The sequence below is a fragment of the Hermetia illucens genome, chromosome 1 (assembly GCF_905115235.1).
Source record: "Hermetia illucens chromosome 1, iHerIll2.2.curated.20191125, whole genome shotgun sequence".
NCBI classification, from domain to species: domain Eukaryota; kingdom Metazoa; phylum Arthropoda; class Insecta; order Diptera; family Stratiomyidae; genus Hermetia; species Hermetia illucens.
In genome coordinates, this window is record NC_051849.1 from 211,272,014 (window position 1) to 211,335,608 (window position 63,595).

The 63,595-nt window shown below is 42.8% G+C and overlaps 4 protein-coding genes across 7 annotated transcripts in view; 1 reads left to right on the plus strand and 3 right to left on the minus strand.

Moving 5' to 3' along the window:
- The window catches only part of LOC119652072 (bacchus), a 15,690-nt gene extending 14,377 nt beyond the window's left edge, over positions 1–1,313 (minus strand). Inside the window, exon 1 of the mRNA XM_038056012.1 lies at positions 874–1,313. Within this exon, the coding sequence (XP_037911940.1) occupies positions 874–987 (114 nt within the window). The 5' untranslated portion in view covers positions 988–1,313. The remainder of the gene's footprint in view (positions 1–873) is intronic.
- A 28,172-nt stretch (positions 1,314–29,485) lies between these two features.
- LOC119646379 lies at positions 29,486–37,280 on the minus strand. 4 transcript variants are annotated; one of them, XM_038046822.1, is made up of 6 exons: positions 36,938–37,280; positions 36,699–36,878; positions 36,460–36,636; positions 36,136–36,399; positions 30,652–30,727; positions 29,486–30,512 (listed from the first exon to the last, which is right to left on the minus strand). In XM_038046822.1, the coding sequence occupies exons 1-5, from the start codon at positions 37,151–37,153 to the stop codon at positions 30,653–30,655; spliced, it is 912 nt and encodes a 303-aa protein (XP_037902750.1). In that variant the 5' UTR covers positions 37,154–37,280; the 3' UTR covers positions 29,486–30,512; position 30,652. The 4 variants fall into 4 exon arrangements, with proteins under 4 accessions (XP_037902750.1, XP_037902747.1, XP_037902746.1 ...); XM_038046819.1 differs by having other exon boundaries at positions 29,486–30,552; XM_038046818.1 differs by having other exon boundaries at positions 29,486–30,570.
- A 5,532-nt stretch (positions 37,281–42,812) lies between these two features.
- Positions 42,813–44,008, plus strand: LOC119646282 (60S ribosomal protein L44). Its single transcript, XM_038046690.1, has 3 exons — positions 42,813–42,940; positions 43,101–43,274; positions 43,828–44,008. The coding sequence occupies exons 1-3, from the start codon at positions 42,938–42,940 to the stop codon at positions 43,963–43,965; spliced, it is 315 nt and encodes a 104-aa protein (XP_037902618.1). The 5' UTR covers positions 42,813–42,937; the 3' UTR covers positions 43,966–44,008.
- On the minus strand, positions 43,991–44,807 carry LOC119646281 (WASH complex subunit 3). The gene is made up of 2 exons (XM_038046689.1): positions 44,485–44,807; positions 43,991–44,429 (listed from the first exon to the last, which is right to left on the minus strand). Exons 1-2 carry the CDS (start codon positions 44,698–44,700, stop codon positions 44,079–44,081), a joined length of 567 nt encoding a protein of 188 aa, XP_037902617.1. The 5' UTR covers positions 44,701–44,807; the 3' UTR covers positions 43,991–44,078.
- Positions 44,808–63,595: the final 18,788 nt, after the last annotated feature.

Here is a 63,595-nt window from a genome sequence, read left to right on the forward strand (position 1 = left end):
GCGCGCCAATGCCTCCGCGATGGGCGAAAAGGAGAACAAAAACCACGAAAAAAATATTGTAGTAGGAAGACGGTGGTAAATAGCAAATTTGATACAAGCACAGCGTTCGGAAGAGAAGCATAATTGTGGAAGAGACTCGTCCGCACATAAGCCAGAGCCCGGAACCCATCCATCTGTCTATCGCACTAGCTTCCATGCAGCAGATAATGATCCAAAGCCAAACTCGCGGCATTTTCTTCACGTTGCCTCTCCCCACGTCCGTCTTTCACCTTAAGCGCAGATCGACCTCCAACAACAAAGTGCGGGAAACCGAAAACCGGCCGGCGTGCATTGTTGTTTGACCATCGAGCGTAGCGTCTTATCACCAGAGGACTCACCGAACCCCGGATCAAGCCCGTGTACGACTCCGAGGGCGGCAATGTGACCGTGTCACAATTCAAAACTGCCTTCAAGAAAAAGTGACAATCTCGCAACGAACGATAACAGAAAATCGTCGGTGCAAATTACGAATTTAGTCTCGTTAACGCCATAAACGAAAAATAGACACAAACCAAGTGGGTGGAGAAAGAGACGCTGCTGTGCGAGTGATTTGTGTACACATAATGCACCAACTGACGACGCACCCTAAACATAATCCAAACCGCGTACCCACCAGCCGCTCGGCGGAAAAGTCGTGTCCCGCCGTGGCGGCTACCGGCAGCCGGGCTTCATTCATTGCAAGCCAACTACGCGAGGGACTCTCCTTTCACACGATAAATACGCTCACTCGTCCCGATCAATGGCCTCCACAACAAACGGTAAGCGTTGCATGGACGCTCGCTTAGGGCATTTCGCGGAAAACAATGAAATCCTAACTAATTCTCGGATACTTACTTCGGCGGGCCTTTTTGTTCCTTTGACTGGCTCTTTTGCGTCCGCTGGTGTTGAATTCTCCTCGGCGGCAACCTTCTCCACCGCTACGTCGCTATTCTTCTCTGTCGAACTCATTTTTTGTTTTATATTTATGTAACTTATTACAAAGCGAATAAGTTTCCGGTTAAGTTACGCTCTGTACAATTAATAACTAAATTTTCTATTGGCGAGAACCCGCGTCGTCAATATCGCGCGCACACACTTCCCACAGCCTTTTAGATTTATCTTCGCAAAGGCTATTCGACAATCCCTCTCCTTCCTCTTAATAACTCCACCGACTCGGGGATCACTTTTATTTTTTTCTTCTCTTTAAAAAAATTGAAAGAATTCTGCACGGAACCTACTTCCAATTTAACCCGTCCGTCTTCCACGAGATCTAAAACACGACTGAACGCCGCTTTTCATCCCACTGCCAAAATCGAACATGGCGCGGTCTTTCAAATTTCCCATGCTCAAATGTACCAGATCTTTTCAAATTAATTTTCACCCTCAATTTTATCCCCCATCAACCAGTTTTAATCCAGTAAATCAAAACTGAATTTTCTCTATTTTCCAAAAATACATATTCCCCGATTCCGATAATTTCAAATTCAATTATGCTTGGATCGGAGGGCTTCATGAGTGTGTACACTGAAAATATGTTCGCTCGCCATGAGTATCGGAATTGCCTCAGAATGAAAATGGCGGTGGCGCGAAAATTTGAATCTTCCCTCAATTGTGTAGCGCTGACTTGAAAGCAACGCACAGCGAAAATTACTTAGGCAGCAAATATTTAAAAATTACAAAGTGTAACAATCGATCATTGCAATTAAAACATTTTTCGCCATTTTTCAAGCATTTCTCAGTCCACACGGAACTGTTTCATTCTAGACCGGAGGCTTCCTATTCTGCTATGAACACAACCTGTATTTAATGACAGTCAGGTGTTTCGCTTAACTAACATTGTCAGGAATAGTTTCATTTTCTTCCAAAACAAATTGCGCAGGTTAATTATTATAAATTTAGAAGCACATTTCTGTTGAACGACCGACTCTCGTATGTGATTCATCCATGACGATTCGCAAGATATTACAAGAAACCACTGAGTGGCTTGTGTAGCGCAGCAACAGGGAGTATTTACCTACGAGTGCTGACTTGTGGGAGCTATGCTTGGCTTTCAATGCGTTTGTCGAATACTATAGATGAGAACTAATAGTATCAACTTGGATTTGCTAAACATAATATGAGTAGGAATGGACAGTTTAACAATCTTAATGAGGCCAAAATATTAGACAAATTCTACTACAGAAACGAAGTTGTTTGTGGTTATAAACATGGACGCAGCGCTCATTCCAAAGCTTTACTTTATCAATATACTGAAATATGACTTGTTAGCACTGATGAAGGGAACAAGTGGTTCCCGAAATATCGGTATTTGCAGGAATAAATATCTACACCAATGAAAAAGAAGCAACCATTTTTAAGGTTTTGTGTAAAACAAAACCTTATTAAAATCGATTCAATGTCTGTCTGTCTGTCTGTCACATGCATTTTTCTCCAAAACGGCTAAACCGATCCGAAAGAAATTTGGTGGGCAGATGGGAACTATGAAATCCCACGCATACAGCGAGTGGCATAAATTTAGGTGGAGTTTAAAGGGGGGCTCCTCATATATGCAAAAGGGGGATTCAAAAATTTTTTTCACCGCATATAGTTGTGTAGGGTATCAAATGAAAGGCCTCGATTTGTACTTTCCGAAACTGATACACCCAGCGAAATAATTTTATGTGCAAACAATTATTTTGAAATTGATAACAAAAGTGGTTTTATTTGATTTTGTTTATATTTTTATTGAAACAGGTTTAATATAAGAATACAAAAAATAGATTGCCCTTTTTATTCTGTTGGCTCTTTTAGTCAATATAAAGTGAAAAAGTTAAGCTCCGATGGAAATATTTATATGTGCAAAAGTAAATTAGATTATAAAAAAAATAAGAAAGATAAGCTATAAAAACAAGAATTGATATTTTAGTATTTAGTATGGTCTCCATTATTATAAACCACTTGACTTAATCTAAATGGCATAGAATTAATTAAGGAATGGAGCGTAGAATCGTCGATTTTGGCCCATTCTTCCTTGATAGCTTCTTTGAGGTCCTTGAGGGTGTCAAATTGGCGGCCATTTTTATAGACTTGCTGAGAAAGAATACTCCACAAATTCTCCACTGGATTTAAGTCTGGACTGACAGCAGGCCACTCCAATAAAGGCACATTTTTGGAAGCAAAGAATTGCTTTGTAAACTTAGCAGAATGTATTGAAGCGTTGTCCTGCTGAAAAGTCCAGGACTCACCATAAATATCTTCAGCAAAGTCTAACAATACATCGTTAAGGAGTTCCACGTACATCTGCGCGTTGACTTTATGCGAAATAAAGCAAATTGGTGTCTTTCCATGGTACCCGAAACCTGCCCATACCATCAGAGATCCGCCGCTGAAATTGCGAGAGTAGCGCGTCTGTCGTGGTTGTCTGGAATCTCGCCAATACTTTTGGGAACCATCTGGTCCATCCAGATTAAACTTTTTCTCATCGCTGAAGATGACATTTCGCCACTCTTCGCGCCAAAATTTATATTTTTCAGCGAACTGGAGACGTGCCTTCTTATGGTGAGGGAAGAGTCTGGGTTTGGCACTGCGGTTTTCATATCGAATGTTACTGCTTTCATGTAAAATTTGTTGAATACGACGCCTAGTCACTTGCAGATCCAGTTCTGCTTTAATTTGTCCAGCACTCATGTTTTTGAACACAGCTAGGCGACCGATTTCCCGTTTGGTCCTATCACAAACCATGGGTTTTCTTCCACTTCGCTTGATTTTGGCATAATTTTCAGAGTCGTCCAGAAAGTTTCTAATCGTATTCCGATGGCGATTAACTCTTGCAACAATTTCCCCAATTTTCATACCAGATTCATGAAGACCAATTACGATCCCACGCTCATTTTCCGTCTGAGAGATATAAATTTACCTTCTTCTTGAATTTCCTTACTGATTAAAATACTCACAAAACGTAATTACTTTCACACTGCGCGCTTCAAAACACTATCGCTATTGAAATGCACATATAAATATTTCCTTCAACAGACAGACGCCGCCGCAGGTTTTTGTTAAATAACGGTACCGCAACAGAGCGAAAATGAAAAAAACCGATTGTGTTAAGAAACTACACACATACACGAAGTTATCTGCGTACTCAATGAATAATAACAATTATTATAAAAAGAAATCATACCAAATATATTTTTGCACATATAATTCTTTCGCTGGGTGTATTAGTTTTGGCATAAATTGCAAAGTGCGTGAGTAAGGAGTCAAAATGTACGCATTTGAAGTAAGACAGGACTCATTTTCGGGAACAACCCAACCTAAAAATCCGAAAAAAATCAGGATGGTGCGTCTAGATGAAATCTAGGCCTCAAAATATGTCCCATTCCGATATCTGCTCAAATAAACTTACTAATAGTATATTACTACTTTTTAGAAATTTACTGAAAAACCCCCCTTAAATTCATCCTAGGACTTCCGAATTTTGTACCAGCATAGGGGACAATATTTCGTATATATGTACTAAATTTCATGGAAATCAGGCAATTAACGCCAAAGTTGTAGCAGTTCAAACTTAGCAATTTCGAACGAGTTTACTGCTTCCAAAGCCATGCAAATCAGATGCTGACGTCATAATTACCCGGAATAATTGACATTCGCGTGGAAAATTAAAGTCACATTTATGAAGAATCTATTTATCTGCAGCCCTTTTTAAGGTTTTGTGTAAAACACTTATGTGAAATCTAATCTTCGAGAGATGTCCCATTCCGGTACCAGCTCAAAAAATTTACTAATAGTATATTATCAACTTTTAGAAATTGACTAAAAAACTCCCCTTAAGTTCATCCTAAGTGTACTAATTGCATCGACATAGAGGATAACCTCGTGCATACACATGCCAGGTTTCATGAAAATCCAACTATTAGCGGGAAAGTTATAGCAGTTCAAACTTATCAATTTCGTGCTAATTAACAGCATCCTAAGCCATACAAATAAGATGCTGACGTCATAATTAAGGAGAATAATTGAAATTCGAGTGAAATATTAAAATTCCATCCAAGAAGAATCTAATTCTCCCTAGCCTTTTTTTAAGGTTTTGTGTAAACACAAAACCTTATTAAAATCGGTTTACTGTCTGTCTGTCTGTCCGTCTGTCTGTCTGTCTGTCCGTCACACGCATTTTTCTCGGAGACGATTATAGCGATTGACACCAAATTTGGTAGAAAGGTGGGAACTGTGAACGCTCACGCATACAGTGAATTACATCCTTTTACGTCGAATTTAAGGGGGGTCCCCATACATGCAAAAGGGAGGTGTAAAATTTTTTTTCATCAAATATAGTCATGTGGGGTGTCAAATTAAAGGTCTCGATTGGTACTTTTCAAAGCCGATCTTAGCTTTGACATTCGTTGGAAGGGTGGGGAGCGCGGGGGGTTGAAAGTGATCACTTCTTTAAGGGAACCATTCTCAGAAATTACCAAACCGAAAAATCTGAAAAAAAATCAGGAAGCTGCCACTATATGGTGCCTGGGCTTCGAAATACCTTCCATGCCGATATCTGTTCAAATAAAGTTAATAATAGTATATTACTGTAATTTTTTGTAATTGGTTAGAAACCCCCCTTAAGTTCATCCTAGTACCATGAAATTTTGCAGTGATATAGGCTATAATATAGAGCATGATCTTGCCAAGTTTGGTGGAAATCGCACTATTACTAACAAAGTTATAATACCTCAAATTTGTTGCTTCTTTGAAAATTGAAGACTATGAATGTCAATATCACCCGAAAGTGGATACTCTCACATAATATATGGATATATTACGTTCTACGTACTAAGAAATACACAAAACCTTTCGTATCTGAAGCGTCCAGCTTCCGGTTTCCCGACTTGTTTATATTTGATGTTGGTTAAATTGTTTTCATTCGCTAATAACCCATCCAGCGTATCAAGCCACCATTGTTTTGGCCGGCTTTTTGGTTGCTTACCATTGCTTTCGATGTTCTGATCAATACTGGTTGTCGAATTCTCGTTAGGGTGAATTACGTGACCACACCATCGAAAATGCCTCTCTTGTAGTTTTCCCACGATCGATGCAAACCTATATCGATCGCGGGTATTCTCATTTCAGACGTAATCAAAACGTGTCACGCCACCAGTGCAATGCAACATCTTCGTCCCCATTACCGCAAGACGCCGTTCATTCTCCTTTATAGTCGGCCAACACTCAGAACTATAGAGAGTGGCAGACGGACGACATTGCAGTAAATTTTAGATTTGGGACGTGCGCTGATACGTCGATCACAAAGAACACCAGTTGGGGAATGCCACTTCATCCAGGTTGCATTATTGCGTGAAACAATTTCATTACGCAGTTCTCCATTGGCAGAAAGCATAGACTCGAGATATTTAAATCGCTGAGTTCTGGCAATGGCAGTAACCTGCCCCTCGAGATATTTAAATCGCTGAGTTTTGGCAATGTCGGTAACCTGCCCTTCGAAATATTTAAATTGCTCAGTTCTGGCAATGACAGTAACCTGCCCAGTACTGAACGATTTTAATATCTCGGGTCAATGCTAAAAGCCAATGGAGAACTACGTTATGCTCCTCACATAGGGAAACACAAACCTTTTATACCTGAAGCGTCAAGCTTCCGGTTTCCCGGCTTGTTTTTTATTATTTCAAACTGAAATATGAACTTCCACTTTGATTGCTGATAAATTTTGAATTTTTTTGAGGTTTTGTGTAAAAAATATTAAAATCGGTTTACTGTCTGTCTATCACGTTTTCTTTCAACAGTTACAGATGTTAACACATAGTTTGGTGGGTAGATGCATACAATGACCTACCCTACACGATCCAGAATTCCATTAGTCTACCATAAGTCAATTCATTAAAAGTTAATTGATGGAAAACTGACGGACGGACATGTTTAGTATGGCCTACCCTAGACGATCAGTTTGGCGTTAGTAAGAATGACAAACAGATATTTTATGGCAATGACTGATAGGATGATGAATATTAAAATGTTTAGGCTGACCCTTCATGATCAGTATTGCCAGTCTGGCATAAGTCAATCCACCAAAAATGGACTGATGAAAAACCGATGAACTGACATACATTATAGGCACTAAACCACATGTAGATGCTGCTAAATGTTGAGAGCACAGTATATCTAATAGATAGTACCCACCCTAAAATGCCCGCACTTGCAAATGTTTTGCGGAAGTCTATCCGTACACGTGATATGCGCTAAAGAAGGACAAAGCATAATCTTCGTCAAAACGTATTGGTAAGAGAGAGATGAAACGAACATGTCAGCCATATTTGATAGAATGAAAAATTATGTATCATGGCCATGTATATTTTTGTTAGATATTGCCTTCAGTTTGTAGTTAAGTCTAAAATTGATAGACCAGTAGCTTACTCCAAACTACAATTTTATTTTATTATGTACATGTCAGCCGAAGATCCACAAGGAGATGAGATGCGAAAAATTATTGCGGACTCGAACTCACCGACGTACAAAATAGCCAAGTGGTTGATTAATGAGTGCCAGAACCTGGGGACGACGAATAGTAAGTACTCAGTTGCTAACTCCCATGAATTAATAGAGAAGCTGCAACGCATTGAGAGGATGGGTGATGACGAGGTGATGGTGTCGTTTGATGTAAAGGCATTGTTTCCCAACACACCAGTGAAAGAGTCAATTTTCGAACTCGAGAGATGGCTGAACCAGTTTGGATCTGGCCCGGAATGGAGAAGAAAAGTTCGTATCTATGCTAACCTTGCCAGGCTCTGCATGAACGAAAACTATTTTACATTTCGGGACAGATTCTACAAAACTACTTCGGGAGTAGCGGTGGGGAACCCCCTCTCGCCATTACTTACTGAAAGGTTCATGTCATCAATCGAAGAAGAAATTAAATCGAGGGGAATAATGCCTAAAGTATGGTTTAGATATGTAGACGACGTATTTGCGATCGTTAGAAGGGACGACATAGACATGGTCATCTCCTCTATAAACAAGATTCGTAATAAAATCGAGTTTACACTAGAGGTAGAAAAGGATGGGGTTCTACCTTTCCTGGATCTAAATGTCGTCAACTCTAACGGAAAGCTTAAGTTCGAGATATACCGTAAGCCTACAGCAACGCAGAGAACGATACCGGTAACTTCACATCACACATTTTCCCAAAAAATGGCTGCCTATAATAGTATGATTCACCGACTGATCACATACCCTCTTTCAAAATACGGTTTCAATAAAGAACGACAGTACATTATTGACACCGCTATTAAGAATGGGTATAACTCTCAGACCATTGAGAAATTGATTGGAAGGAAGGTCAGGCAACACAATAGGCATGCCTATACAACGCTATTTTCGCAGCAGAAGGAGGCAACCACCAGACGAATAAGTATCCCATACTCCTACCTATTCAACAACATCAGGAATTGGGCAAAAAAGTACCAACTGGAAATCGTAGGTTCGAGTCGATCATCCACCTTGCGGAGTTTACTGGGAAGCGTTAAGGATCCTTTGGGAGCGAACGAAAAAAGTGGGATTTACCGAATAACGTGCAGTGTAATAAAATACACATAGGACAAACGAAACGCCTGATAACGACGAGATTTGATGAGCACATTAGGGAAGCGGTAAATTGTGTCGTCCATAAGGTCATCAGTGGCAGCGCACATAGTCGAAGAAGCCCATATCATTCAACGCGATAACCTTGAGCTCTTGAGGCATACAAACCGAACGACAACCTTGGACCCTTGGGAAAGTCTAGAAATTCTGAGAGAAGACGCGACGCGGTTATTAAATACAGATTCCGGTAATTGCCCCTCAAAATTAATAAGACTTGCCGCGGTAATTAATAGATAATTAAGTTAATAATTTAATGTTTTGTACTGATGAAGGGAGTAAGTTGCTCCCGAAATATATATATACATAATGAAATAAAATTGTAGTTGGGAGTAAGCTACTGGTCTATCAATTTTATATTTTTATATTTTGAATCGAAAAAAGAGAAATTTCTGAACGAAAAAAAACATTTGAATGGCATTTCTCTTGCGTAGTGTCAAGCAAACTCTATTTGGAAGCTGCGGATGCGATAGTTTCATTCATGAGATGCGTGCACCGCTAGAATTTCATTCCAAAATTTGAAAATTTAAAGTCTACGTTTCATTGTTTACTTCAGTGTAAATAAAAACTAAACAAAGGCAATACAACGAAACGTGAGTTTTTAGAAGCAATGGAAGTGGACATTTTTTTGAAAAGTTTATCTGAAATAATTGAACTTTTATTGAAAAATTAACCGAAATCGGATCAGTTTGTGTAGGAAAAGCGTTTCTTACGGCAAAGCTTACATGTAATGGCTGAAATTTTAGATGGAGATATACATCATTTATATGTGTTCGCTATTCAAAGTTTCCTCTTTACTTAAAAGTGGTGGCGATAGTAGGAAAAAGAACCCAACGATACAGTGAGAAAAAAAACTTCATAAGGACAATAAGGGCGAGAGTATAAAATCATTTTACTAACATACAACAAAACAAATTAAAACAAACAATAAGCACCAAGTTGTAATTTGTAATTGTTAATCTATTTTGCTAGTATCAGTGATCATGGTCAGTAAAATAAAAAAAACCTTCATATATAACGTCTCTATCCGTCAACTTCCCAATAAAGTGTTCATTGCCGGAAATGAGGTATAAACCCAATCGATGACCGAATGAAGATCAGTTATGCTTTTACTAAATTTATACCAAATATGCAGAATATAAATGGATGACAATTTAAGATAGATAGTTTGCAGTTTATAGAATTATTATACCATTAATTATTTAATTAATTTACGTTACGTTATTTTGTTGGCCTAGTGCTCCGAGCTCGAATTACAACACTACCTACAATCCCCTCTCACAATCAGGTGAGAGTGGATACTGAAGCCATTCACAACACAGCCCTCCGCAACACCTATAAGAGGGAAATGGATGGAGATGAAGCATCAACAAATGTTCTTCACAATCACCTGAAGAACGTTACGATACTTGGTCCCAGCCGCAAGAAAAGTCGGAACGGCTGGTTTGACGATGAATGTAAGCTAGCTACAAAACGGAAGAACGCCGCATACCGAGTAATGTTGCATTCTCAAAGAACGCGAGCACGCCCAGAGACTTATCATAAACTCTGGCGAGCGGATAAGCAACTTCACAGGCGGAAAAAGGAAGCATGGGAGAACCAATAAGTCTGTGAGCTAGAAAAGTACAGGGAGCAACCGTACCAGGCGGCCAAGTTTTACCAACAAGTCAGCAAGATGAAGGCTTATACACCTCGATGCTCATCCTGCCGAGACAAAGAGGGAAATCTGATTTCCGACAGAATTGACATATTAGAGCGATGAGTTGAGCACTTTGATGAGCTACTAAACAACCAAGACCAGACGACGGATAAATATTGCCACCACCAAGTATAGAAGAAACTCTCCGTACAATTCATCAGCTTAAAAATCATAAGTCGCCAGGAGTCGATGGAATTACAGCCAAATTGGTTAAATATGAAGGCGACCTTGTGCTCAAGGTATGGGACAGTGAATCAATGCCTAACGACTGGGAAAGAGGCATTATCTGTCTCATACATAAAAAGGGAGATATCACACAGTGCAGCAATTATAGAGGTATCACGTTGCTGAGCATCATCTATAAGATATTCTCCGCTATTTTGCTAGGTCGGATAGTCCCATACGCCCAGAATTTCATTGGCCCATACCAAAGAGGTTTCACTCCAGGCAAATCAATAACAGATCAGATTTTCTCTCTGCGGCAAACGATGGAAAAACTGTTGGAATATGGACACCAGTAGCACCATCTCTTCATCGACTTTAAAACCGCCTATGATAGTTTGCTGATCATCAGTGTGGCTTTGTTTTGTTCATTAATCGATATTCTGCTTTCGATACAAGATCTTTGATTAAAATCACAAAATGCGTTCACACGGCCCTCGCGATGTGTTACATGCCACGGCTGGAGACAGAAGAGACCGGCTTATTTGCATGCGGTCCTTTCTGTCCCAACCAACGGCACTTTCTCACCGCTAATCCTCCACTCTCGTGGCGAGTTCTAAAATGAGTGGAGAGTTCCGCGCCATCTACCCGTACCCGAGGTATCCACTCTCGGCAGAGGGCTTCGGCACAAGATTTCGCCGTAATGTCTTTCAGAGGAATTGCCCCAGGCCACCGCGTAAACCTGTCGATGATTGTGAGGCAATACTTGTAACCGTGCGAGTCGCGCAAAGGCCCTACTATGTCGAGGTGTATCGTGTGGAAACGCTTGGTAGTGCGGGGGAATGAGCCCACTTCTTTCCTTACATGCCTGGAGACCTTACACTTCTGGCATGCGATGCACTCTCTGGCCCAGGAATTGATATCCTTGTTCATGGAGGGCCAGAAGTATTTTCCGGTGACTAACCGGTTTGTTGTCCTGATGCCGGGATGCGCCAAGTCGTGAACTGCGTGGAACACTTCCTTGCGAAATGTGGCCGGAATGTATAGCCGAGGTCCCTTTTCCGAGTCTTCGCAGCAGAGCGAGAGGTTTGAGCCGAAGGTGGGCAACTCCCGAAATTTGTATTTGGGGTTGGATTTGAGGCTCTGAAGTGCTGCGTCATCCACCTGCGCCTTAGCAATAGCCGAGAAATCGAGTGAGGCGGGGATGTTAATCTCGGAGACACGAGACAAAGCGTCGGCAACTATGTTGTCCTTGCCGGACACGTGCGGGATGTTTGACGTAAACTGGCTTATGAAGCTCAGGTGTCGAAGCTGACGAGGGGACGCTTTGTCGGGCTTTTGTTTCAAAGCATACGTGAGAGGCTTATGGTCCGTGAACACTGTGCACCGCCTGCCTTCTAGGGAGAAACGGAAGTATTTGATGCTTAAGTACGCGGCGAGCAGTTCGCGATCGTAGGTACTGTAGTTCCGTTGAGCGGGATTCAACTGTTTCGAGAAGAAGCTCAACGGTTGCCAAACTTGATCCACCTTTTGGTGAAGGGCAGCACCTACTGCGATGTCCGAGGCATCAACAAAAACGGCTTGGGGTGCATCTTGCAGAGGAAATGCCAAAAGTGTAGCATCAGCCAGTTGCTGTCGGGATTTATCGAACGCGCGGACAGCCTCTTCAGACCACACAATCTCTCGTGTGTCTTTTATTTTGGGGCCAGACAAGTACGCATTCAAAACGGACTGGTGATGGGCGGCCTTGGGCAGTAAACGACGGTAGAAGTTTAGCATGCCCAAGAACCTCCTCAACTCCCTCACTGTCTTCGGACGCGGGAAGCTTGTAATTGCTTGCACCTTGTCTGGGTCGGGCTGTATTCCTTCAGGGGAAATGGAGTGGCCGACTAAACCGGCCTCAAGGAGACGTTGAAAAATGCACTCGAGATGGGCTAAGTGCTCAGACTCAGTGGAAGAAGCGACCAAAACATCATCCAAATATACGAAACAGAAATCGAGGTTTCGCAGGACTGAGTGAATGAACCTTTGAAAAGTTTGCGCCGCATTGCACAATCCGAAAGTCATTCGGGTGAACTCGAAGAGTCCAAAGGGTGTGCATATTGCCGTCTTTCGAATGTCTTCAGGAGCTATTGGGATTTGGTGGTAAGCCTTGGCTAAGTCCAAGGTCGAAAAGATTCGGCAATTCGCGAGGTGATGCGCAAAGTCGTGGATGAGTGGAATTGGATATCGGTCAGGAACAGTCTGTGCATTTAGCCTAGGTAGATGGCGCGCCACAATAACATAGCCAGGATAAAACTGTACACGGTCATGAGAGAATTCGGTATCCCAACGAAATTGATAAGACTGACTAGGCTGACCCTTACCAATGTGCGAGGCCAGATAAAAGTAGCAGGATCACTCTCAAGACCATTCAACATCAACAACGGTCTACGACAAGGGGATGCCCTATCATGCGTCCTCTTTCACCTGGCTCTGGAGAAAGTGATCTGTGATGTTGAGTTAAATGCGAGGGGCACCATCCTCTTTAAGTCCACCAAACTACTGGCTGACGATATGGACATCATGGGAAGAACGACCCGAGACGTACAAACTACCTTCATCCAGATCGAGCAGGCCGCAATCAACGCGAGATCTTCGGTGGCATATCAATGAAGGTAAGACAAATATGGTGGCAACGTCACCACCAAAAACCAACCAACCAACAACATCAAACCGCACTGGTCAAACGGGAAGAATAAAGACAGGAGACTACAACTGTGAGACCGTTGATAATATCTCCTATCTAGGGTCAAAAATCACAACCGATAACAGCTACGATGATGTGAAATCCGCGCACGGTTGTTGTCAGCCAACAGAGCCTATTTCAGCTTACAAAAACTGTTCCGCTCTCCGTAGGGTCAAAGCTATTACTGTACTACTATGATCTTGCCAGTTCGTATGTATTCGTCGGAGACTTGGGTTCTTAGCAAGAAAAACTCTTGGCCGCGTTAGAGAAAAGAGTGTTTGACCTCCTACATGAGGATGGATGATTCCGTAGCCTACATAACGATGAAATCTATGAGCGATACCATAACCGTGAAGTTGTGGATAAAATCCGGCTCAATAGGTTACGGTGGGCGGGTCACTTCAGGGGGTGATCCCGTGTGAAGGCAGTTTTTTTTTTGGCTTTTTTTAGAATTTTTTTATAAAGAACTGGATAAAGATACAAATACGAATACCACAGCTTTAATAATATCTTGAGCGTTCATAGTAATTTTTCCAGCCAGATCCCGATCCAGCCCATCTCCAAGAAAAAGTGTTTTTCTGCTGGCACGCTAGAGGGCGCTGTGATTGCCTTAAAGAAAAACGTAAACGGCATTTTAATGTACCGACTTAACTACAGTCCGCAAACTAGGATTATTAAAAAATATTAAAAACAAAATTTTTGGTGCCGTGTTGTGGCGCGGCAGGATCTGCAGCATTCGAAATTTATTTCGGATGTTGCGGATGCGGACGGGTAGATGGCGCTGAACGCGGAAACTCTCCACTCACTCGTTTTCAGAACGCACCGGGGGAGTGGAGAGCCAGCGGTAAAAAAATGCCGTTGGTTGGGACAGTAAGGACCGCATGGAAATAAGTCGGTCTCTTCTGTTTCCAACCGCGGCTACGAACACTTCGGCTCGATAATAAAAAAATAAGAAAACGGGTTATAATTTATTTTAAATTAATTTGAAAGAACCAAGACGCAGTGAAGATTAGTTAAAGTAACCAAGACACAGTGACGATTAGTTAAAGTGGTGACCCCGATAGGAAAAAGTAACAAATTATCTGCCATCGCCGCCATTGGTGAAGTTCTATTGACGACAAAATTCGTCCGAGCAACACGGCAGAAATAGAACTTCCAAACACCTTTCACACACCGGACCAGCCATCATCGCCACGACCTTCCGACAATCTTTGCAGGAAATACTATCCGCGCTTCAGAAGTGTTCCCAATGTGTGTGGGCGGATTAATGGCGTAAAAGTCTGACGACGTTCGTCAACAAAAAGAAAGTGTCGACGAGATCTCCATATTGCATTCCTGTAAACGCCAGAGTAGCGGACATTCTTGGTAATCGCTTTGAATTGTGGCTGTGTCGCTCGCAACTGTTCCGAGTCCGTGCCCAGCTCGCGCCGCTCTTTCTGCATTTTCTTTTCATCTTGGACAACGGCTCGTGGACAAAAGGAAAATCAGAATTGGGCAGAGTCCAGCCCGCGATCAGGTTCAGAGCAATTGGGCGCTGCAGCGTTCGGAAAGGATAAGTTGAACAACCGCCCGGTCTCCTCGCAGTCAGTGGCCGCGTCATTGCCGTCGTCATTTTGCAGCAAACGGACGTCCCCAGCACCGCCAACGCCGCAGCTACAGCCGACGAATTTGAACCAGCGCCGCCGTCGAGGAGGACCCCAGCTCGGCTGGAAATTATTAAATATATTTATCTCACCTCTGTAATAATTTTATATCCATTGTATTGTAGCATTAGTTGTGCAATATTTGCACGAATTATTCATTATATTAAAAAGTGATAATAAAATTAAAGCCGCTGCAAGAGACGGCGTTGAGGTGTTTCGAATCGCGAGTTCTCTGTTTTCCCGGTGTTTTTGGTCTGCGCTGGAGAGCGTCCGCTTCGGTCGTCGTTTTTCTCGGTTCGTGCGTGCATTTGTGGGTACGGCCTGCCGTGTCGGTGTAAATTTCACCGCGTTTCAGTATAAACTCACCGCGTCTGCATCACAATTTCGTACTTCTCGGTAGGAAAAATGTCGTTTGACAATAAAGACGCGGCAGGCCCATCGGACCCACAAGTGACCGCCCTCGCCGTACGCGTTCCTCCGTTTTGGCGTCGGAACCCCGAGCTGTGGTTCGTGCATTTGGAAGCGCAGTTCCAAATGTCCGGCATCACATCGGACGCGACCCGTTTCAACTACGCGGTGGTCGGCCTGGACGAAGAGTCCATACTTCTGGTGTCCGACGTAGTGAAGTCGGCATCGTACGCTCAGCTCAAGAGCGAGTTGATCAGGCGCCTGTCGGCAAGCGAGTCGGCAAAATTAGACCACTTGCTGGCGGGTTTAACGTTGGGTGATCGAACTCCCAGCCAATTGCTTCGTGAAATGAGGCAATTGGGTGGGAGCAAGATCGGCGACGACCTGATCAAGTCGCTCTGGCTGCGTCGGCTCCCGGAGGGCACCCAGGCGATCCTAGCCTGCGTCTCCGGTTCCTTAGAGGAACTGGCAGCAACGGCCGATCAGGTACAGGAGGTGTACGTTCGCCCAACCATAGCGGCCGTTCAACCACCGTCGGATGAGGTCAGCGACTTACGGCGCGAGATCGCGGCCTTAACTGCCAGCATGGCCGAGATGCGGGCGACGTTGGACGCTCAGCGTTCGAGTGCCAGGCCGCGAGCTCGCTCACGGTCTGCCACACGAAAAGGGCGTTCGGGTAGCAGGTCGTCAAGACAGCCTGCGGACCAGGGTATTTGCTGGTATCATCGTAACTTCGGAGATAAAGCGACAAGATGTACGCTACCTTGCAAATTCGCGCCTACCACAAAAAACTAGGTCCGCGGGGGGTCTTGGCGACGGCCACCCAGAGCGCAGCGCCACGTCGCCTAACTATTTTCGACCCCCTCAGCAGGCGCAACTACCTCGTCGACACGGGTGCGGAGGTTTCGGTTCTTCCCGTACCCCAGCATCATCGACTATACCCACAACCCCTCAAACTGGCGGCAGCAAATTCCTCCCGCATCAATACATACGGGTACAGGCAAGTGGACGTGAGTCTCGGCTTGCGTAGGACGTTTCCGTGGCGTTTCATCCTGGCGGATGTCAGCTTCCCCATATTAGGCGCAGACTTCTTGTGTCACTATGGGTTGCTGGTGGACTTGCAACATAAGTCCCTTATAGACCCCACAACCAAACTAAATTCGTCGGGCCAAATGGTATCTCACGCTGACAATAACCTTTCCGTTCTTTTGGAGGACATCTCCGACTCTCGTGTTCGGACACTCCTCCAAAAGTTCAGCCAGATAACTACCGAGTGTAGTCTCTCGAAACCAGTAAAGCACAATGTGCAGCACCACATAAATACTACTGGTTCCCCGATTTTCTCAAAGGTGCGTCCTCTACCACCCCAGAAACTGGCTATCGCGCGGAAAGAATTTGAACAACTTGTTCAACAGGGTATCTGCAGGCCCTCAAACAGCTGTTGGTCTTCCCCTTTACATATGGTCCCTAAGCCAAATGGCGAATGGCGTCCCTGTGGGGATTACAGAAGGCTAAACGCACAGACTGTTCCTGACCGTTATCCGTTCCTATCATGCGGTCCTTACTGTCCCAACCAACGGCATTTTTTTACCGCTGGCTCTCCACTCCCCCGGTGCGTTCTGAAAACGAGTGAGTGGAGAGTTTCCGCGTTCAGCGCCATCTACCCGTCCGCATCCGCAACTTCCGAAATAAATTTCGAATGCTGCAGATCCTGCCGCGCCACAACACAGTGAAGATTAGTTAAAGTAACCAAGACACAGTGACGATTAGTTAAAGTGTTAAACTTTTTTTTTTTATGAATTTTGGTGTTTTTTCACAGCGTCTTCAATGAATAAAAAAAAAAAACTAATGAATCAATCGCAATTATCCTAGTTTGTGGACCGTATAAATATGTTCTGAATAAGTCGTAAAAAGAATTTCGTTGGATGGATTTTGGGCTATGGTGACAGCCGATTTTCAACATGCAGTTTCGAGAAAAACGCATTTAAAAAGTAGAATGCGATTTTTAGCGATAAAACCTTAATTGGCCACTAATCTGCTATACCTATCATCAACCTTAGGTTTTTTCAAGAAATACATGTACAGCCTTGGCTTCTTGCCTTTTTAGCGAAGTCATTCCAACATCATTCAAACCAATAAATACGAGCTTTATTACGGCGATCGACATAAATCTGGCATGTGACTTATCACGTCTTCAACACTGTAATTTCCAAACGACTCGGAATATCAAAAAATCACTTTGCCCATATATTCTACACCATATCTAGATACAATTGATGCCGAAAAAAAAATTCGATCAAAATTCGACACGGGATGACCCCCTTAATCCGTATGGATGAATATGATCCAGCCCAGTAAATCTATAAGGGCAATATCTATGGTAGGAAAAGAAGACGAGGCAGACCCTGGAGATGGAGCGATGGCGTAGGTCAGAACGCCAGACAGCTTTTAGGGATATCGAATTGGTGGGCCTCGGCGCAAAACCGGGATGACTGGAGTTCCTTATTAAGGCAGGCCTAGACCGAATACCGGTTGTTGCGCCAAAAAGCAAAAGGAGATGCAGTAGTCCCAAGGGGAAGACGGCATTCATTAACACAATATTATACGACCCCCAATTCGGAGGTTAGTCTGCGTAGCTTGTCTGCTTTCCTTCCCAAATTAATTCAGTCATTCCTAGACCTTATATTGGAGTTGAGTTCACATGATATCAACTGGAGTATAAAACAAATTCACATTCGTCATCTCGAAGACCGCATGCTTGATGAACCAAAGAACAGTCATGTCACCGATTCTCCTCTACTCAATGTGAGATGCGAGTGCTATATTTGCAGTATAGCCTTCCGTTCAAGCGGGAGCTCGCAGATAGACGAAACGCTAGTAATCATTAATATTGATACATCGAATTCAGCAACCTAAGGCTAATTGTTTTTTTTTAATCGATAGATGCCAATCTAGTATATCTTTTTCTCATTTGTAGACGTGGAACAGATATAGTCCGCGTTTAGTTTTAATTCGCCCGATAATCGGTCCACAGAACTAAACCGAGCTCCCATTAAACTTCCACATATTCGTCGTATTCATGAGTTGATTCAAGCTTTGGTACTATGTCGAGAATTAAAGTGTTAAAACAAGATTGCCACTAGTGCATGACGTAGATTAGCGAGGAAAAAAAACTGTTTTTCAATCGACACAACTATCGCTTGAATATCGCTGAAAGCTGGCTCCCCTAACGTTGTTTTCGAGGTTTCTCACCTCTAGATATCTTTTAATTTCGTTTCGACTTCATAAAGTCTAATAACATCTAAAGCTTCAGATATTGTTATGCGTTGTATGGACACGATATGTTCTCCGGAACACTTGGCTTGACTTTCTTAGATTGTTTCAGCAAGCAACCTTGTCGGCCCCGCATTCTGCTATGATAATGGGTGGCTACTGCTGCCAGTAAAGCGCAATTACATCAAATACGAGATTATGTGTGTACATTTCGTTCGAATGGGAGCTCACTTTTCATAATGAATCAATTTTCGTAAGAACTCTGTGAAATGGGATAGAAAAACAAGTTTTCTTGGATAGTTTAATCACAATTGGATCCAACTAGAGCTGTTTATTACACACAACGCCGGGATCCTACTAGAGTGAAGAGCATGGCAGACCCACGATAAGGCGCAATCGAACACAACCATATAAAATGGCCCCTGGTTTTTATGAAAATAATCAAAGCTTATTTTCCTTCGAATATGAAGTCGCTTCGGCGCTGGATGTTGCCCACCGCGATTCATATTTCAACGGAAGTCCATCACACACGAACTCTATCTTTTCGAGGCGGAATCTTATCTTCATTTTGGTCTTAGCTGAATATCAACAACATCGTCAACGAGGCAATATCATGCCATCGATAGTTGGGTCATTCAATTGATTATTCAAAGTGGGAGCTTTATCTATACAATTCGAGCTGAATTTTCACATCCAATTTAGTTACATGTTCATAAGATATAAGACCAAATAGCGCTTCAGCCATTGCACGCAAAGTAGTCGAATAATCGACATCATATTAGTAACACAATGAGTAAATGCAAACGTGAACACACGAAGCCCGATGTGTACAAGCGTTTCGAAGTAGGTGACAGTTGACTCATTGGTGGCTCTCCTCGGCAACGAAAGCGGACATTATATCTTCTTTTCTATATTATTATCGATATTGGGCAAGGATAAACATGGCTGTCTGTTACACTTTCAGCTGAATTTATGATAAATCAACGAAGCGAACTCTTGCAATATATAGATGCGGACGAGGAGGACTTCTTAAGATCTTTGGAAGGGTGGGAATTGTTTTGCAGAAAGGAAATAGATCTTTTGCATATACGTAGATAGAAGATTTATCTGTATATTTTTCGCTGAAGATTAGAATAGTTTAGTAGTCACGCTCTTTCCATTTAATACCAGATTATTTACAATCTATTTTTGGAACTAGTGAAACAGGTGACAAGATTCACTCTAAATTCAGTTAATACCACGTGACGCCACTTGTATCTTACAAATAGTGAAATGTCCTATTGGGGGGGATTAAGACAGATGGAAAACGTGCTGAAAAAATAAACCCCTGGGTGAATTAAGCAATTCTTTCAAGTAATTCTTAAAATGGGGTATTGGTTATTAAAATTTTGTGAAGCACAAAATTGTTTAAAATCGATTCGCTATCTGTCTGTTTGCCATAAGCTACCTATTCTAAAAAAAATGGATTTACTAAGTAGAAATATCAATGGGAAATGACATAATTTTGGGTTGAATTGTTGGAGTTAATCCAATAGAAACATGTGGGTTGAAGAAGAATCTTTTTCTCATATAGTCATTTGTTAATAACTCCGCCATGCAATTAACATAGTATGCTGGTCCCAAGCCCAGGTAAAGGAGGAGGGTTTGAGGCAACGTACTCTGTACTATCCTTAGTAAAACAAAAATAAAATGCTGAGATCAGGGAAAGAGATAAATAGAGTATAGTTGGAGTTATTTTACTATCTCTCTTGGTGACAGGCCCCGCGACAGGTCGACCAAGAAAATGCATAGAATGTCGTTATAAACATGATGATCGGATTGAGTCACAAGCCTCGGAGAAATGCTAGGGCGTCCACCTCAGTCGACGCGGCAGAACGGGCCCCGGTCCTGTCGAGAAATGGGCAAGGGTTCTTGACGCATGGACGGCGTCAGGACGTAAGCAAGTTAGTCCGCACACAAGGAACAAAACAAATACGTGTCTGCACGCTAAATGTTGGTACCCTAACTGGAAACACGGAGGAACTCGCAAGAGCCCTTTGGAAAAGGTGCATTGACATCTGCGCTCTGCAAGAAACCCGATAGTCTGGTGCCAAAAGCTGCGACATTGAACGCGAACGCGGTAAAAGTGGCTACAAACTTCTCTATTTTGGTAACCCACACACTCAATATGGTGTTGGCATTGCCATCTCAGAGGGTTTCCGTGATGCCATTAAAGAAGTGGAACGATTTGATGATCGGCTGATGAAACTCACCATTATATCAGCTGATCGCACTATTCACTTCTTTACCGCGTATGCACCACAGACAGGTCGACCTGATGCCGAGAAAGATGCCTTCTGGTAACTTCTCGATGAAAAGACTTGTCACGTGCCTGCTGACGATTACATAATCATTGCCGGCGATCTTAATGGTCATGTGGGTGAAAAGGCAGACGGTAACAGGTGCCATGGGGGAAAGGGGTTCGGAGCGCGCAATAAAGGTGGCGAGCGTATAATCGACCTTGTACTTATGAATACATGGTTCATCAAACGATTGTCTCATCTTCCCACATTTTATAGTGGGAACAATAAAACGCAAATCGACTATATTCTCATAAGACGCCAACATTTTACCACTGTCACTGATTGCAAAGTCGTTCCCTATGAGACCATCGCACCTCAACATCGGCCGTTGATTGCTGTCCTGCGAATTAAGCCACCGATAAAACAGCGTGAGGAACGCACTGGCCCGCCGCGCATTAAATGGTGGCGATTTGGTTAGAAGAAAGAAGAAACGGTCTCACTCATACGATTGCCAACCATTACGAATGTGGAAGAATCATGGAACCAAATGAAAGACACGATCCACAAAGCGGCCTCTGCAACCCTCGGGGTCACCAAGCCGGGTAAGCGGTACATCAACCGAGATACTTGGCTTTGGAATGATGATGTTGAAATGAAGGTCCGTGAAAAGAAACGCCTCTACCACAAATTTCTCGACGATAAAACGCCTGCTAATTGGCAAATTTATAAGAATGCCAACCGGGAAGCAAAGAAAGCGGTCGTTGTCGCCCGAGCGAACCATTTCAAAAATCTTTACGATAAACTGGACACTCGGGATGGCGAGAGAGATCTGTATCGACTTGCTAAAAGCCGTGATGAAAGCACACAGGATATCGAACACTTCTGTTGTGTTAATGACAAGAACGGTACTTTGCTTACCAACCGTCGAGCCGCAACGAATAGATGGCGAGAATACTTCGAGCAGCTTTCAACTGAAGAATTTGCTCATCCTCCACTTCCACAATCATTGCCGACATTTGGAGCAGTTCCACCAGTCAGCGCAACTGAAGTCGAGGAGGCAATAAAACAAATGAAATCGGGGAAAGCAACAGGACCTGATGACATCGTATCTGATCTCTGGAAAGCGAAGAGCTGGGACCCAACACTGTGGCTCAGTGAATTCTTTAACCGGGTTATTCAGGAAGGAAGAACACCATCTGACTGGCAAGAAAGTACCACTGTTCCAATATGGAAAAAGAAAGGTAGCCCAGCAGAATGTTCAAATTACCGTCCGATCCGGTTATTTTCCCATACCATGAAGATTTTTGAACGCATTTTTGACAACCGTATTCGCGAAATCGTTGAAATAACCGTGAATCAAGCCGGATTTGTCAAGAACTGCGGAACTATTGACGCAATACACGCTGTGCGGTTACTCATGGAGAAACACCGTGAGAAGCATCGCCCTCTTTACATTGCCTTTCTGGACCTAGACAAAGCGTTTGACCGTGTGCCACACGACTCATCTGGAATGCTTTACGGCAACACTTAGCGCCAGAAGAACTCATGCGCTGGGTTCAATTGCTCTACCACCATCCGAAAAGTAAAGTTCGAAGTATGGCGGGTGTATCGAAACCGCTTCGTGTCTCTGTTGGAGTTCATCAAGGAAGTGCCCTCTCACCACTCCTCTTTGTCCTTGTTATGGACACCGTCACACGGGATATCCAACGTCCAGCGCCCTATACACTGCTTTATGCAGATGATGTTTTCCTAGCATCTGATAGCAAAACTGATCTCGAGCAACTTGCTCAAAAATGGAATGATCGCCTCATGCAACACGGTCTCAGATTGAATTTAAACAAAACTGAATTTTTGACGACCGATCCCCATGAAACAGGCACAATCACTGTCAGCGGCAGTGATCTGCCCAGCACTGAGCGATTCAAATACCTCGGGTCAACGTTCTCAGCCAATGGAGAACTGCGTTATGAAATTGCTTCACGCATTAACGCAACCTGGATGAAGTGGCGTTCCACAACTGGTGTTCTTTGTGATCGACCTATCAACGAACGTCTCAAATCTAAAATTTACCGCAATGTCGTTCGTCCAGTCGCTCTTTATGGTTCTGAGTGGTGGCCGACTATAAAAGACTTGGATCCCTCGCGTGTCATCGTACAAAAATTCACGTGCCCTTTCGCACCGGATCCTGAAAAATAAACCCAAAAGGGGGTTCGCGCGAGTATAACGAAAGACCGCCGCCAACCCATTCCGCCATTACACTTTTCAGATAAAAGAAAACATATTTCTCCCAATAATTATTTGCTTATACACTACAGCATATACAGTGGGTGAAGACGAAACTCGGACACTAAAGTGTATTTTTCCTTTATAAGGCCATCCAGGATCCAAAACGATTCAGGAAATAGATAAATTCATTTTTACAAAGCTTGATACTTGTTAATATAAAATACTTGAAAACCAAAGCAAAAATTCCTTCAATTTTTCTTCCTAAAAAAGTCGGAATACTAGGATCTTGGCGCTCGGCATTTTGTGTGAAAAAAATTTTTAGGCATGCTTTCCACTCGTGCGCAGCTAAAAATTCAAAATATTGCTTGATATGTCTCCAAACCCCAACTCCGCCGTTCATATAATAATAATAATCGTTGGCGCAACAATCCATATTGGATCAGGGCCTTGAGGTGTGTTAGAGCACTTCATTCAAGACCGAAACGGTACACTACAATATTCTGTAGGAGGCAATGTGGTCAGCATTGCGCTCGCTCGAGATTATTACCCTGATTTGACTCAGGTACTCATTCACAGGTGAATCGACTGGTATCCGACGTCAAAACGACGAAATCACTGCCACCAGTGAGATTTGAACCGCGATCTTCTGTACGATAGCCTTGTGCTCTAACCACTCAGCTCTCGGGACACTGTTCATATGAGTTAACTTTATATGATGATGAAATCATACATGTCTTGGATTGCAATTAATTTACATGTAATACAAAATTTTAACTTTCTACCAGGTGTACAAGCTTAAATCCGCTGTTTGCTCACAGATCTCGTCAGTGAGCGTATCAAGCTGCTATGAACATGCCATTTTTTTTTTTTTAGTTCGACATTTGTCAACAATTGTCTGTGCATATCATCAGCAGTTTCATGCAAAAATATATTTTTTCTCTTCAATAATCATGTCCAGTTTTGTTCCCGGAAAGAAACATTTGCGGGAGGCTCTGCTTTTTTGCTTCAATTTGAAAAAATCAGCCGCTGAATTGCATCGAATGCTTGTGGAGACCTACCGCCGTAGGTCTATCGGAAACAACATGCCGAGACTGATTCCGTCGGTTCAAAGAGCGATTTCGATCAGAGCGACAAGGAGCGTGAATATCGGTTCAGGAAAGTTAACGGCCACGAATTGGAGGCTCTTTTGGACGAGGACGATATTCAAACGCAGAAAGTGCTCGCTAAGCAACAAGGTGTCTCTCAACAAGCCGTTTCCATGCGTCTACATGCAATGGGTAAGGTTCAAAAGATCGGAAAGTGGGTGCCGCATGAATTGAATGATAGGCAGATGGAGCGACACCAAAACACATGCGAAATCTTGCTTCCCAGACACAAGAAATATCTTTTTGCATCAGATTGTGACTGGCGACAAAAAATGGATTTATTTTGAGAATCTTATACGAAAAAAATCAGGGGTTGTTGCCGGCCACCCAGCGACATCTTCTGTAAGACCAAATCGCTTCGGACGGAAGACGATGCTGTGCGTTTGGTGGGATCAGCGGCGTATTGTCTATTATGAACTGTTGAAAACAGGTGAAGCTGTCGATGAATGAAAAACGGCCGGAATATCCACAAAGGCATGAAAAGCTGATTTTCCTCCATGATAATGTTCCGTCCCACACGTTGAAAAAAGTTCGAAACTACTTAGAAACGCTCAACTCACCAGACCTGGCCCCATCCGACTATCATCTGTTTTCATCGATGGGCCACTCGCTCGCTGGGCAGCACTCCGAATTTTACGCAAACGTCCGAGAATGGCTTGATGGCGTGGTTTGCCTCGAAGAGGTGGAAAAAATGTGTAGATAGCAAAGGCCAGCATTTTGAATAAAGCGAATTTAAGCTTGTACACCTAATATAACTTTGCTAATAATAGTTGGATTGCTTCAAACTTTTTAGAATTATATCTAATATCATCGCTTATGCTGATGCCAAATTCTGTAATTTTAGAATGAATTATTGAATTGACGGGTTTTTCGGGTAATTTTCTAAAATATAATATAATATGTTTTATTAATTTTATTTGGGTAGATATATAAATGTATTATGTATGTATTATGACGGCTAGATTTTGTAAAGATCAGTAGGATAGGTTCTAAGAGCAAGGTCGCGTTTCGTTCAATATCAGAAATAAGACCATTTAATTTGATTCAAAAAGTAGTTTAAGCCCTTTCATTTCATACTCCACATTCTGTGAAAAAAATGTTGCCTCCTTCCTTCTCATCTATGGATCACATATTCATACCAAATTTCGTGACGATAGTTCTAGCCAGACAGTTGGCAATATCAGTATTTTATTAAAAAATGCGAAGATTCCCCAAAGAAAATATTAACATTTACTTCTTTTTGCGAAAGTTTTGAAGTTTTGAAGTTTAAAAATGGGAAGACAATCCGGACAAAGCTTATTATGAATCATTTTAAAGCCACTTTTCACATTTACATTTTTTACATTTTTTTTTTCTTTGCTAACTTGATCAATGATAGTTTCAAGGATCATCTCACAAAATTTCAAATCGAAATTCGCAATTTTTATGAAATTTTGCGCAGTAATCTTTCTCATAATTCTTCCGGTTGTTAGTTTTTTTATAATTGATTCTTTTTAGCGAAAATCGAGTTTTTTGGCTCCCAAGTGCTACGAAAAGTTGAAAAATAGATAAAAAATCTTTCCAGGATTACCTCGAGAAACATCTCTTTTAACAGATGCATTTTGATTTTTTTTTTGCTTCAGATGATTTTATTGCGATATATAATATACACCGCAAAACGACTACATATTTCTCGTGGTTCCTCCGGAGATTCACTGTCACTCGTCCAATCTCCAATATTTTACAATAGAAATTTCGAAAAATATTTTCCAAACGTTTCATTATTATATGGAAATTAACTAGATAGACACTATTAGTATCTGCAAAAAAAAAAATCCTTAAAAACATGGCATTTATTTCCGGCCTTAATAAGAAAGCACAAAAATGCACACTTCATATGAATTATATTAACACTTTTTTGAGGCATCACGATTTGATTCCTTTTTTTGTTTTATTCTTTAATTTTTTTAAAGAGAACATATATCCCAAGCCGAGGGCAACACGACTTTTTTCATTTTTCATACATAATAAATCAAAATGGCCCCGATTTTTGAATTAAAGGTTTGCTTTCCACTTTAGGCGAAAGACACGGAATGTTTTGCCAAAGAAAACATCGACAACTGAGTTTTGCATAGAAACCACTCCAAGAAACTCTTCATAATAGTATTGTTAAAAGATTTCATCAAATTTTTACTTAATTGTAGGTACAAGCAGAACTTTCTCGCACAACAAACTGTGCTTTTCAAACTCCTCTGCAGACTGAATCAGAAGTGAGTTCAGCCGGACTTGGATTCTAGCGGACCTGCACGGTGAATCTGTGCCATCTCTTTAAATTTTTTTAGATATCTCTGCCCTCGTGATTGACTATAGTCGACCCGGAAGGGCATTTTGTCAATCCTCAATATTACTGGTCATTAAAGTCTTGCGCAATTATAAGATTGAAAAAACTTCACTGATTAGGCTAAATCGTGGTCATTTTGAGGCGTAATACCTTGGAACGAAAAATAAGGCAAATGTTAGACACCTCGTGGAATCAGTAACTTCAACCAGCTGAAGGACACCATAAACGTTAACGTCCACGTGTCGTCAGAACGACACGACAAGACAGAATATCGCCGGATGATGATGTAAGATGTAAATATTAAAAACACTATTATTAAGTTAAGTTCAGACAACAGACAGGCAAGTGGCATGCCTGTTTTAGACATCAGACATACATCTATCAGGCATCATAGAGACAAAAGTCTGTGCCTCAGTCTAACCCAGAAAAATATAGGAACCTGTGTCAGACATCAGACAGGCAAATGCCTATGTTAGCCTCAGTTAACAGACATAAGTATATTCATTCAATTCATACTTATCAGCATGTAGTGTATCAGCCACAAAAACATTGTTTCATAATACACATGATGAATATGTGAGTATTCATATTTACAAGCAGTAAACTCTACGTATTCGCACAGACACTGCACAGTACACATCAGAATTTTATTCTTTCTTTCGCTGTACTGTGTCTGCTACACTACGTGCTGGTAAATACCAGCCACCATTTCGGTTTGCTGCCAAGACACTCGTGCAAAAAAACGAACTCATATCAAATTTCATATCATCATCTGCGTCCTCTTGTTTCGTGCCGGTATCGTTTCCATAGTGTTCTCAGTGGGCGTTAGCAAATCGGTCATATGGTGTTGATCCAATGGACAACCTCCTTAACTCGTGGTTAAAATAATTACCGAATAGAAGTCTTCGCATGTCCTTAAGGGGATCATCCCGTGTGTCGAAACCGAGGAATCAATTTTTTTCGTATCAAAGCCTTGGAAAAAAGCCAAAATTTACAAAACAACAAGTTTAACAAGGCACCAACAATTTAGCTTTTACATTTTTCCTTTAAGATGACAACAATGCCCTCTAGCGTGACAGCAGAAAAACACCTTTTTTTGGAGATTACGGTATAAGCTGCTCTGCATTTCAATAATGAACTATGCAATCGGGATGGAAAAATTACTACGGATGCTCAAGATATTAATAAATATATAGTGAAAAATTCGTTTTTGTACCTTTATCCAATTCTTCACCAAAAATTTCTAAAGAAAGCGAAAAAAAAACGGCCTTCACGCAGGATGACCACCTTAAGGATCGTTCAAGGTTGATTAACTTCTAGAAATTTGTACGCAGTCTCGAAAAATATCTAGAAAATAGTTCAGGCAATCGTTTGCTCATATCTTTGAAATAATTAATATGACCAGAGTTGAGCAGTAGTTACATTTATAAATAAGTATATTTGGAACTACTCGGCTCTAGCATTAGACTTTTCAATTTTGAATGAGAATGTAGTTTAGTAGTTTATAATATGTTCGAAATCTTTAACGATCGCCGGTAGGTATATGTATCACCTATGATAAAAAAAATATTCTCCGAAAATATTAGATGAAATGAACTCTATGAGTTCTCCTCGGAATCAGGACGCACTTCAGTAGCCTCCCGAGCCTTTAGGATTCATATCTCCTCTTTTAACAAGATAAATGATTTAAGTATATAACAATGCCCGTTTAACGTTCAGTACATTTTCATTGAAATTTTTACATATCAAAGTTTTTATATTACTACTGGACATCCATAGTTGTAAAAAATGTAACGAAAATTTTTGATACGGAAATGTACCTTAGTATATAGATTATTATTGTGTGGCTAGTACGATTTCGGCTTACATAATATATATAGTATTTATATTTTCCTATTCTATGAATATTACAAACTCGTACGAAATATTTTTCTTCCTCACATTCTAAGCATATTTTCATATATTATTACAACTTTATTAATGTTATTTGTCATAAAAAATAAAACCACTTGTTTTCCACTTGAAGGCATATTTTCCTTTATAATAAACTTTGGGAGAATTTAAAATACCGCTTGGTAAACTAAAAACTAGCACTGCCTTTGAAGATTCTAGACAGGCTATGTTTTATATACAGCCCAATGTAAACTGTTAAAGAATCGAAATTCCACCCTCATTAGAAATGATAAAAATAAAGAAAGAAAAACAATTTTCTAAAGTATCGAAATGAAAGGTAACAAAGTATGTATAGTTGTTACTAGGATTTTCCTACTAAATAAAAACACAGACACATTATGAAAAACAACAGAAATTATAGAACAATTTCCATTGCCACCAGGATATAATAAAATCTAGACCGACACAGATGCAATACTGAGATTACGTAACTTCATACACAAGCATCATTTCCAATACGAACCAGGAAAAAACCAACAATATCGGAACAAATTACTGAATGATGTAACACAAAGTGTTTTTTTTGTAGATATTTTATAAGAAAAAAAAAACCCGATATTTTTTTCGAATCTTTTCCGTATATTTCGTTATATAAAGACCATTAGAAAATTGGTACACATATGTACATCTCATTGGCTCTTTAGAGTTCATCAGTTTTCAGAAATTAAATTCGCCCTGATGGACACTACTATACAAAACCTCAATAAAAACGTTGTTCAAATTTTCATTTCCAGTGATTTTATTAATATTTATAATCATTCTGTGTAGATTTTCTTTTGGAAAAAAAAATAATTACAATTGTACGCCGCCAACTACACACGGATTTAACTATCTGGCACAATTAGTAGTTGGTAGTTGTCCCATCGCAACTACTACCTTCAGCTACTGGCATTGTAGTTGTCGTATCAATTACAAATGCAGTAGTTGCTTCTCACATCTACAAGCAAAGTAGTTCCTTTTGCAAACCCTTTTCAAAACCCGAATAATCCGAAAAAAAGTCGAAAACAAAAAATCTTAGATTATAATTTATTCTTTAGAATATTATATAGGAAGAGATAAGATTAAGTGTATGATATTATACACGATTAGATACAAATAAGCAACCAGGGATTGTACATATTCATAACTATTATATCAAATTGAAGAATTGGTCGTTATTTTAATGCAGGTGGATGTTGACGATATGAAACCAGCCGCTAGAAATTAACTTTGCTGCTTTGCGCTCAGGCGTGCTGCCACGACATGCGTCATATTTAGGTCCAAGACCAGCATATATCGTAATTTATCTGAATCCTAGAAAAACAACTACCTCACTTCAAACACTATTTTGATGTAGTTCCGGGATAATGTTTCTCTGTGCTGATCTAAGGGCAACACAGGGAGTGGTGACAGCACTTTTGCATAGCTGAATATGCCATGCAATGGAACCCAACATCCAAATAAGGTCAACGAGTAGATTATATTAGGGTCACACCGCACAGAAGAATTGGAAGAGTGTGTATCCTTCTGAAACCTAAAAGCGACTCTAGAGTGCTTTGTTGCTCATGACGATTAATCAAACTATTTGATCCACACAACTTTAAACTTTCTTCAAATGTTTGCAATGGAAACCGTTTACACTTTCTAATAGGATCCGAAACTCTTACTGGGAAGCAAGTAACACCGACAGATGAAAGAAAAGATAAACAATGAAATAATTATTATACTTACCTGCTTGCTTAATTACCACAAGTTTAGATATGATACGTGCAAACTGATAAAACTTTCAATCGAATATCACATACATATCAACGAACTCAAACTGTATGCGCGCTTCATATGTTCATCGAATCAAATCGAGTTTTCGCTCAGGGAATTATCGTAGTATTTATTAATTTCGGGGGAAATTCTTTTAGAATTGTTTATTTCATTCAAGCTTAAATGTAATGTTTTCTTACAAAAAGTTTACTTCACAAGTAACAGATATTTGAGACTTTGGTTTTATTATTTTTTAAATAATTTTTGGTGTGTCTAGTTAACATTAAATGGATTTGCTTCTGGAATTTCCAAAATAAGATTGATGAATACGTTATTTACCTGTCATGTATGAGTGATCTTATAGTAGAAAAAAAAATAATTTTACTTGATATCAACAAATAATACCAATAAAACTTTCAATTATAATTTAATACTAACCTTATGTGGGAATGTCAGTATCCTCTAGGAACCCTCTCAAAGGATCTACAATGTCGAATCTAACCAGCTCAGCAATCTACATTTGAAGGAAATTTAACACTAGTAATTCCATTTAAGGTGTTACATTAGAAATTTGATAAATCAAAAACTTTTTTCGAAGAAGAACATTCACTGAGAAAATATATTATTTGTTAAAGTATTTTTTTAGGGAAAAAATTAAACTGAAATCCTGACAACAAATCATACTTAAGTAACCCAGTATTATTATAAATTGATGATCGCCAAAAGAATACTTTCACTCCTTACACATTCCATATATTTGCTTCATAAATTTTACTTGATGAAGGTATGCCGAAACAGCTAGAATGATCTATTTCGGTTTTCATTCTATCATGTCCTTTGAATAGCCCAATTACTGCAATATTGCAATGAATGGAAATGCTAACCACGCTAATAGAATCTATTAACTCCCCCAGCAGATCATGGAACATACCCAAATGCCTCTTAATTTGGCAAAGGAAGCAAGCAGAGCCAGACAAAAGATACATTTCAGCAAAGCCAAGATTTTCATTCTGACAGGCCATTGCATTATTTTTGTTCGGATTAAAGGTACTCAGAGGTGGCGGTGAGGAAGACGGGACGGCAACCCTGTCGGCCAAACCAAAACCAAGTGGCCGAGGAGAGCCCCATAGTGGTGGCACCGGGAGACGCTGTACTCACTTTGGTTTGCCGGCCGTGATGCAGTAGGCGAATGCTCTAAAGGCCTAATCAGGGCGATCAGACCGGAGTCAGCACGGGGACTCATCTGAAGTGGCAAATTGATCACAAAACTTTACCAGGTGTATACTGGTACCATGGGAACCGGGGTAGCTCCTGGACTCTCATACTTCGGGTGAACTCTTGTTGTATGTGAATCGCGGTAGGCCCCCTAGTGGAAGTTTCATGGGGGTTGTGGTTATGCTCAAGCTAGGAGAGACCTCGGCGTGGTGTTGCGATTCAACACGGGTGCCGTACTCCTTAGTTCGGTAGAGATTTAGGTATGTCTTGCATCCACCAGTATGAATGCTAAGCCATGCATTTGGTATAGACTGGTACCGTTGTTGCTTGTCTCAGCGGGGCTCTGATTGTTGTCACAAAATCAATCCGTGTCTTAAGAAGACCGTGGGATTAAGTCGTAAGACAGGTGCTCACGTAAAACCCTCAAGGACTTAACTGTATTAATGGCTAGATTATGCAGCTATCTCAATACCAACATTAACACGTTGTCTGCTCGCGCCGTATATGCTACAGCGCTGACAGTTTTTGCAGCCGCAAGCGCTGTATATTCTACAGTGCATTCCTATGCACTATTTTAAGGATAAAAAACGCTTGCCTTACAGTATGCATTAGTTTTTTTGCCCTCGCATTGTAGAGACTTGCAAAATTGAAAACAGCTATTCGTCAGCATTTTCATTGGAAAAGAAACATATTAAAATAATGAACATTTGAGGATACATTAATTTCAGTCTAAAACAAAATTGCAACAAAGGAGGGTTATGCTTATCACCGCTCGCAGTCAACGTGTTAAGTTGAGGCTGTTCTTTCTGTTCTCTGGCCTGAAACAAAATCAAATTAAGAGCTTTGTCGGCTGACCCGTTAACGTGTTAATTAGAATGGGGAAGTAACAATGGACGAGTCACACACCGAGAACGGGTGAAAACTTCATTATGGGATATGTTATACAATGGATCCACTATCCCCGGTACCTAATATTAGAGGGAGAATCCAAGCTTCTCGGAAAGTCCTGGGAGGAACTAAAGCATAATTCCATCAACAGACAGAGATGGCGTAAAGATGTGGCTGATCGACTAAACCCCGTATTGTTGTTCATGACAATCATATATTGATTCGAAAAGCGATCCAAAGATATTCGTGAAATAACGACATTACTGATTCGCATGGTAAAACATTTAAATATACAAAGTTGCTTTGAATTTCAGATGACCTCCTACGAAACCAACTAAAAACAATACAACAGCTATTGCAAATTTTGACAAAAAAATTGCCCCAAAAGGGCTCAAAATCTTCATTGCCTGCAGCTCAAACTGAATGTTGTTACCGTCTACTCCTAAATTGTGCATAGCGCTGAGTACCATACAGAAGATATTTTCCGCTATCTTGCTGGGCCAAATATATGGAACTATAATATATTAGGTTGGGGAAAAAGTAATGTCGTATTTTGTCAATAGATGGCAACACTTAAACATATCTTGTGTTGTACTTATCGCATCGGGTCATACTATACGGCCATTTGAACACGACAATCTGGGCTACAGCTGTATCTTTGACAATTTGACTGTAACGATTCGCACAGCACAGCGTTGGTTCGATCGATTTCGCCTTGGTGTAGTGAATGTCGAAGATACACCCCGTACTGGTAGGCCAATCGTCGTAGAGACCAATAAAATCGTCGAAATCATCCAAGTAAACCGGCATGTGAGCATTCGCTCGATTGACCAGGAACTGGGTATAGACCATAAATCCGTTTGGAACCTTTTGCGGAAGATTGGATTCCAAAAAAAGCTGGGGGGATAATGAAGTTGCCTTCTAAATGGCAACAAGTTTGCGAACGAAACGGTGCATATTTGACTTAAATCGGATACTTCTAAGTATGTTAAATAAAGCGTTAAAAATCAGTCACAAATACGACATTACTTTTTCCCCAACCCAATATATAGCTACGGAATGGAAGAATGCCGCATACCGAGTAATGTTGCATACTCAAAGAACGCGGGCACGCGCAGAGACTTATCACGAACTCCGTCGAGTGGAGAAGCGACTTCACAGACGGAAAAAGGAAGCCTGGGAGAACCAACAAGTCCGTGAATAAGAAAAGTACAGAGAGCAACCGCACCAGGCGCGCAAGTTTTACCAACAAGCCAGCAGGATGAAGCCTTATACACCTCGATGCTCATCCTGCTGAGACAAATAGGGAAATCTGATTTCCGATAGAATAGACATATTGGAGCGATGGGTTGAGTACTTTGATAAGCTACTGAACAACCAGAACATCGGCGAGTTGGAGGTCCCGCCAATTGAAGACGACGGACAAATACTGCCACCACCAAGTATAGGAGAAGCAGTCTGTGCAATTCATCGCCTAAAAAATCATAAGTCGTCAGGAGCCAATGGAATTAAAGCCGAATTAGTTAAATATGGAGGCGATCAGTTACACCAAGTGGTTCATCAACTTGTGCTCAAGGTATGGGACAGCGAATCAATGCCCGACGACTGGCAAAGAGGCATTATATGTCTCAAATATAAAAAGGGGGATATCACGCAGTGTAGCAATTATAGAGGTATCACGTTGCTGATTACCATCTATAAGATATTCTCCGATATCTTACTAGGCTCGATAGCCCCATACGCCCACAACATCATTGGCCCATACCAAAGAGGCTTCACTCCAGGCAAATCAGCAACAGATCAGATTTTCTCTGTGCGGCAAGCGATGGAAAAACTGTTGGAATATGGACAACAGTTGCACCATCTGTTCATCGACTTTAAAGCCTATGATACATGTACATGGCCATGAGAGAATTCGGTACCCCGAAGAAATTGATAAGACTGACCCTGACCAATGTGCGAGGCCAGATAAAAGTAGCAGGATCATTCTCAAGACCATTCGACATCAACAACGGTCTACGACAAGGGGATGCCCTATCATGCATCCTTTTTGACCTGGCGCTGCAAGAGGAACCCAACTATAGGCCTATGCTGACGATATCGACATCATGGGAAGAACCACCCGAGACGTACAAACAACTTCATCCAGATCGAGCAGGCGGCAATCGACGCGAGATCTTGGGCTGCACATCAATGAAGGCAAGACTAAATATATGGTCATAATGCCAGCACCGAAAACCAACCAACCAACAACATCAAACCGCACTGGTCAAACGGGAAGAATAAAGACAGGAGACTACAAGGATGGACGATTCCGTAGCCTACACAATGACGAAATCTATGAGCGATACCATGACCGTCCGGTTGTGGATAAAATCCGGCTCAATAGGTTACGGTGGACGGATCACTTAATCCGTATGGAGGAGCATGATCCAGCCCGGAAAGTCTATAAGGGCAATATCTATGGTAGAAAAAGAAGACGGGGCAGACCCTTCCTAAGATGGAGTGATGGCGTAGGTTAGGACGCCAGACAGCTTTTAGGAATATCGAATTGATGAACCCCGGCGCAAACCCGGGATGTCTGGAGTTCCTTGCTAAGGCAAGTCTAGACCGCATGTTGCGTCGTTGATGATGATGATCAACCAACACCCGTTGACTTGTCATTAAGGTGCAAGACCTAATGGCAATTTTCAGTCCTTCGATGTGGAGGAACAGCAATAAACTGATTAAACAGAAACACTTTGCAGTCTTTTCTGCAGTCGGGAAGATCCCTTTTCCCGGGATCAACCATATGATATATCTGGGAGCTATCAAGGAGTCGCAAGCCGCTCTTTTTCGCCCTGGTGATAAAGGATGATTATATTCTCCCGGTTATCAAGAATATTGCGAAGGTTGGCTTAATATTAAACTTACAGAGAAGCAAAATCATAATGAAATACCTTATCCTTAACAGGATGATTTGAACAAACCTCGACAAAGCAAGAGTCATTGTCGACATACCACGGCTAGAAACCGTCAAACAACTATGACAGTTCTTAGAAATTTTTATGTGATACCCGCAGTGTATATATACGGCCTTTCACCTCTTGCTCGGGTAGAGAGAGAATGGCTTCTTGCAAAACAATCGTAATTTGCGGCCTGTCCACTGCCACTTCTGTCTTCCAATCGCAGTGCATACGAGTGGGAGGCTGTTGGGCATACCAAGCTCTTCGTTTCAGATACTGTCAGGCCAGCGTACTCCGATGATACTAGATATACAAATTAATGGACGCCTTCGATGCTCTGGCCATTGATGCAGATAGGGAGAGTGCGATGACTCGTCAGACTGAGAACCTTGTCAGCGTGTAGTAAAATGGCATCTGGTCTGAGGTGTTTAAAGCTTTCTAAAGTCTAAATATTTTCTACTGAAAGGCCATTCTTCTGATCACATTTTCCTTTTTCTCTCGTACTTTGTACTATCCTCAGTAAAACAAAAATAAAGTGCTGAGATCAGGGAAAGAGATAGATAAAGCATAGTTAGTTATTCCACTATGCTAAATCCTGCCTGATCTCTCTTGGTGACAGGTCCCTCGACAGACCGACCAAGCAAATGCATCCAATGTCATTAAAAGCAAAACAAAATGAGATGTTTACCCTCTCCAAGCTAGACCTCACTTATAAAATCAAACTCAAATTTAGAAAAATAATGAAGAAATCTTGAATAATGAAAGACAATGGTGGTTTGGATCTTGCTTTGTGTTGCATTCTTTTGGCGATTATCATTCGACCTGCTATAGTGCAGATAATTCTGACGGACATAGAACTTGTAAAAATACTTACCAGAATCGGGTCTTGATTTTCTACATTGTGCGGTTGGAACGTGTCAAGGATATTTGAGCCCCATTGATATAACACGTCGATTTGCTCCCGAGTACTTACAAAGTTATCATTGTATCGCTCGCAAATCATTTCTTCGGATTTTCTGAAGACTATCACATTAATAAGAAATGCCATTGCGTCCAATAATGAATAAAAGTCGCTCGTATTCTCCTCCATTTTTTTAAGGTCCAGATCATCTTTCAATGCATCTACCATGGTCTGCAACTGTTCAAGAGATCAAACATTACTCTGCGTAAAGCATAGCTCTCAAGCATAGAATCTTACGTCATGAAGCCTGTACATTTTCACTTCCTTATCTAAAATCCGGAAAAAGAGAGACCAAGCCAAGCAGCACGAAACGTAGAAGGCCATTCGACTCACAACTGCTATGATTCGTATAAAATACATTAAGTTCCTACTGTCGACAAGAAACGGATACAGTTCTTTGCTGATGACATGAATCTGCCGAAAACCAACCCTATTTACATCACGGGGGCCACATTCCGTGCCAAAGCGAAACCTACCATAACAGGATTTACGTCCCAATCGTGCGAGGTATGACGGAACACTTTGTGAATTACTCCCAGCTTCAGATGTGTCATTTCTATGGTACTTGGCAAGAGCATAAGACCGCAGGACAGTTTGTAAAGCGCTACAAGATCGTCAAAAGTCTGTGGCACAAAGTCGTTGACATCATTCCAAAGCTGGACGGAGGAAGAAGGGTTGCATCCTTGCCAAGAATTCTATAGAAATTCCGATTTACCTTAATTATATCCTCAGAATTATCTTCATTGTCCTCTAAATTCCGAATTATAGTTCGAAACTCTAAAGGCAAGTAGCCGACTTGGAAATGGTTTATAAATTTGCTTCTTGTGATGCCGGGATGCGATACAACTATGTTTTCCGGCATCGGCATAAGTAGCGATTCACTTGCAAAATTCGCCAAATCACCGTCTTCTTTACTTTCGCTATCAGACATTTTTGTCAACAAATGCTAAAACTACGTAGTTTACACTTCAATGTACCAATAATATCAATCCCCGCTGATAAATCCACAATCCTGGAAAGCTACTGCCGTCAACTGTCAGCCAACTGCTGCCATTTATTTATGGAAAAAGTCGTGGAGGAGCTAAGGTTGGGCGCGAATAATTTGAGTTGTAAGTTTGGAATATAAGCTCCATTTTTAATTGTAGAAATTCTGACAATTATCAAGGAAGAACTTTATGAAAAGGTCAAATTCCTTGTGCTATTTAGAAATTCCGTTTCATAACTATAAATTTGGGCAATTCGCAGATTGTTGGTAGATATCTACTAAATTGTTTGATATTTTTTCGAAAAATTACTTTTCAAGGTGTATATTACGTCAATAGTTCCACAGTTCTTGATGAATTCAGCTTGATTCACGATTGGTTCAACGATTTCATAAATACGGTTGTCAAGGAAGCGTTCAAAAATCTTCATGGTGTAGGAAAGTAATCGGATCGGATGATAATTTGAACATTCTGCTGGATTACCAGATGGTATTCTACATGCCTGCATAATCCGATTGAAGAATTCAATGAGCCACATTGTTTGGTCCCAGCTCTTCGCTTCCCAGAGTTCAGATGCGTTGCCGTCAGGTTCTACAGGTATTGCTTCAGGCCACCGCGTGAACCTATCGATGATTGTGAGGCAATACTTGAAGCCATGCGAATCTTATGAGGGGCCAATAATGTCGATGTGGATCCTGTAAAAACGCTTTGTAGACCGATGAAATGAGTCTAAATCTTTCTGTACGTGCTTCGTGACTTTACACTTTTGGCACCTGATGCACTATCTGGCCCAGGAGCTAACATCCTTATTCTTCGTGACGAACCGATTCGTTGTCCGAACGCCTGGGTACGCAAGGTTATGTTCTGTATGGGAAACTTCCTTGCGAAAAACGCCCGGAATATATGGCCTAGGTCCCCTTTGAGAGGTCTCACAGACTATTTCGGAGATTGACCCGAAAAGGGGAAACTCTCGAAATTTGTGTTTGGAGTTGTACCTGAGGCTCGGAAGCCCTGTGTGCCCCGGCGATTGCCGAAAAATCAACCTCTGAAACACGTAACAAAGCATTTACAACTAAATTATCATCGCGGGACACATATCGAACATGTGTTCGAAGTAAACTGGCCTATGAAGCTCAGTTGCTGGATTTGGCGAGGGGACGGTTTGTCTGGTTTCTGCTTAAACGCGAAGGTAAGTGGCTTGTGGTCCGTGAACATTGTGAGCGGCCTGATTTCTAGGGAGTATCGGAAGTACTTTATTATCATGTACGCGGCTAATAGATCACGATCATAGGTGCTGTAGTTCTGTTGAGCTGTATTCAATTTCTTAGAAAAGAAGCTCAACGGCTGCATGCCTTTGGTTCACCTGAGGCATCGACGAATACGGCTAGGAGTGCATCTGTTTAAGGAAATGGCAGGAGTATAGCATCAGCCAGCTGTCGTTTGGCTACCTCAAAAGTCTGGAAGGCCTCTGTAGACCACGCAATCACACGTGAGTCTTTAGTCTTGGGTCCAGACAAGTAGGCATTGAGGATCATCCAAGTACACGAAATAAAAGTTAATGTTTCGCAGGAGAGAGTGGATGGACCTCTGAAAAGTTTGCGCCGCATTGCACAGATCAAAAGGCAACCGTGTGAACTTGAAGAGTCTGAAGGGTATGCATATTGCCGTTTTCGGAATATCTTCTGGAGCTACCGAAATTTGATGGTACGCTTCTATACCTTTGTTAGTAATAGTTGGATTTTCTTCAAACTTGACCAAATTGTGCCTTATGTCGTCCTTTCCACAAATGCACTGTTCTAGCATGAACTTAAGGGGGTTTCTGGTTAAATTTCTAAAATATGCTAATATAATATTATTAACTTTATTTGTGCAGATATCGGAACCGGAAATATTTCGAGGCCTAGATTTCGTAGAGATGCACCATTGTGATTTTTTTCAGATTTTTCGGTTGGATAGGTTCTGAGAATGAGACCTGTTACACTTGTTGATGATCATATTTTGAGCCCTCACTCACCTATGTTTCACCTGATATCTAATATGTGACCAGTTTCGAAAAGTATTAAAAGCAAAAGTGCGAACTTGTCCAGATGCGATTGTTATTTCCACTAAGGGTAATCTATCCTACGCGGAGATACTCAAAAAGGTCAAAGCTGATCCCGACCTAAAAGATCTGAACCGAAATGTGAATAGAATCCGAGGAACCCAGAAAGGGGGTGTTATGTTCGAGCTGAAAAGATCCAGCGCAGGCAATGGTGGTACTCAAACGGCCACAATACGAGTACCAGCGGAGACAGCGCAGATATTCTTAGCTGCCGGAAGGGTTCGGGTTAGATGGGTTGTCTGCCGTTTAAGAGAACAAACTTTACTTTACTAAAGCGGTGCTTTAAATGCCTCATATTTGGGCACTTCGCGAAGGCATGCACCAGGCGCTCACTGCAATGAGAAAATGAGATTTATTCAAATACACCTGAATCATTGCAGATTCGCTTAGGATTTACTTTCAGAAAGGGGGATCAAGCTTTGGGCATTGTCAGCCCTGCACTGGCGCGTGGTATGTCCTGGTGCGTCAGCGAACGCTACACCCACAGCGATCACCAGACAATCTTCTTTGAGATATGTGTCGAGCCACATGGAAAAGAGCTATCATGCCCGAAACCGAAAAAGATTTCAGACAGAGGTGTGGTTAGATCAACCTGATAAATCAAGCGCTTCTACGGAAAGAGCCGTCCATCTGGCTCAATGCATCATCGACGCGTCCATGCCTAGGAGGTACTCATTCCCCAGTAGAAGATCAAACTACTGGTGGAATGATCAACTGACCGGCCTTCGATCAGCATGTCACCGAGTCAAAGGAGCGGCTCAGAGGGCGGTAGGTAGAGTCGATCAGGGGCAAAAAGAGTGCGCCTATAAGACAGCCCGCAAAACACTCAAGCTCGCCATCCAGCGAAGCAACAGGAAATGCTAACCCGTAGAGGAGTGCTTATAGAATCGTGATGGGACGATTAGGAGGTCATTCATCTCCGCAGATCACGTGTCCCATCCTCTTGGTGACAATCATCCAGGGGTTATTCCCCCAGCAAGAGGAGATCACCGACACATTCCAACCACCTTTGAATGTGACGGCGATTCCGCTAGCCACCAGAGACGAGCTGCTGGAGACCTGCAGTAGAATAGAAGACAATAAAGCGCCGGACCTGGACGGAATACCGAATAAGGCCCTTAAGCTTGCCGTGAAACCAGGTCGGACATGTTTGCTGAGTTGTTTGAAGCGTGCATGTCCGAGGGGATATTTCCAGCGGCATGGAAGTAACAGAAGTACCAACTTCTGGGAAACCTCTAGGTGAACCATCCTCTAGGCAAAATGTTAGAGCGGGTAATCCATAATAGATTACTCCCGGTTGTTGAGAGCCAAGGCGGCCTTTCAGATCGGCAGTATGGGTTCCGTAATGCCAGATCAACCATCGATGCGATCAAATTGGTTACTGGCTCGGCCGAAGATGCAATCCACGGAGAGGGTAGTACCAGCAAATATTGCGTGGTAGTAACACTGGACGTGAAAAATGCATTTAATTCTGCCAAATGGAATCTAATACGGAAATCCCTAGCGAAGGTTGGTATTCTCGCCTATCTCGCTGCAATCGTCGATAGTTATTTAACTGAAAGGCCGCTCTAGTATGACACTGATTACGGATCCCAGGAGTTCGTTGTTTCCGCGGGTGTCCCGCGGGGCTCCGTATTGGGTCCACAACTGTGGAACATCATATACAACGATGTACTTAATCTTCCTCTTTCTAAGGAAGTGGTGTGTTACGCTGACGACATAGCGCTGGTTATTTTCGCAAAGCAACTCGAAGATGCTGAGTTATACTCAAGCGAGGTAATCAATGCTGTTAAAAATTGGCTAGAGAGCTCTGGTCTGACACTTGCGGAGGAAAAAACAGAAGCGATCCTCATCACTAAGCGCCGGAAGAGAAATTACGCCTGTATTAGAATTGGGAATCATATCATCACTTCCGACCACTAAATACTTGGGGATGGGGTAGACAGGAAGCTCAGCCATAAACAACACGTACAGTATGTTTGCGATAAGTCATCCACTGCTAGTATGGTCCTGGCGAGGATGATGCCGTACGTGGGAGGACCAGGGCATACCTCTAGGTTGCTTATAGTTCATGCTCTATGCGACCCCAGTTTGGAGGAGGCGTTGCGGATGTCAGTTAACACTAACAAACTGAGTGGAGTCTACAGGAGGACAGCCCTGATGATATGCTCTGCCTTCAGGACTGTCTCAGATGATGCAGCATTCGTCATCTCTGGAATGATGCCGATTGACATCTTGGCAGATGAGATAGCGAATATATACAATGCGAAGCCAATCTCTCCCTTATCGCAGACAAAGAACGTTGAGAGGAAGAGATCTATAAATAGATGGTAAGAGCGGTGGGAACGCTTAGGAAAGGGTTGGTGGACTCATAGGCTCATTCTTGCCATCAAGGAGTGGTTAGAGAGACGACACGGTGAGATTAATTATAAACTCACCCACTTTCTCACGGGGCATGGGGCGCCAAAACCTGCACAGGTTTAAATTGGAGACTTCACCCGACTGTCCAAATTGCGATGAAGTCCCAGAGGACCCACAGCATGTATTCTTCCACTGTCCAAGATTTGTGGAAGAAAGGAGGAATTTAGAGGAGACTCTAGGACAGGTGCCGAAAATGGTAGCACATTAAGAAAATTGGGACGCGGTCAACTCCATGATCGCATCTATCCAAATCAAACTGCGAAAGGCAGAGGAGAGGAGAAAAGCGCGGTCACGAGCGCCGCGTATGGAAGAAAGGTGACTAAGCTAGAATGAGCTGACTCCGCCCCGTGATGGTGATTCCGCGGGGCAGGGAGTGAGTCGGGGTGGTTTTTGTGTGTAAAAATCCCACACGCTGGTTTGTCCAGACCAGTGTCTTTTCAAGACCTCCACCTCGTGAAAAAAAGATAGACAGACGGATAGACAGACAGACATCGACTCGATTCTAATAAGGTTTTTTGTTTACATAAAACCTTAAAAAGAACAAAAAACAATAAAATATTTTTTTTTTAAATAGTAAAGATTGAGTCCATTCTTATGGATAAATAAATATACACCCATACGTACCTAATTAACACATATTCTTAGAATTAATTATTAGTTTGTACAAATTGTCCTATTTTACGTTATTTACTGCTCACAAAACGTTTTCGAAAAAAATCAATTTCGATAGTAATCCGTAATCCTTTGGCTTCAGACCTGTCGGATTATCAAGAGTCTATTGTATTTGGATCACTATCCTCACAAATCAGTGTAATGTTTTTTTACGTTTGATGTTCAAATCTTTAAGGAAAGAAAATATTCTTAACAAATGCTTTTTGGAATAAGATATGTTATTTGTGTTTTCCGCGTTTCTTAAATGGTGATTAACAGACCAACTTTTGGACGTCTTCATAATTATGACTTAATAAAAGCAAATAATACTTCTAGCGATGGAAACGGTGTTGAGTTTTCATTTCCTAAAATAATGAAAGCATTCCTGGAGGATTTGCTCTTTTATTTCTAGGTGAATTTTTTATTTAGAGTAAGTTTTCAAATTCAACATTCAACTAACTTCATACTGTTTACATCAGGTGTTCAAGAAAGAGAGGAGCGTATTGACTTCCGGCCAGTTCTTTCACGTCAAGTTTCCTTTACGAAGTAAACTGTCAAAATGGTACGTCCGTAGAAAAATTCGTCTATCTGAAAATCCAGCGCCATCGTCCCAACAAATTCAATTTAGAGGACAAATATCAATGGCCATCGTGGAAATAAACAATCAATTTACTCGTAAAGTGGAATATTTTAGTAATGGATATCCATTTGTGTACTTTTAGGTTAATGTACCAAAACAACGTCGTACATTCTGCAAGAAGTGTAAAGTGCATAAGTTGCACAAAGTAACACAATACAAGAAGTCGAAGGAACGCAAGGGTGCCCAAGGACGAAGACGTTACGACAGGAAACAGCAAGGTTTCGGTGGCCAGACCAAACCTATCTTCAGGAAGAAGGTGAGTCCGCAAGAGTGCCGGCCAAGCGTCCAGTCGCTTCCTATGCATATTCGTAGAACTAATTGGTCTGTCGAGAGTGGACCTATTGGTGGGATATGGTGTGCTAAAGTAATGCCGGGCACGCACGTTTGCCGGTTACCCTGTGGTAACCGACTATAGCGCGTATTCGAACAAATATTCAGGAGGAAGAGCGGATTTTCTGCAACCCCAGGTTAGCTCTTAGCGGTTTCATGTGATGAAGACGCGTCCGGTCATTGTTTAAGTTCCTATCCTAAGACATTGTGCCTGGATTGTAAATGAAGCGCAACTACCGTCTCCTTTCGAAGAATTGGTTGACGGGAAAGTGTAGAATGAAGTAATTGCGTTCGTTTGTAAATCGTGCTTCCTAAGAGCCTGAGCGTGTTCCTTAAAGTGCTTAAAGATGTGCAATTTGTCGTGTGGTTGCGGAAATGAAGCTCCTTCTCCTGCAAACTTAACAGTTTTCCGTGGTGCGGTTTAGAAGCGAATCCTCCTCCCCTCATGGAACTAACATGAATTTTCTTTCCCATTCCAGGCTAAGACCACCAAGAAAATCGTACTCCGTATGGAATGCACAGATTGCAAATATCGCAAGCAAACCCCCCTGAAGCGTTGCAAACATTTCGAATTGGGTGGAGACAAGAAGAGGAAGGGACAAATGATCCAGTTCTAAATGTTTTTTATGAAAAAATAAATCCTTAAAATACACCCAAAAACGTTTGTTTTTCGCTTTATTTCTTAAGTTAAAATTCAATTGGATCTTGAAGAAAATTTCAGCTAAGTTAGCTATTCCTCGGCGGGTTCATGTTGTATACCATCTGGCAGGATCTTATCAGGCGTGTCGAGAATGTCCGGGTCATATCCTTCTGCGGCCATTTTCATCTTTACAGCTCCCGGGGGAACGCCGAACAGGATCATTTTGAAATACTTTCTGTATCGGGCGTCGTTCGAAGCAGTCACCCCTTGCACTTGATCCTCGCTTTCTGCTGTTGTCTCCTGATTATCTGCAGGAGAGTCGGTGCCTTCAACCGCTTCGTGGACACCGTCAGTTGCGGAAGATTCTTCAGGTTGTGGGATTTCTTTCTCATTCTGTTTGGCTGGGCTTTGAGTTTGGTCAAGGTTTGGAATCGAAGCGATCTGAAAGTGGATTTTGAAGCTCAGAGGGACACCGCGACTGAGATGCAACAATTACCTTCGACTCGATTATAATTAAGGAAGCTTCCACTCGTTGTATTTTACGCTCGATATCTATGAACTTATTTTCGCATGATAGAATGAAGTCATTGAGAAATTTACATGTACTCGTGATAAAGTGATTCACAAATGCCAAAATTCGTTTTTGGTGGATCGGAGGCACTTGACTTTTATCAACCGTTGTGCCCAGTATGGGCAAATTGTCAATTTCCATTCCTGTTATTTTTGGGATCCTTGTTTAATATTTGAACTAACAAGATAATATTCCTAAGACTTATTTCTTTGTGTTTATTGTCATTTGGCCGTCATTGCCTGCGAATTCCCAATAGATACCCCTTTCGGTTGTCTAAATAATTTTGGTATAAAAGAATCGTAGACACACTGGAGCCATTAGCCACAAATAGATGTCACTCTCGGATAAGCTAATAAGCAGGCATACTAAAAGTGTGGTTTCGAGGTGTGGTACGACGGTATGAGTATTTGATAAGCTGAGATTTAGTTGGATTGGTTGGGAACTTAGGTTGAGGGACGTTCCGAATCTAATTGGAAGAATTACTTGATGCAAGTGGTATTCTGGCAGACTCTGCCATGTGAATATTTAGTTTTTTCAAATTAACTTAATTTTCCTTCAAGGTAATAGCGTTTTTGCGTTAACTGACCTGAAATGTGAGAGTAATCTGGAAGATTTTGGATTTGATCTGAAGTGTAAAAATTAAATTGCAAAAGGTAATGCAAAGCACATCACTTCTGTTGATTTTCATTTCCTTAGATTTATTTCTTGTATAGTCACCACAATCCACGCAGTCTCTGCAGAGCTCCTACTTCCACACATTCGGAAATTTGAAATATTTTCCAGGGTGGAACATTTTGGCTCTGTGAGTAGGAGGTGGTATTGTGATCGCGATTGAGAAACACGGTTTTGGCGAATGTAACGATGATGCTGGGAAGTTTGTGGATTTCTGCAGTTGCTACCGCCTCGTCATTAGTGGCAGATTGTTCGAGCACAGAGCCTAAGGTCAGCTGGATTTCCACTGATCGAAACCGTACGAGCAATTGGATCGACCACTTTCCGATCAGCAGTAGGTTTAACAATTGTCTCCTGGATGTTCGTAACAAGAGAAGCGCTGACATCGGTCTCGAAAGAGATCACCATCCGATGGTCGTTTACGTTCGCTTGCGTGTTACGTCCGGTACTTCTCGCAGGGTTGGAGAGCTACGAGCCCCTTAGTTCAACATCGACCGCTTGAATGAACCAGCTGAATTTCGACAGTGTGAGAGCTATCTCGCTGCCGAATCGTGGAGGTGGATCGATGAAGGGATGGGGTTGAAGATTCTATTGACCGCTGCGAGTGATGGTGGGCACGACACGCTCGAACTCCGAAATCTTGGAAAATTCAACATATTGCGCGCCATGACAAAAAGAAATTTGCTATTGCGCTGGTCAAAGAAGCGGAAAATGCCGCAGAACGCAATGATTTCAGAACTGTATACTGCATCACGAAAAATGGTTTCGATGGTTCTGTGAAGGATGTCAATGGTTGATTTCTCATTCACGATGATGAGCAACTGAAGAGGTGAAAACAAGGCTTTATCACAGTTTTTAACTGCATCACATCCAGTGAGGTACTCTCATCCTCTTGTGGATGAAATGGCTAGTCACCATGCGAATATAGAGTGTTCCTCCATGCAGAAGAGATATCATTTCGATCACCAATGCACTCAAACGACGTAAAGCCGCTGGGCTTGACGGTCTCCCCGCAGAGTTATTTATCGCTCCACCTACAGCTACTGCAGATCTGCTGCTGGAAAGCATCAAAGGGCAAAATGGGCAAAATTTTAGACGATTTTGAGGTATAAAGCGAAACCCGTCAGGGTTTCATGTTGTCACTGATATTATTTTTTCTTGTTATCGGTGATGTTCTTCGTGCTGCCTTGTATTACCTCGCGGGTTGGTCATGGCTTTATTCCCTACCTTTGCCTGTCGATTGCATTCGCAATCGCGTCTTTCAAACCTTCTTTGAATTTCTCAACCAGCATTGAATCCTCCACTGCTGGGACAGTTAGTTGAGCTGGCCAGTTTAAATCTGCACAGTTATATATGGTATTCGTCATATCCTATGAGAAATTATGTGAGATCATAGTTTATATCACCATGCGATCTCTGCGTCCATAACTTGATACTACAAACTAAAGCCGTTTCACGGTAACATCAGGTTTCGCTCATTATAGCCTGCGTCTCCTAAATTGAAGGTGGCTTACGAGAGCAGGTCTTGAGCTGCGTTTGATTTAAATCAACCTCATTTTGCCACCGCAGTTGGTGCCTTTGTGAACTCAAGATACTTGCTCTTCCGGCAGATTGCATGCACTTGGGACCCTTGTCTCATTCCCGGGTAATGTAACTCTTTCCCCGCTTGCATCGGCCAGATTGATCAAATGCACTTTTACATGCCCTTGCCAGATATTCATACAAGAGATACTTGAAGCACCTTTGGTCTCAAAGACGACATACTATCCAACCAATATGGACCTTCCCGATGCGCAGCAGTTTGTGCACTGCCTCTGCTGATAATCTGATGGTTGCAGTCTGTATGCCCGCATTCGTCTTTCTCAGACTTCTAGTGGATGCCTCCTGTAAATCGAGTTGCTTAAACTGCTCTGTTAAGGCAGCGCAGATTTGTGCCTTAAAAGTGACCTTGCCTAAGCTCTTGCGCTGAATAGCGATCTCATGTAGTAGAGATGCATGAGATTCCCCTTTTGGATCCTCCGGAATTTATTGACATTTCCCCCCAAAGCTTTCACCTTTCACAGTATGCTTGGGTAGAACATACCATCAATGGTAGAAATACTGATCGCCTCAGGGCGGATTTTCTTTGGCTCAACGTTTGTCCAACTGTCAAGTACTTTTTGATTGAGTATCAGCTCTCTTGGGGGTAGTAGCGTTTTACAAGTATACGGTTGGGTGTCGCCTGCGTTGACTGCGCTACATTCGAAGGAATGATTTTAAAGCGTGTTTCTTCTCGCGATGCAACCCTCACTGAGGTTGGACCGATTCGCTGTTTTGTAAGCGCTTTTGACAAAGTCAACAGTGGGACATCAGTACACAACTTGATGCCGGGCCGGGCCTAATGGAGAGCAACTTACTCCCTCTTTTTTTGGTCCACGGACCCCGTTTGGGGCTTACCACCCAAACTTTCAAAATATTAGTTGATGCGGACTTAGGACCCCGCAATCCTCAAAAAAATATTTTCAGCTCTGGCCAAGCTCTTGTCAAGAGGGCGGATTTATGCTCAATATAATTCGTAGTCATGTTGTGTTCCGCGAATTATGTAAAGCTGTATCTCCTCCCCCAAGACATCCATATTAAATACGTTGTAGCGTGCAGTGCTGTCAGGCAACGTGATTCCGGATGCTGGACAGCGAAGCCCTACGGCCACAGTAAAATCCTAGACGAAGTACCTCGGGTAATCTGGGTATTCCCCACGGACTATGCCACACACCAGCTGAACTTCAAGAGAAACTTTGCTGTGGACTTTCCAACCAGGGCAAAGTGGAAGACCGGCGGCGTGTTGCAAGGTTATGTACAGTATTCTTCACCGATGGATCAAAGATGGTCTGTGGAGTCGGCGCAGGGTTTTTCTCGAATACACACAGTGTATTCTGTCGATGGCTGGAGCATGATCCGAGCCCGAAACGTAACATAATCATTCTGACAGACAGTTAAGCGGCCATTATGACCTTGTATTCAATGACGACATCCTCCAGGCTGGTGGGGCAATGCGGAAACGCGCTTAACAGTCGTGGCGGCACGTTCAAGGTCACCCTCCTCTGGGTTGCTGGGCATAGGGACATTGAGGGGAATGAGTGGGCTGACTGATTGGCCAGGCTCCCTGGCGACTGTCAAGGGCGTAATCTGCTCGCACTACTTAGCAACCGCGGGCCTTAGATGGCGAAGGCTTACCACCTATGTCAAGTCAAGGAGGATTTGGCCCGTTTATAACACAGCTCGATCACGAGACCTCCTGTGCCAGGCGCATGCAAATACATTCAAGGTTACGATGGTCTCCACGAGGCACTGGCCCATTGGCGACCATGCCGCCAGACTCGGCATACCTCACAATCCGCATTGATGAAGCTGCGGAGAAGGGGGGAAACCCTCAGGCACTTCCTCTGCGGTTGCCAGCTCTAGCCAGAGTCAGGCTACGGACACTGGGTAAACCATCCTTTGGGGACCTCAGAGAGATTTCTAGCTGCATGGTGGGAGAGCTGCTCTCCTGCGTGAATGCTACTGGCTGGCTCTGAAGATCTGAGCCGGCTTGGCTCTGCCTCCCTGCTCTCATAACAGCAGTCACGGTCTTAGGAGTTTGTGAAATCAAAATAGTGCACCACAGCGATAATTGGACTCCTTGGAGCGGCCACTGATACTTACATACGTACCTACCTACGGCTTCAAAAGTTGTATTAGGTCGAAAACTACCATTTCCGAATATTCAATCTGATTCGATGGATCTATGGGCTATATTTGATGCTTTCCACCTCTCCTGCCACGTTGTGATGGAAATTTTATTTCGAAACTCGAACTGGTTTTTAGAGAGATATCCTTTCTTTTTGGTATTCGGGAATAATCTGTTGCAGATTATCCGTTCAAAAAAACTTGCCAGTATTAAAAAAAGTCAAGCGACGACGGCTTTACGGTTTCTTACAAGGGCAGAGGCAAATCGTCAGACGCTGCCTCACCTTTGCCCTGGGAGCAGCGTGACCGTAGCGGCTCGCAGATGTTGAATGCTCCATTATATAATTGGTCCGGTCCTGCATCAAGTTGATGCGGACTTAGGACCCCCTTCATTCTCAAAACGAATATTGCCAGTATTATTTGGAAGGCATGTTGGTCTGAAAGTTCATCTAAAGGTGTGTTCAGCTTGGAAATAACAATAAGCCTCTGCTCCTTCCAATCTGTGGAAAATGCTCCTTCCTTAAGACATGTAATAAATATCTCGGCAGACATATTTCGCGCTATATTGATTGCTGTTTCAAGAGCTTTATTAGGGATACTATACAAGTTAGAAGCTTTATTTTCAGCTATTTTCTTTGTAGTTTCCAGGTCGTCATCGACGACACGGGGACTATTGTCCGGTCTAATACTCTCTTACGACAACGCGTGCCTTCAAATGTTTTAACCAATAAGAAGATACACGGTTTTCGTTCAAAAATTTTAAATCACCCTTCAGACAGTCCCGACATTGCACCCTGCGACTACTTCCTTTTTTCGCAATTGGAAAAGTGACTTAATGGACAGCCATTTTGAAAATGACGAAAACGTAAGATTGGGGTTATCCCAGGCGGCGAAATTCGATGCAGAGGGTTTAAGGAAGCTGATGCAGTTTTCAAAAAAGGATTTAAAAATAAATGATGATGTCAATAAAAAAAAAATATCATGGCTTGGACTACGCCTCGTAGAAAGGGCGATAATGCCGGGGAGTTATGCCATGCAATGGAATTTACTATCTCAGGATTTGTTTCTCTTGAACTATCTGGTGTAGAACGATGGAGGAGGAATGCATACTTTTGGGAAAGTCGTCGTACGGAGGAAGCTGAAGTACACTGCCAGAAACTGACCGCGATGACTCGTAAGTGTGGTTGAAGCAATTTACCCCACACAGGTTTAAGGCAACCATATATGTAATATATATTAGTCAAAAAACGAATACACTCAATACTGAACGATAATCTAAAATCGCATAACATGGCAGGATAATATAATTATCCATAGCAGACTAACACATAGACTACATTATTTATGACAAACATTGACTGAAATTACTGGAAACAATAAGGTAGCATTACCCAATGAACTTGGCTTATTTGGAATCCTTGACGGCAGCGGATTACCTTCTAGCTAGGAAACTAAATCCGCATAGCGAAAGTTTACTTTCTAACCGCATAATCCCATTGGATAAATCCACCGCCAGCACATGCTTTCCCAGCCTTACCAATAGACAAAACTGATGTAATATTCCACAAAACTTGCATTCATGAGGAATATGTAACCAAGAAATCACATTTCCTCATTGTGCTTAGATTTATGTTTCGCGATAGAACAGAACTTTCCGCGGCCAGATATGAGGTTGTCCAGCCATAGAAGGAAGCCCCACGTATTCATAGCTGCCTCGTTCAGTAAGCGTCGACTGAAGATTACACAGATTAAGGTGTATCATTTTACCTTTCGATTTCTGCCTCTTACATGCATGAACAATTATTATAAAATCGCGACGGGCGCTATGAGCCTGGTCATATTCAAATTTTCCGTAACGTGCCTCGCCATACTCATATGTACTTGCAACTATGTAGCGAGAATGTAAAAATCAATTTGGGCTGTAATTTGTTGTTCGCACGAATATCTTTTCTTCGATGCTTCTTAGTTATTTTTGGGCTGAAATGGGAAGCATTCGTCATCATTTCATCGCGGTGAGAATCCAGCGCTTGGCTGTGTTGCTTAGGTTGTGTGTGGAGAGTCGGCCTATCAAGTTATGTTTGGTTTAATATCTTATCAGCAAGATTAGTCTTATCTAAGAACAAGAAAAACAAAAGTCAATAAAACACCTGGCCGGCATTTACTGATTACCGATGAATTCAGGAATAATGAAAGCAACACTAAAGCACTTGACAAATTTGCTCGAGTTTTTCATCGGTAGCGGTTGGAAATTTATCAAGAGCTGGTTGAATTTTGGTGAAATTTCGGTTTCATATCTCCATTTGGTAGTCCTAAAACCGTGATAGCCTCCTCATATCTACGAGGTATATTAACTCGACTCATATTCTTGCTCTTTGATGGCATATTTTTTTATCTCAAGCTGGGCCACCCTCTTAAATCATGCTTTAAATTAATTAATTCAGAAAAAACTTTAATATGGAGCACTCGTTTCTTCACTGCTCTACTAAGGGGCATAAAAAGGAAGTGGGATGTTGATAAGCTCGATTTAGACTGTATACAAACTGAATTAACACTGTTAAGGGTACCAACTCTATGATTTTTTCGACTTTTCCCTCAACTGTAACTCATTTTTAATACCCACTGTAGCATAGTAGGTAGTACAGCACACGATTCTCGAATTCACTCCAAACATGATCAATGATTACACAAAAAGATAATGAAACACTCCCTCATCATCCATCTTAATAACAATAAGTGGTCATTCGACCGATATATTCAAGAAAGTAAGATAAAAATATTCAAATTCGCTCATCGTTCATTGTTAAAAAAATACTGGCTTCGTTACGAAAAATGTGAGTTCGCATGTGACTAAGCCATATGTAGATATCTTATTAGCTGAGTGCTATCTTCAACTGATGAAAAATACAATTAAAGACACACAAAGATACTTATTGAATTACTGCATGTACAGTACTTCGGGAACCATTTTCCAATCTTCATTGCGAGATCAGATTAAAAAATCTCCGATTATTTTTCGAAGTTGTCTGTAATCTTACGGTATGGTAAGTTTTGTTTATCCTCTCATTCAAGAGGCATTTTCTCTCATTTTTAACTTTCAGCTAACGACTCTATAAATGTTATAAATTGGCTCAGTTAAGCAGGTCAGGTGATGGCCATCTTAGCCAGAGTGAACATTACCCCAGGATTATCAGCGGGTCAAAAGCATGAGCTCCCAGGGGAAGTGGGAACTGAATAGGCTGCATAATTACTATATTATAGCTGGCGACTTGAATGCTAAGCATACCTCGTGGCTAAACGCCACAAACAATCCCAGAGGGGTATTCCTCAAATCTTGGATAGAGCAATACCAGATAGAGTATAAATGCGAATTATATGGGTCAGAGAGTCCAACCTGGCCCAGGGCAAATTCCTATCTGGATTTGTGCATTGCTGACGCGCGCTTGAACTTTAATTTTAGGAATCCTCAACGGAAACTACAGACTCTTCCTTACGATAGCGATCATAACGCTATTCTTATTGAAGCTCTGTTTGATGGACGAATAGTTCGCCTTCTGCCGATGGACAGTGGCGTCCACAGGCTGAACTTTAAACAAACAAATTGGAAGAAATTCCAAGAGAGGTTTATTTGGGGATATCGAGAGGAATGCCCCCCTCTTGATGGGGAAAACGATAGTACAATTGCACCAGGTGACAGGAACTTGAGCAACGAGGAAATACTTCAGTATCTTCTCAAGCTGGAGAACTTGACGCTGGAAACAATTGAACAAGTCGTCCCTAAAATTAAACCTCGCAATAATATGAAAGGATATGAAACTGCAGCCATAAAACGGTTGAAAAAAGTGAAAAGCCTTCTGCTCACTCGCGTCAACAAAATCTATCGGAGATATGGGGACTATTATCATTCCATATTGGTTGAGTTCAAATCACTTTTTAAGTTCGCGCGGGATCTTATCCGTCAACATTACGTAAATGAAGTGAACTCCCAGTGGCGGGAGAAGTTAAAGGGTATTTCACCAAGCGATCCAGATTCCATGTTTACTAAGATAAATACGTTATTCCGGAAGAAGTCACGAATAACTGTGCCGAGAATTAAAGTCGGTGGCAGCGAGATACAACACCTTATTGACTCAGGTATAGACACGAATAGTGTAACTGCTGATGCGCAAGGCAATTACATCGTGATGGATGATGCTCTGAAACTCGAACTTATAGGGGAGCACTTTGAATCGGTGTATCGGCCCAGAACGGACTTAGAGCCAACGCGACTTTCGGAAATTGTAGAACAAGATGTCCACAAGATGTCAAATATAGCCTGAACGGCACCACAGTTCTCCAATTTAGCTCTGCGTTGCAGGCTGATCTCATACCGAGTGATAATCTGCTTGATTACTTTGCCTCATGTGTTGAGTTAACTTCCATATTCAGAAGAGTAAACAATAAGAGATCATCCGGTATGGATGGCATTCCCAACGTGGTCCTCAGGCATTTACCAGACATTGCCATTCGTAATTATTGCATTTTGTTCAATAATTTATTGAACAATTCCTTCTTTCCAGGACAATGGAAGAAAGCCCGAGTATTCCCGATTTTAAAGAGAGGGAAGGATTCATCCAGCCCTCAAAGCTACCGCCCAATCAGTTTGCTGCCTAACATCAGCAAGGTGTTTGAGGTTTTGGTATTGAAAGCCTTGAACGGGCATATCAAGAAGAAGGAATTATTGCCGAACGCGCAATTCGGATTTCGATCTGGACATTCGACAATACATGCAATAACGAAGGTAACGTCTGATATTTGCTGGCGGATTAACAATGGTGAGTGCGTAGGCGCTTGCCTTATAGACATGGAGAAAGCCTTTGATACCGTCTGGTTGGATGGACTGATTTTCAGGCTCCTGAAGAATGAGTTTCCCAGTCACCTCGTAGCGATGATGTGTAGTATGCTGTATGGCAAGTGCTTTGTCATTACGGACGGAAATCTCACTACTAACAGAGAATTTCATGTTCTGAATGGATTACAGCAAGGGACAGTGACTGCGCCTACACTTTTTGCGGTATTTGCCGGCGAATTGCTCAATTCTTTCGATTTTAATAAATCTCCTAAAAGGTCGTTGGTTGCCTTTGCTGACGATCTGATAGCCTACACGGCGCACAAGAAGGTAACTGAGGTGCAAGTTGAACTTCAGAAGATGTTCAATGATATTAAGTTCCTCACGAACAGTTGGCGGATGAAAATCAATGCGCAAAAGTGTGAAACGATTCTGTTTCGGAATTCCTTGGCGTATGCCAGTAGGAACTTGAAAAGGAATTGGAGAGATTTCTACATTGTCGCGAACGAGGATAGTTCTGAGCGCATTCCTCATAAGAAGTGCGTTAGATACCTGGGTGTGCGTCTTGACGAGCGTCTCCAATTTAACGAGCACGTTAAAGTCGCGCTAGAAAGCGCTCGCAAGGCATTCATGTCTCTTCGAAGACTCTTTTATGCTCCACATCTTAGCCGGAAGGTTAAGATTATTTGCTATCTTATTTTGGTAAGACCGGTGCTCACCTACGGGTGTTCTATCTGGTTTAATTTGAGTGCAAGCCAAATGGAGAAAATAAGGATCTTTGAAAGGAAATGTCTGCGTGCTTGCACGGGGCTTAATAGGACTGCTTCGTCAAACTATGAGCACTATATAACTAATGAAGTGATGTATGCAGCTGCTACTGTGCCAAGAATCGACACAGTTATCGTCAGATTGATTCGGAATCATATAGAACGATCTGCTTCGCATGGTGAGAACCTTTGGGTTTCGCAGCCGTTCTACCCAAATGATGGGTATTTCGAGAAAACTCTCACGACAGGCTTCATTCCTCCCGAAGCGTTCGTGTATCTTGACAGGAATGGTCTAATTCTTGATTCTGCCGGTGATCCGGTTATGTATCATATACATAGACGGGCCACGGACAAAAGGATAGAATACCCTCCGAATTTGACAGTGGGGGCTCCGGGATTCGACTGGAGATACTCCAGAGCGAGAGCAATTGACATTAAGCGGGATGAAAAAGAGAAATCTTGGTACTGGTGGCTGCGGGATGCCGGTTAGCGGTGGCCGTGCTCAGTTCTGCCATTTGTTTCTTGGTGGGGCTTTGTAAATATGTACATATTGAACGGGTGCTGATTTTGTCTCCAGTTGTAACTTATAAATACATACGCTATTATTCTTTGTTTTTTTTTGTATGGATGTTATTGTAAAAAAAAAGAAAAAATGTATAATATAAAATATATAATTATGATAGTTTTAAGAACAATAATTTAAGTTAAAAGTATCTTTTGAAACGATCAAATATTTATTATTACTTTTATATTTCTTTATTTGCCACTAAGGCCAAGTGAATTCTGTCGGGTTTTTGACCATTTCCCGACAACTTATTGTAAAATTAGATTTTCATTTCTTACTGTTTCTCTTCTCTGTCTGTAAATCGTTATTCAAAAATTTTGAGAGCCCACAGTGGCCATTAGATTTAAGTTATTTTTGTTATTTTAAAAGATTGTTTTTTTTATTGTTCATTTTTCCAATCTATATACTATTGTTACCTATTTCTTAAAAATAAAAATGATTTTAAAAACAGGGGAATTGGGAACCTCCGTGAGCAAGGCGAAAGGCAGAGTAGCGGTTTCCAGCTTGGAAACCAATGTTGTCGAGCTTGCCGTATGGAGGACCACCCACAATACTCCTACTCAAAACCCGCCGGCGTCGTGGTCCCCAGGGCACAAGGGTAGACAAGAATGTCGGCTACCGGAACCCAGCAAATAAGCGGAAGTCCGTTGGAGTCTGCTTTGATTTCTCCTAGATAGTACATGGGTTCCTTGTCATAATATGCGAGGAACAATTCTTCAGGGACTTTTTCGGTTCGTGTGACGCTAAGATCAGTGACAGCTGGGAGGGCGTAAAGCTCAAGACCCTTTAACTTTAATAGTCCAATTCTTTGCAAACCACACTTTTTAGGTACACCGGAACATAGACTGGGTTTTTACAATCAATACTCGATAGATTTAACAATTAGACTTTATTAAATAATTTATTTAAAGAATGAAGAAAAAGTGAAGTGACTATTTGCTCGTTAGAGGCAGAAGAGAATAATCTCGCTTCATGTGTTTCTTTTCTGCCCCTAACTCATGGCATAAATAAATAAATAAATTTCGAAATAAATTTCGAATGCTGCGAATCCTGCCGCGCCACATCACTCCGCCCCCAGATGAAACCTAGGGGTTTCGGCGACTGATCCCGGAACTTCGTTCACCGTCAATCTACAAAACGGACACGACGCTGCTTCGGGGCTGACACGGGTTTCAGCCTGGACAGAGAGACCGCCTTCCTGTGTCCACCGATCGCGAGCTGGAAGAAATGTTCTCCCCGCTCGAGAACGCGGTACGGGCCCTCATATGGAGGCTGCAGCGGCTTCCGGACGGCATCCGTCCTGACCAGAACGTGCGTGCACGTGTCCAGTTCCTTGGGCGAACAGGCAGATGTGGACGAGTGTCGGGTGGGTGGTGTGGCTTTTATGCGTCGGAGATTGTCTCTCAGCAGACGCACCAACCCCGACTCTGTGAGACCCGATCTCTTGTCGAAGACCGGATCGCTTGGGAGTCTCGGGTTCTCCCCGTATACCAGCTCTGCGGGGCTGGCAGCCTCTCGTCGGGTTGTACGTAGGCCGAGTAGGACGAGAGGCAAGACTTGGGACCAGGACGGATCGTCACGTGCCATAATGGCGGCTTTCAGCGTCCGGTGCCAACGTTCTAGCATCCCATTGGATTGCGGGTGGTATGCAGTAGTCCGCTGGCGTTTAAAACCAAGCAGTTTGCCTAACTCGGAGAAAAGGGTGGACTCAAATTGCATTCCCTGGTCAGTGATGACCACTGCAGGGACGCGAAAGCGAGGTATCCACTCTCGATAGAGGGCTTCGGTACATGATTGCGCCGTAATGTCTTTCAGAGGTATTACCTCAGGCCACCGCGTAAACCTGTCGATGATTGTGAGACAATACCTATAACCGTGCGAGTCTCGCAAAGGCCCTACTATGTCGAGGTGTATTGTGTGGAACCGCTTGGTAGTGCGGGGGAATGAGCCCACTTCTTTCCTTACATGCCTGGAGACTTTACACTTCTGGCATGCGATGCACTCTCTGGCCCAGGAATTGACATCCTTATTCATAGAGGGCCAGAAGTATTTCTCGGTGACTAGCCGATTTGTTGTCCTGATGCCTGGATGCGCCAAGTCGTGAACTGCGTGGAACACTTCCTTGCGATAGGTGGCCGGAATGTATGGCCGAGGTCCCTTTTCCGAGTCTTCGCAGCAGAGAGAGAGGTTTGAGCCGAAGATGGGCAACTCCCGAAATTTGTATTTGGGGTTGGATTTGAGGCTCTGAAGTGCTGCGTCATCCTCCTGCGCCTTGGCAATAGCCGAGAAATCGAGTGAGGCGGGGATGTTAACCTCGGAGACACGAGACAAAGCGTCAGCAACTATGTTGTCCTTGCCGGACACGTGCTGGATGTCTGACGTAAACTGGCTTATAAAGCTCAGATGTCGAAGCTGACGAGGGGACGCTTTGTCGGGCTTCTGTTTCAAAGCATACGTGAGAGGCTTATGGTCCGTGAACACTGTGAACGGCCTGCCTTCTAGGGCGAAACGGAAGTATTTGATGCTCAAATACGCGGCGAGCAGTTCGCGATCGTAGGTACTGTAGTTCCGTTGAGCGGAATTCAACTGCTTCGAGAAGAAGCTCAACGGCTGCCAAACTTGATCCACCTTTTGGTGAAGGGCAGCACCTACTGCGATGTCAGAGGCATCAACAAAAACGGCTAGGGGTGCATCTTGCAGAGGGAATGCCAAGAGTGTAGCGTCGGCCAGTTGTTGACGGGATTTGTCAAACGCGCAGATAGCCTCTTCAGACCACACGATCTCTCGTGTGTCCTTAGTTTTGGGGCCAGACAAGTACGCGTTCAAAATGGACTGGTGATGGGCGGCCTTGGGCAGGAAACGACTGTAGAAGTTTAGCATGCCCAAGAACCTCCTCAACTCCTTCACTGTCTTTGGACGCGGGAAGCTTGTTATCGCTTGCACCTTGTCTGGGTCGGGCTGTATTCCTTCAGGGGAAATGAAATGGCCGAGGAATCTCACCTGTTTTTGGAGAAATTTGCATTTCTCAACGTTTAGGACTAAACCGGCCTCAAGGAGACGTTGAAAAATGCACTCGAGATGGGCTAAGTGCTCAGACTCAGTGGAAGAAGCGACCAAAACATCATCCAAATATACGAAACAGAACTCGAGGTTTCGCAGGACTGAGTGAATGAACCTTTGAAAAGTTTGCGCCGCATTGCACAATCCGAAAGTCATCCGGGTGAACTCGAAGAGTCCAAAGGGTGTGCATATTGCCGTCTTTGGAATGTCTTCAGGAGCTACTGGGATTTGGTGATAAGCCTTGGTTAAGTCCAAGGTCGAAAAGATGCGGCAATTCACGAGGTGATGCGCAAAGTCATGGATGAGTGGAATTGGATATCGGTCAGGAACAGTCTGTGCATTTTGCCTTCTGTAATCCCCACATGGGCGCCATTCGCCGTTTGGCTTAGGGACCATATGCAGTGGGGAAGACCAACAGCTGTTTGAGGGCCTGCAGATACCCTGTTGAACGAGTTGTTCAAACTCTTTCCGTGCAATAGCCAGTTTCTGGGATGGTAGAGGACGCACCTTCGAGAAGATCGGGGAACCAGTAGTGATAATGTGGTGCTGCACATTGTGCTTCACTGGTTTGGAGAAACTACACTCGGTAGTAATCTGGCTGAACTTTTGGAGAAGTGCCCGAACACGAGAGTCGGTAATGTCTTCTAAAAGAACGGAAAGATTATTGCCTGGGTGAGATACCATTTGTCCCGACGAATTAAGGTTGGTCGTGGGGTCTATAAGGGACTTATTTTGCAAGTCCACCAGCAATCCATAGTGACACAAGAAGTCTGCGCCTAATATGGGGAAGCTGACATCCGCCAGGATGAAACGCCACGAAAATGTCCTACGCAAGCGAAGACTCACGTCCACTTGCCTATACCCGTATGTGTTTATGCGGGAGGAGATTCAGAAGAGACCGTTTGTTTGCATAGATAGGGACAAGCTCAACCAATCTCTGCGTCGTCAAACTTCTAGGACCCTCATGGAGGACTGAGTGGTGATCAAGCAGGAGGAATCCCAGGTGAACAGTCAACGTTTTCTATTCCACATAAACGGAGAGTGTTTGAAGGCACTGAACAAGGTGGATTATAAAGTGGGGTTCGGAGTCAGGTACGTAAAGGTGAATGTGTTCCCATCCGCGAAACCGGACGACGACCTGGAACTAGTCGACGCCACCAACGAATTGATGAAAATTGATGGTCGAACGGGGAGTGATGATCCCCCTATGCAAGCAAAACAAAGGATAGCGCAGATAATACATCGACCTCGCATTAATACAGGAACTCTGGATTGTAGGAGGTAGAACCATTAAATGACCCCAAAGTGAACATTTTAATTTATTCCGCAACATAAGGGAGACTGATCGGGAGAGACTTAGATTATGTATCCTCGCCAGGAAGAACCTGTATACCTTTCTGTGTCCGGACCTGAGTTCAAGCGAGCTTATCGTGGTTAAACTGAGGCAGGCGAGAACGGAGAACGTGTATATTCCCTCGGTTTACATGGCTTATAACCTACCAGCTTCACCAGAAGAAAATCAACATCTGATGCCTATCACTGTAGTGAAGAAGGCCAACCTGTTGATAGACTGCAATGTCAATTCGAGATGTACGCTTTTAAAGCAGCTCGGAAATCAACCAAAAGGTAAATCCCCTTTCAATTTCTTATGAACATAAATCTCTCGATGTGTAACAGGGATAGTACCCCAACCTTTCATTTACCTAGTTTCCGGAATCGTGACAACTGGAAGGAGGTCCTTCACGTCCATTTAATAACCGATAATGTGACCTTTAAGGTGGGAGAACTGAAAAATGTTCAGATATCTTCTACCCTTTCAGAGATTCCACGAGTGGAATGAGGATCTGTCCAATCTCAGGAAACTGACCAGGGCGTTCTTTAACATCTGCCATAGGCACAAATACTGGCGACCGTACGAATACTGCCTAAAGAGATATAAGTTGGACACCAAACACTGTCAGGAAACGGATTCAATAACGGTAAAACTATTGCCACCAAGGAGATTTTGACCAGAATAAGATTGAAAGTACCTCTTACGCATTGGGTAGTATTCATGCTAAAAACCAGGATAATCCCATCTGAGGGGATTGCGCCATCTCTCCGGCGCTCTGCTTTATAATGATGCGATGAAATTATGGCTGTTGGAGAGGAGCGGGTAAAGGTACTCATGTATGTGGACAATGTGGTGATTTTTTTTGGATAGGGTGGGTGAAAGCTTTCACGAAGACAGTGTTGAACCCCCGAAACGCACGTCGTGGGACTACCAACTAAACACCTTTCCATCATCAGATAGCTAGCCTGGAACCGCTTCTCACATTACTTCGGGCTAGCCCCTGAACTCTCCCGCCTTGCGGAGTCTTCGAATTATAGAATCCTATTCATCAAGGGGAGGAGAGAGGAGGAATGGATCTGTTAGTTAAAAAATGCCCTGCCGACCGGCCCTTACACCGGTTGAGCTCTATCTTCTTTGCAATGAGAAGAACCCGAACGTAATGCAGGACACAGATCCACCTGCCAGCGCTCTTCAGTATCTCCTCCGCAATGTTGTCCGCAGAGAGATCCCCTGTGTTTAAATAGAGCTGCTGACGAATCCCACCCCACTTTCCACAAGAAAAAAAAAAGATGGGCGTCGTCCACACCTCTATTGTAAAACACACAAACAGCATATCATGCCTTTTCAATCTTGTGCAGGTAAGACTGAAAACCTCCACGCCCATTTAAGAACTGGGTAAGGAAATTGTCAGTCTCAACACGCTTCCGATTTAGCCTCACATGTAAGTTGCCAAGGAGTCGCGCAGTCCATCTGCCTCTAGTTTGATTTCCCAAGAGAGTGGCCACCCATCCCTACCATCCTCTCCCTAAGCTCTGCAAAGAGCAACGCATCAACGGCCGGCGGACAAAGTTTGCACTGTGAAAGCCTTGAGCGAAATGACCAGGAGATACGTACGGGTGGATAGTGATTCCGCCAGCGATAAACTGGCGCCTTGTGGACCAGCGTTGAGGTCAGTTTCTCAGAGATAGTCATCTTCTGGGCAGCAAGAGGAAACAATTGGCTGTATCGTCTGTTTTCTTCCAGGTGGTAGATGAGCACCGCTTCATAGCATACGAGGAACAATTCTTTATGGACTTTCTCGGTTCATGAGATGCTAAGATCGGTGGCGGTTGGGAGGGCATAAAGCTCGAAGCCCCTTGAAAACGACGGCGTGTGAGGCTTCCATGACCCGGAGGGACCTCAACCGCGACAAGACAAGTACGTAGAAGGTACTGGTGGACGGCAGAAATTGCCGACCTACGGAGGGAGTGTCATAAGCTCCGCCATTTGGCCCAACGTTTAAACGCCAAAGAGGAGGCACAGTATATACTATGTAGATGAGCAAAAAAGAGACTCCTCTGCTCGCGCCTGGCAGAACCTGGTCTACGAGGTGAATGAGAACCCGTGAGGACTTGGGTATAAGCTTATCACCCAGAAAGTTGGGGCTCTGCGGAAGCCCGACCACATGGACCGCATTGTACGGGCATTATTCCCCAGACATCCTGTACGGTTGATGTCAATAGCGCGGAAAGCGTTGAGGATTGCCCCTTTTTCACAATGAGAGAGCCCGAAGAAGCGGTTCTCACTATGAAAAACAAGAAGACGCCAGGTCCTGATGGCATCCCGGCGGAAGTTTACAAACTGGTGTTCCGCCAATGGCCAGAATTGCTGCTTGAGGCATTCAACACTTGCTTCAAGGAGTGCATTTTTCCTTGTCGTTGGAAGGTGGCCAGACTCGCGCTGATAAGCAAGGGTAAAGGAGACCCGAAGCTTCTGTTTGCATCCCGACCGCAGTGTATGCTTGACACGGCCGGGGAAGTGTTCAAGAAGGTCAGCAGGAGTAGACTGGTTGAAGCGATCCGCGCTGCTGGGGACTTACCCCCAAGGCAGTTCGGATTCAGAATAAGCAGATCTACAGTAAATCCAATTATGGAGGTCGTAGATGCGGTTCATCGAGCCGAGGCACACATCCTTCGATCGCGATCGATAGTGCTCCTCATAATGCTTGAGGTCAAAAATGCCTTCAATTCCGTAAGAGATGGACAGATATGCCAGGTACATTAGAAAACTTATTCTACGTGTCAAACTATCTCTTGCGGATATTGAAGGATTATCTGAAAGATAACACCCTGCTTTATGAGACGCTAGAGGGCCAGAGCAGGATGGATCTATCCTAGGGCGGACCCCTGGAACGCTTCCTACGATAGTTTGCTAAGACTCGATAAGTCCGAAGAGTCGCGCCTGGTTGGTTATGAAAACGCCGTTGTCGCACATGTTACCGGACGTACTGTTGAACAAGCGCAAAGCAGACTTGGCATATTGATGCGACGGGTAAGCGGATGGATGATTGCTTATGGTTTTAGCCATAAAACCGAAGTAGTCATCTTGACCAGAAAGAGAATCCCCACCCTGCGTCTCATATCGATCGGCGAGTTGACTGTAGAGTCAAAACCAGGGGTGAAATTCCTTAGTTTACTGCTCGGCTCGGAGATGAGCTTCTTTAAGCAAATCAAAGCAACAGCGGACAGAGCTGCAGAGTCTCGGCTTTGAGTCGACTAATGGCGAATGTTGGGAGTCCTATATCTACTAGGAGACTGCTCCTTATGGGAGCAACGCAGTCGGTTCTGCTCTATGGTATGGAGGTATAGGCTGAGACTGATAAGGAGGAGCATGGTAAACACCTTGGTCAAGTGCAGAGACGAGGAGCTTTGCGAGTGGCGTCTGCTTATTGCACTGTTTCAGAACCGCCCGTGATAGTGATCGTGGGAGTGATCTCCGTAGCCCTCCTTGCCAAGGAGCGTAGAGCTATCTAACACTGTAGGGGCGAAAACCTAAGAGTGGTGGTTGCCGCTCAGGAACGTCAAAGCATCCTTAGCGAGTGGTAACTTTCTTGGCAAAATGAGCCAAGGGCCAGATGGACTGCGCGGCTTATCGACAATTTAAACCCGTGGTTGAACCGAACGCACGGTGAGATTGATTACTTCCTTACCCAACTTCTAAGGGGTATGGAGGTTTTCAGTCTTACCTGCAAAGGTTTGGAAAGGCGCGATCTCCTGATTGTGTGTTCTGTAGTGGAGTGGCAGACGACGCTGAACACAGATTTTTCTCTTGACGGCTTTCGCCAGTAGCTTTATGCACACACAGGGGAGTTCCCTCTAGACAACATTGTTAAAGAGATGCTGAAGAGCGCTGGTAGCTGGAGTCGTGTTGCGCATTATGTTACGACTCTTCTTATTGCGAAGAAGATTGAACTCAACCGGCGGAGGGACCAGATGGCAAGGGGTTTCCTGAACTAACAACTCCTTTCCTCCCGTTGGTGAAAGGGATTCGCTGATTTGAAGGCTCCCAAAGGCAGGAGAGCAAGAGGACTAGCCCGAAATAATGTGTCAAACCGTTTCAGGTTAGTTCTG

What these genes read in the sequence shown, in the direction of transcription:
- LOC119646379 (XM_038046822.1), bottom strand. Translation starts at nt 37,153, where the DNA reads ATGTCTGATAGCGAAAGTAAAGAAGACGGTGATTTGGCGAATTTTGCA. An exon ending in ATTCTGAGGATATAATTAAG is followed by an intron (nt 36,879 to 36,937) that starts GTAAATCGGAAT and finishes TCCTCCGTCCAG; the next exon opens with CTTTGGAATGATGTCAACGA. An exon ending in AAAATCAAGACCCGATTCTG is followed by an intron (nt 30,728 to 36,135) that starts GTAAGTATTTTT and finishes CTTCAAATGTAG; the next exon opens with ATTGCTGAGCTGGTTAGATT.
- LOC119646282 (XM_038046690.1), top strand. An exon ending in AACCTATCTTCAGGAAGAAG is followed by an intron (nt 43,275 to 43,827) that starts GTGAGTCCGCAA and finishes TTCCCATTCCAG; the next exon opens with GCTAAGACCACCAAGAAAAT.
- LOC119646281 (XM_038046689.1), bottom strand. Translation starts at nt 44,700, where the DNA reads ATGGAAATTGACAATTTGCCCATACTGGGCACAACGGTTGATAAAAGT. An exon ending in TAATTATAATCGAGTCGAAG is followed by an intron (nt 44,430 to 44,484) that starts GTAATTGTTGCA and finishes ATCCACTTTCAG; the next exon opens with ATCGCTTCGATTCCAAACCT.